This window comes from Crinia signifera, chromosome 12, assembly GCF_055691185.1.
Source record: "Crinia signifera chromosome 12, ASM5569118v1, whole genome shotgun sequence".
NCBI classification, from domain to species: domain Eukaryota; kingdom Metazoa; phylum Chordata; class Amphibia; order Anura; family Myobatrachidae; genus Crinia; species Crinia signifera.
Genome location: NC_139228.1, coordinates 10,674,122 through 10,745,934, shown reverse-complemented (window position 1 = coordinate 10,745,934; position 71,813 = coordinate 10,674,122). Strand labels below are relative to the sequence as shown.

Genomic DNA, 71,813 nt, shown 5'->3' with positions numbered 1-71,813 from the left:
GACATGATATGTAACTGGCACTACTGAGGACAAGGTTTGTAACTGGCACTACTGAGGACATGATGTGTAACTGGCACTACGGGGGACATCTGTAACAGCACTACTGAGGACATGATATGTAACTGGCACTACTGAGGACAAGGTTTGTAACTGGCACTACTGAGGACATGATATGTAACTGGCACTACTGAAGACATGATATGTAACTGGCACTACTGGGGACATCTGTTACAGCACTACTGAGGACATGATATGTAACTGGCATTACTGAGGACATGGTATGTAACTGGCACTACTGGGGACATCTGTAACAGCACTACTGAGGACATGATATGTAACTGGCATTACTGGGGAAATCTGTAACAGCACTACTGAGTACATGATACGTAACTGGCACTACTGGGGACATCTGTAATAGCACTACTGAGAACATGGTATGTAACTGGCACTACTAGGGACATCTGTAACAGCACTACTGAGGACATGATATGAACTGATGCTGATTTTAGTTCTACCAGCTATACCCCTATTTATACTGTATCTTTCTACACACCCTGTACGTTACCTTGTAATTTTTTTTTTTGCTATGTACGGCGCTGCGGACACTTTGTGGCGCCTTATAAATAAACGTACTACTAATACTAACTGGCACTACTGGGGACATCTGTAACAGCACTACTGAGGACATGATACGTAACTGGCACTACTGGGGACATCTGTAACTGCACTACTGAGGACATGGTATGTAACTGGCACTACTAGGGACATCTGTAACAGCACTACTGAGGACATGATATGTAACTGGCACTACTGAGTACATGATACGTAACTGGCACTACTCGGGACATCTGTAACAGCACTACTGAAGACATGATATGTAACTGGCACTATTGGGGACATCTGTAACAGCGCTACTGAGGACATGATATGTAACTGGCACTACTGGGGACATATGTAATAGCACTACTGAGGACATGGTATGTAACTGGCACTACTAGGGACATCTGTAACAGCACTACTGAGGACATGATACGTAACTGGCACTACTCGGGACATCTGTAACAGCACTACTGAAGACATGATATGTAACTAGCACTACTGGGGACATCTGTAACAGCACTACTGAGGACATGATATGTAACTGGCACTACTGAGTACATGATACGTAACTGGCACTACTGGGGACATCTGTAACAACACTACTGAGGACATGATATGTAACTGGCACTACTGAGGACATGACTGTAACTGGCACTACTGAGGACATGATATGTAACTGGCACTACTGAGGACATGACTGTAACTGGCACTAGTGGTGACATCTGTAACAACACTACTGAGGACATGATATGTAACTGGCACTACTGGGGACATGATATGAAACTGGCACTACTGAGGACATGGTATGTAACTGGCACTACTGAGGACATGATATGTAACTGGCACTACTGAGGACATGATATGTAACTGGCACTACTGGGGACATGATATGAAACTGGCACTACTGAGGACATGGTATGTAACTGGCACTACTGAGGACATGATATGTAACTGGCACTACTGAGGACATGATATGTAACTGGCACTACTGAGGACATGATATGTAACTGGCATACTAGTGAGGACATTTTTCGGCATTTAAATTAAGTACCTGAGATATTACACAAAAATTGTTTCATGTTTTGAAACATTGCTTTATGCATAAATAAAATATATTTGTGTATATTTCATGTGTTTGATCTGTTTGTACAACATAAATTCAAGATACCTCAAGATATATCATTGAAATATCAAAAACATTCTGAAATACGGAATAATCTGTTATCCAAAATTCTTCTGGTCCCGAGCATTTTGGATAAGGGATACTCAATCTGTATCTATACACACACACTTAAGGGGTGTACACATGGAATGTTCCTATTTTTCTCCTGCTTAGTCAATATTGTCTAGCATAGATTGCTTAGCATAGATTGACTGTGCAGGCAAGGCAAAAATCTTCTACCAAAATCTCACCGTGTGTACACCCCTCATTACTTAGACAAAATCTCTAAGAGAAAGCGAGGGCTGTATAGGCATGAGGGAATATAAGAGTCTGGGCATTTTGGGATGGTATGACAAAGCTAGAAATCAGAGTTCACTTACCCATAGAGGTGCAGTGTAGATGGGTAGCCAATCAGAGGTGGAAGGGGTGGTAGCTTAGGTAGAGGTATATAAAGGGTAGTCAGATGATCCATCTTCCTCTCGAGTCTGGATTCCCACCCTCCCTCCCTTGTTCTAAACTACCACCTGGCCTTTGGCCTTCACCCAAATTTGGCTCTCATTAATTTCAATCTTAATTGGCGGGAGGGCGCTCTCGATCAGCAGTCAAGTTTGAAGTACAGGAGGTCACTGTGAGGTATTGCCACCCTCTGCCAGGAATGCTGGTGAGTCCTGCCCCCGAGGGGGGACGTAGGACACTTACTAGAACTGTCCTCACCATGCACTAGGAGGGGCGGCAAGACAGTCACAGCGCAGGCTGGCTTTGAATCCAATGGGGGCGGTTCATCGCCCTGGTTACAAGTTGGGGCGTTGTAGTCGCCGCCATTGTTAACGTTTTATGACTTAGCTGGTCTCCAAGCGCTCTCCAGGCCATCCCTTTTCAATAGGGTCATACCACAATAAATACCCTTGACCTTTTAAACTTATGCAGTGGTTGTCCGTGTGGTTATTTCAGGTCACGTGTCCGTGTGATTTACTTCTAAGGGTAATCAAGGTTTAAGTTAGAAGAAAAGGTTAATCGCAATAATACAGTAGACGCCTTAGTCAAAATCTCCAGTGCATCTACTCAAAATTGCTTAGTAAAAATTGTCCATTAGCCAATATCTCCCCATGTGTACAGCCCTAAACACAGAAATGACCTTAGATGCGCTAAAGAGTAACAGCAGATGCTCTATAGATACCCCATGTTAGTGGGAGACAGTGAGGGATAGAAATAGCAGTAATAGAGTGCGCTATTAGATCCCACCTTCTTCTTATAGAAGGTGAGCTACTTATGGCATCCAGGCAATTCAAACAGGGATGAAAATTGGTGAAATATAGAATATATAGAATACATTATAACCTTATTTAGAGTCCTATGGCATACCTCCCAACTTCTTGAATGCTTGCAGCTGGACTTCTGCTCGGTGCGCGCCCGATAAAGGGGCGGGGCTGCCGGGCGCCATCTTCACTCCAGTCCAGGAGAGTGAATGTTGTGGACGTTCTGGCCGCCTGCCTCACACCCGCTCGCAATCCTGCTGCTGCTATAATTATATTATATAATTTATATATAGTGCACTGTATATTATTTATTTATTTTACATAGATAATCCACCACTGTGGTTCCATTTAAGGCTGACAGTGCTGTGTCCAGGGCCAGTGGTACTGCAGTGCTTACTGCTGTATACTATATATATTATTGACAGTCCAGTTAGTGCTGTAGTATTTAGTTCAGTCCATTCCAGTCATTGATACTATGTATAGTCCAGTTCAGTCCAGTCCAGTGAAAGTGCTCTATAGTTCAGTCCAGTGACTCTGTGTATAGTCCAGTGATCTTGCAGCATAAGTCCAGTCCAGTGGCACTAACGTTAAAGTTAATTGGGTACTGCTGCATAAGTCCACACTGCCGTTAAAGTACACTGATATTGCTGATTAAGCCAGTGGCACTGAAGTCCAGTGGTACAGCCGACAGCCTTATATGTCCAGTGACAGTACAGTGTACAAGAACCACTTCCTCCTAGTGCTGAAGATGCTGCCATAGAACATGAAATGCCATCAACATCGTCTACCAAGGCCGATGCCCAATGTCATCGTAGAGGGCATGTATAATCCAAAATGCCAACATTCAGTAACTTGAAGAAAAATAAATAAATGTAAATCGATTGAGGAGGAATGTAAGCTTGCCAATAAGCCATTTACGATGCGGAGTGGCAAGGAATGGCTAAGGCCGTGGTCTATATTCATGACTAGTGGTGCAGCTTCACGCGACAATAGAAGCCCTCCTCCTCCTCCTCCTCCCCTCGCTAGAAATTTTAAGAGTTAAGCTGTCATCAAAAACACAGCAAACAACTGTACCTTCTATAGACATGGTATCACAAACCCCCAAGGAAAGTCCAGGGGTGTTGGTGGTTGTGATGCCTGTCTTTTCTATCACTGTATGGGAAGTGGTGCCTCCTTCCAACATTTGCACGCCCTCTGGATATGCTGGAAGGATCACCCGCAGTGCAGTTCCTGATATTGAAGGTGTCACTGTTGAAGTACACCAGGAGGAGGATATTGATGTAGCTGGCGCTGAGGAGGAAGTTGATGAGGAGGATGCTGCTGATGGTGATGTAGTTTGCTTAAATGAGGCACCAGACGAGACAGTTGTCCGTGGGATGCAAAAGGCCGTAGCCATGCCTGTGCAGAAGACCAAAAATCCACCTCTTTTGGTCTGGAATTATGTTTGGGATTCGGTATGGTCAAAATCCCGACGCTGGAATCCCGACAAGGGGGGGGGGACGTGGATAGCCCCCCCTTGCGGACACCCACGGAGGGAGAAAGTTTCGGGATTTCGGCGGTCGGGATTCCGGCATCGGGATTTTGACCACGGGATTCCGACCGCATCCCATTTTTATCCAGATCCGGACAATTGTCTCGCCATATGTAGCCTATGCAAAGCTGCAATAAGCAGGGGTAAGGTCATTGGCCACCTAGGGACATCCTCCCTTATACGTCACCTGAAGTTAGTTCATAAGTCACTGTTTGATACAGAAACTGTGGCTAGGACCGTAAGCAGTCCAGGGACACCTAAATCCCTTGATCCTGTTGTATCCAAGTGCCTGAAACCACACCAGCAAGTCACTCCTCATCAATTTCCTCCTCCATCCGGATCGGAGGTAGTCCCGCAGGCCATGTCACCGGCACGACTGACTCCTCTTGTATCCGGGATTCCTCCAGAGGATCCTGCAACGTAGCGCCAGGGGATGACGAAGTCCGTTCCGGTGACGAAACGCGCTGGGGGTGGCCTGTTTGGTCTGCCGTTGTGACATCCTCTGTATCCACCAATGATCCAGAAATCCTCCAGCTGACTCCTGACGTGGCGGTGAGAGCGCTCGGTCTGAAGTCCCTGACCTGCAGATAGGGTCGTAATATGGATATATGTTTGAGATGCATGTAAAATGAATTAGAGATAGATTGAATGTGGGGAACAAAGAACAGTTCAGAGTCGAGGATGACTCCTAGGCAGCGAGATTGTGGGGTAGGGTAAATTGTCGAGTTGTCAACAGTTATGGAGCTATCAGGATGGTAACTGCTGTTGGCTGGTGGAATATAATTAATTCTGTTTTGGAAATGTTGAGTTTGAGGTGGCGAGAAGACATCCAAAAGGTTGTAGATTATGTTCTGCTATGGGAATTTTGTACCATGTTAGTTTATGACTCCAGGACCTAGGATAGGTATTAAGCAGAGGAGGAAACCTACTGTGCCCTGAGGTTAGGTGGAGCTCTGTGATAGGTGCAATCTAATCCCAGGCCTGGTACTTATTAGGTGCCGTGATGGGTTACATTGGTGACCCCGGGCTGTTATTCATTGATTGGCGGCCAGATTAGGAGCTGATTGGATGACAGCTTATCACTTTTTGATGCTTGATACATCTGGCCCTCAGACTCTCATATATTGCATTGGTTGGGATTCTGAGCCGACACCTCATAGTCCACCTTTTGGTACTTGGAACGCACTTCTAGTACGGTATTTCTTACCTGTCAATGGCTGTACCTTACCTGGACTTTACCGTGCCCTTCAATTAATGCGAGATTACACCTCTCGCTCCCTTACTTACTGCACAACCATCTGTGGTCTTAGGTCCCAGGTAAACCAGTTTCCATCTTCATGCACCTTTGTCTTTCACATTCATGGACATCAATAGACAACTATGCCTGAGATCAGGACCATCCTGTGTTACCTGATATGTCCGCATTCGCACAAAGTCATCTGTTGCAGCTGCCGTTCCCTGAAGTCTGTTTACACAAGGCGCCTCCTGTGGCATTAGCATAATGTCGCCCAGCCGATGCATTCCAAGTCTCAGCGGCTGTGGTTTAGCGTCCATTACGCAGCAAGTTCCACAATACTTACAATTCCATTTCTTTATGAATTAACTTCTTGCTTTGAGCGCCCCCTAGTGCACAGAGGGGAAAATAGGCGACCTGTTATTCTGTTATGGATATAATTATATTAGCACTCAATACAATGCAGATGTAAGCGCAACTGGGAGACAGTACTAGGTCTATTGTGATCTATATCCATTTGATTGTAATGGATCTTAATCAATGTTTTGCTTCCAAGAATAAAGCACACATTTATTAGCATTTAAAACTTAGTATACAACATTTTAAAATTAAAATATTAATAAAAATTGTTGAAACAAAAATAAAAACTTATATATAGTATACAGCATATAAAAAAATAATTGATCAGATATGTTAATGCTTTTGTAATACTTCCAAGATCCCCCAATTACTATGGACACCTCCTCTGTTCTAGATAACAGGTCTGAGTTTAGTTGTCTCGTTTGTTTATCACCATGGGAACAATGAAACAGAACGGACATTGTGATCTATATGTGATATCAATATCACTGCGCCAGGGCCGGTGTAACGCTACTCAGCACCCTAGGCAAAACTTCAACCAACTCCCCCCCCCCCCAAAAAAATCACGTGGTCTCCCCAGCCGCCCCAGGAAGATGGGCAAGTCCCCTGCTTTCCCTGGAGGCCCTCTGCACCCTCCCCTTTGCCACCCACAAAAGAGTACAAGGAGGAGGGTAGCAGCAATGTAGGCAAGTATGTCTCAAGGGAAAGGGAAAAGTATGGCGGTGTGAGGTCTTAAAAGTTCCACAGTTGCCACCTGCATTAAGTACAAGGATCCTCATAGACATCCTTGAATTTTTGATTTGCCGACTTGGTGGCGCCCCCCTCCCCAGATTCTGGCGCCCTAGGCAGATGCCTAAAGCTGCCTAATGGTAGAGCCGGCCCTGCACTGCGCTCGCCATGCTTCCAAGCCCAACATCAATGAAGATAGAGTTTAATCGAGCTTAAATCCTATAAAATTGACCTTCAGTAAATATTTGTTTCTGAAATAACCTCATGAGATACTGTTCTACGGCTGTTCTACGCCACCTTGTAGCTTTCATAGTCACGATGTTACATGCAGTTCATACTGACATAGAATAAGATACTGGGCAAGATCTACAAAGGTGAGAAATTTGTAAATGAGAGCGACACCAATGCATCATATACTGTTCATTCTAGCACCCTGCATCTATCAAAACCCATGCAGTTCCTCTTCCCTGCCTGGAGGTCTCTCTCTGCTGGGGTGCTTATAGCACAGGTCTAGTGTGCATATCAGTGCTGAAATACAGAACACACTGTGCTAGATGCAAAATGGCAGAAAGAGACACCCCAGGCAGGGAAGAGGAACTAGAAGAGTTTGGAAAGATGCAGGGTGCTAGACTGACACTGTAGGCATAATACAAAAAAATGTTTAATACAAATACCATGTAATAGGTGCATACAAAAAATAATAACAAATAATCAGCTAGAAACATCAGTAATACTACAGTACATATATAGAATAAGAAAGTGCCATTAGGTAACAGGCCAACGCTTATATGACGTTCTAATATGTCGGAGGAGATGAGAATTAGAGAACAGGGTAGTAGCTGCCTGGTCACAGATGTCCTGTCAGTCTCAGGCACTCACCAATGTCCCGGGTAGTGGATGTATCCATTGGAGCAGCCCATGATAACGTACACCCTGCAGCCATTGCCGGAGGAACACAAGCTGGTGGTGGCAGCGTTATGGTCTGTAGACTGTTTCCGTGGCATTCTCTGGGCCCAGTCATCCACCTGTGGAAGCACTATAGATCACTTTGGTTATGAATCCATCCTTGCACATCACATATACCCGAATCCATCCTTGCACATCACATATACCCATTCATGCTGATTGTCTTCTCTGGGGCAGATGGGATCTTACAGCAACAATGCGACATTACACAAGGCTAAAAATGTCTGACAGTGATCGGATAAGCACAACGTCATGGTCGCTCTATGGAAACTCTGCCATGTACCCTCCAGCCACTGTGGAATGCACTGCAGTCAGCATGTCTCCAGCGACCTGTGCCAGCCTAGCAACACCTCACCAAGGGTGACATTTAATAGGATGAGAGAATCAGAAAGTGAGAGATTTGGGAAGAAATCTCCAGGTTTTTTTTAAAGCGGCAATCATTTACACTGCAAAATCAAATCTCTCACTTCCTGAATCTCTCATCCTATTAAATCTCACCCCAAGTCTCTACCAGCCCGTCTACAGGGCCGCCAAGAGAAATTCTGGGCCCCGGTACAACAACTTCCTGGGGCCCCCACGGGTGGAGATCCCACACACTCACTGTTTCCAAGGTGGATACACGTACAAAAATTGACACTGTAATGTCTATTACACATGTCAGACATCCATTACATATTATACCACATGCCATAATGCTCATTACACGTTATGCCACACACCGTAATGCTCATTGCATATTAAGAAGTTAACATGCTCTACCAGGGGTTAACATGCTCTGTCAGGGGTTAACATTCTGTGCCATGGATTAACCTGTCTGCCCTGATTTACATGCTCTGCCAGGGGTTAACATGCTCTGCCAGGGGTTACATGCTCTTTGCAAAGGATTTACACATACCCTCCAACATGGCCCATTTCATTAGGTACAAAATGCTCTGTTCCTGGACTTCCCTGCCAGTGGCAATTACAGATGTGAGCCTGCAGCACAGTCCAATATTCAAAAGGGGGGGTCACATATACTGCCACCCCAAGCATCACTGTCCTGGATTCACTGGCAGTTGATGTGACTGCCCCTCTTTGAATTTTGGACTGTGCTGGAGTCCAACCTCTGTAACTGCCACTGGCAGGGAAGTCCAGGAACATAGCATTTTGTACCTAATGGAATGGGTCATGTTAGGGGTACTTGCCACCAAATAAAAAAAAAACCTGTGTGTCCAGACCAGGGCCCCCCTGACAGGCCCGGGTAAATTGTACCTGCTCCCCCCCTCTCTCGGCACCCCTGCCCGTCTAGCCGATGTCCGTGCTGCAGACGGCGGTTACATCCAGGAATAGAGCATTATGTCCCTCCTGGAGAGGTTCATGTTGGGAGGTATGCTGACCTGTTTCCCTGGTTACCCAGCAGCTGCACAGGTGTACTCATTACTCACTGACCTGTTTCCCTGGTTACCCAGCAGCTGCACATGTGCACTCGTTACTCACTGACCTGTTTTCCTGGTTACCAGCAGCTGCACAGGTGCACTCGTTACTCACTGACCTGTTTTCTTGGTTACCCAGCAGGAGCACAGGTGCACTCATTACTCACAGACCTGTTTCCCTGGTTACCCAGCAGGACCACAGGTGCACTCATTACTCACTGACCTGTTTCCCAGGAGGTGCATAGGTGCACTCATTACTCACTGACCTGTTTCCCTGGTTACCCAGCAGGAGCACAGGTGCACTCATTACTCACTTACCTGTTTCCCAGGTCACCCAGCAGGTGCTCAGATGCACTCATTACTCACAGACCTGTTTCCCAGGTTACCCAGCAGATGCACAGGTGGAGCTAATTATTTTACTTGTGCTTCTGTGGGGAACCTAGGAAACATTAACTGTTTAAGAAGCTAAGTGGATAAGACATTATATTACATCAATTTGTTTTCTGCAATTGCAATACTTCACACACAAAAAAAAAAAAACAAGGATTCTAAAATTTCGAAGAGGTCACAGGAGAATTATTTAATTGTTTGTGACGGAGGTAAATGAATCACGGAGTGTATAGCTTACGCTAACTTCTGACTGTCAATTTTATAAATAAATGTATATCTATTTTAAGATCAGAGTGTGACTGTGACACTGTTGCTAAATGTGTGTTAAGAAATCTATAACTTCACAAATATAGTTATATCCCAAATACTTTTAACTCTTTACCGTTTACTATTGTGGTGATCATTGCACTCAGATTGTATATAGAAACTTCCATATATACTACACGTTCTGTATTTTGTATTACTATACGGAGAAGGGCAGAACCTGGGCGAGACGTTTGATAAGGCCCGTATACTGGTTGTGGCTTTAGTATGAGCTAACCACAGGATAATTATATTAAGAGACTTGAACATTTGACATTATTTTAGTATCACCTGAATGCATGAAAGGGCTTTTGAAACATTTTTTTCCTTTTTTATTTATTTTTTGTAACCAGATCGCATTTCCCATACCTAATGGGAAATGCGATCTGGCTGAATTTACGCTTTTCCACCCTACAACCCAAACATTTGCAACCTGACAACAATGAAAGGCACCTTCCAATCCTCAACATGCTTCGGCCACACTCCTCATGCTTAATTGCTTTTGTACCATTTTAGCCCCTGACGCCACCCACATTGCTTGATTGGTTCGGTAGTTTCTACCCACGACTCCTGTCACACGATTGATTGATTCAGTATAGTCCCCGCCTCCAACCTCCACATGTGTTTGTTGCTGATCACTCCCAACTAAACTGTGTAATTTTCTAATGACTGCACTCCATGTCTACACGTCTATGTCATCTATATGAATGGAGTTCAAGGTCTTCCTCCCCTGAAGAGAAGGGAGCCAGCAGAAATTAATTGATGTTAATGAAGCACAGAGCAATCAATGCTCCATCCTTAATTAGCATAAATTAGGATGCTAGCAATATCATCATGTTTAATGTGCAGCGCACCAAACCTGATGCTCTCACATGCAATCGCGTGAGAGTGCACATCGCTGGTACACACTGAGCAATGTAGGCGATACGTTGGTCCGATAACCTGCTCAGATGGCGTATCGCTCAGTGTGTGCCCAGATTGGCATTACGGAGAAGACTATTGTTCTTCCTGCCATGTTGTGTTCCCTCCAGGTTATTTTAGCAGGGTGTAGCGCCCTGGCCAATATTTAAAGGGAAAAACACACCCTGTCCACATAACCGGGCCATGGGTCCCCGCCACCATGTGAATAGATGCCATGTGCATGGCATTTTTTCACTGTGGCCAGAGAGCATCGTTGCTGACCAGACCCGCCCACCTTTCTGACACTGCTGGCCAGACCTGCCCACATTTGTGACATCTGCAGGCCAGACCTGCCCACATTTGTGACATCTGCTGGCCCGCTACCCCGTGCGCCTGACCCTGCAAGGATTGCTACCATGGCTACCCATCCCTTCCCGATTTCCATATTCACATTTCCCATCACTACACTGATAATCATCTATACCAGTAGCATGGTATACGGACGGTAAGTCAACATACATTGAGTCCACCACTGAAGGTCTACACATGAAAAAGGTCAATAGGGTCAACACAAGCATTAGGTCAACATTGGGAAGGTCGACATGTTTTTTTTTTCACTTTTTTTGAGCCATGTGCCGACAGGTGGTATTTCATGCTCCATTAACAAGGGCCTTGAACTACACATCCCAGCATGCTCTGCTTTAGTTTTGCTATTTGGCCATGCTAAATCTGATGCAGAGCATGCTGGGATGTGTAGTTCAACAACGGCTGGAGTGTCAAGGTTAGCCATCAAGGAACTAGGGCGTGGTGGGAGAATATAATAGTGTGCTGAGCGTAGCAGGGGAGCGCGGTGCACTGTTTCGGTGTCCATGTCGACATCCAGGATAAAAAAAAGGGGAGTTCTGGTAAAACCTACCTTCGGTTAACTCCCTTTCTTCAAGGTTCCTGGGCCCACAGGGATTACATTGGGGTTGTAGGCGGATCCAGAGTACCAGGCACCAACTTCTCCAAAGCTTCCCATCATGCCTGGCTCCCCTCCCCTACAACCCCGCCTCCTTGCTAGGCTAGTCAGTTATTTTATCCAGCACCAGCAGAAAGCAGAGTAGGACAGAGTACACAACACAGGCACGCACATGTACACTCCTGCAAGTATATAAAAGGCCAGCGACTAGACCGCATGCCCCACAGACATCAGGCGCCCTGTGGGCCCAGAAAACTCGAAGGGAGTTAACCGAAGGTAGTACCATAACTCCCCTTTTCATCTTCAAGGTTCCTGGGTCCCACAGGGAATACATCGGGGATGTCCTAAAGAGGTATTCTGAAGTGCCCGTAGAACTTGGCACCCAAACACAGCATCTTGGGAAGCAAATGTATCAAAGGCATAGAACCTCAGAAATGTGTGGACCGAGGAGCACGTTGCTGCCTTGCACAGCTGCTCAGCGGAAGCACCGCGCCTAGCAGCCCACAACGGACCAACTGACCTAGACAAGTCTGCAGAGACTGAAGAAGGTCACAGGAGATTGGCCTTCTCATAAGCCTGCTGGATTGCCATTCTGATCCAGTGAGCTAAGGACTGCTTGTAAACAATCCATATGGAACAAACAAAGTGTCTGAGCGTCTAATGCAGGCATGTCCAAACTATGGCCCTCCAGCTGTTGTGAAACTACAAGTCCCATCATGCCTTGCCACCGTTTTGCTATTATTTAATGCTGAAACTATGGAAAAGCATGCTGGGATGTGTAGTTTCACAACAGCTGGAGGGCCACAGTTTGGACATGCCTGGTCTAAAGGATTCAGTCCGTTGGACATATATCTTGAGTGCCCGCACCATGTCCAAAGATTTCTCCTTGGAAGACAACTTGGAGGAAGTTAGTATAGGAACCACGATTTCCTGGTTCACATGGAACTTTGAAACAACCTTAGGAAGGGAAGAGGGCCTATTCCTAAGAACGGCCCTATCTTTATGAAACACCAGGAACGGGGAGCGACAAGATAACTCCCCTAAATCTGATAATCTTCTGGCTGAGGCAATAGCCATCAGAAAAACCACCTTGGCTGAAAGCCACTTCAACTCAAATGAGTGCAAAGATTCGAAGGGCGGTTCAGAGAGAGCTGCTAAAACTACCGACAGGTCCCATGGAGCTACCGGAGGAGTGTACAGGGGCTGAATCCTCAGCACCCCCTGAAAGAATGTGCGTACGTCTGGTAAAATGGCCAGTTGCCTTTGAAACCACATTAAGACAAACCCTTATCCAGACCATTCTGAAGGAAGGACAACAATCGTGCCACCTTAATTTGTTTTGTATCGAGCGATCTTGCCTTACACCAGATAAAGTATGTGTGCCACACCCTAGAATAAAGTCTCTTCAAATTTAGCCTCTTGAGATCCAGGTGCAAGCAAGGCCCCTGACAGATCTCTCCGCAGAGGTAAATGAAATAGAGGAGCAGCTGACAGCTGTACTAGATCGGAGAACCAGTGTTGCCTGGGCCACACTGGAGCTACAACAATTAGGCTTCCTCCCTCCTGCTTGAACTTCCTGAGAACTCGAGGAAGAGACACCGGTGGATAAATGTATGGCAGACGAAAGTTCCATGGTACTGATAGAGTGTCCATGAATGCTGCTAGAGGATCTCTGGCTCTGGAACCGAACAACGGTACCTTGCAATTGTACCGAGAGGCCATCAGCTCAACATTCAGAGTGGACCACACCTCCTGGCTATTTGACAAAATACCTTGGGGTGTAGGGACCATTCTCCCACGTGGATGCCTTGGCGACTCAGGAAGTCTGCCTCCCAATTCAGTATTCCTGGCAGGAACACAGCTGAGATGGCTTGCACGTGACTCTTGGCCCATTGGAGGATCTTTGACACCTCCCTCATGGCTTTTATGCTATTTGTACCCCCTTGGTGGTTTATATAAGCCACCTTGGTTGCATTCTCGGACTGTATCTGAACAGGTCTGCCCTGTTACAAATACTGTGACAACTGGAGGGTGTTGCAAGAGGTTTATGGATAGACTGGATTCCTCCTGAGACCACTTTCATTGCAAGGACCGCGATACTACTCCAGCTCCCCAACCCCGCAGGCTTGCGTCCATAGTAAGGAGGACCCATTGTGAGATCCAAAATGGCCTTCCCACCTGCAGGCAGGAGTCTGTAGAGATGCTCGTACTTCCATGGTGAAGCCGTCCCATCTGGTCAGGATCAGTCTAAGCAGTGGACGAGAATGAAACTGCGCCCACTCAACCATCAGACCCAGAATCTTCATGGCCTGATGTATAGAGACTCTCTGTAACTGAAGGAAACTTTGAATCTTGGCCTGCACTAGCTGGCCCTTTTCTGAAGGGAGAATTATCCTCTGCAAGTGGGAATCCAGCAGAGCTCCCAGATGTATCATTTGTCTGGAGGGAACTAGAGCTGACTTCTAGTTTATCAGCCATCCATGGGACTTAAGGACTGTTTCTGTCAACTGAAGATGAACCAACAATGTTTCCTGTGAATTGGCCAAAATAAGTATGTCGTCCAGGTAGGGAAGTACTTCGACCCCCTGCCGTCTTAGAGATGGCAAACCACAGGAACTGCTGGTGAGATAGAGCAATGGGGACATGTAGAAATGCATCTTGTATGTCCAGAGACACCATGTCTGTCAATACAATGGACCTAAGAGTCTCCATACGGAACTTTGACACCTTCACTGACCTGTTCAGTGATTTTAGATTTAGGATAGGCCTGAATGTCCCGTTTGGTTTTGGAACCAAGAATAGGGTTGAATAATACCCTTGGCTCCACTGATGCTGAGGTACTGGTACTATCACCCTGGATTGCGTCCACTTGATGTGAACAGGTCCTTTTCAGCAGATCTTTTGGTAGATTTCAAGGAAGATATTGTTTTGGGGGGCACCCTTTGAAGGACACGGCGTAGCCACGGGTCACCACTTCTCTCACCCAAGCGTCTGATGATGTCCCGAACCACTCCTTTGAGAAGTATAGTCGCCCCACCCGTCCGGCGGAGGGCTTGTCTGGTTTAGGAGCATCCCAGGGCTGTCTTGACTTGGGTTTGGCTGTTTTGGCTTTAATGAATTTTCTGCTGAACACCTGTCCCTTGCTTTTTCCTGTTTGGCCGAAAGGAACTGACCTCGGGCCGAGTAGATACCAAGGCTGAGAGGAGGCATGCTGTCGTGGCTGCAGCCAATGAAGCAACTATTTTATTTAACGCTTCCCCAAACAGAACCGCTCCTGCGAGAGGTAAAACTTCCAATGCCTTTTTGGACTCAGTGTCCACCTTCCAGGACCATAGCCAGAGTATGTGTCTGGCCAGTATCACAGTGGAGACTTTAGCAGTCAGTTGCCCTGCATCTATCATGGCTTCTGAAATGTAATGTAAGCCGCGGCTTAATGTGTGACAAGTAGGCCGCGCATTCCTCTGAAATATCCATAGGAAGTTCAGCCTCAATCACCTTTAACCATTCCTGCATAGCTCTTGCCGCCCAGGACGTGGCAATAGCGGACCTGTTAACTGCTCCTGCCAGACAAAATATTGACTTTAGGCATTGCTCCAGACATCTATCAGTGAAATCTCTTAGGGACGCGGTCGAAATGACCGGCAACACTGAGGGTTTTACCAGCCGGGTCACATGGGAGTCCACCGGAGGTGAATTTTCCCATAACTTCCTATCCTCCATTTGGGATAGGATATCTAGTAGTAACCCTTTTAGGTATTGTAAATATATTTCCTGGGGTTTTCCACATCCCCGTTCTAATTCCCATTAAATGATCTGAACGAGGGAATTCAGCAGTGATCCCTTTGCGGGATTTAAACACATCCACTTTCTGCGCCACTGGCGTCGGCTCCTCCTCATCAGATGCACATTTGCCACCGTGTCAGCCACCTCAGGATCACCCTCAGAGGTGTCCACGTCATTATCACCCGCTTCCCCATCTGAAGAATCAGTGGAATCTGTCAGCAATGTCGATTGTGACGACATCTGCTTTATGGGTCTTTTAAAACCCTGTGTAACAGCCTTATTAGCATTTTGAGCTGCCAAAGACGGTGTTAAAGACCACATAGGTTTCAGATAAAGAATCCACCAATGGGGGAGTTGCCTGAACAAAAGGTGTAGGAGCTGAGGGAGCTGCAGGTGACAGCCTATCCACTAAAGTGCCCAGCAAAAGCTGCTGGACTTGTGGAGCTGTCTTGCCCACATACCAGTGAGTGCTGTAAAACACTGTCACACAAGATGTTTTTACAGGGGAGCAGCACTTAGCCATCCAGGGAGCCTGTCAGTGGTAAAGATGGCTGCCAGCATCTGGGAGAGGAGCTGGAAGCGCAAATCTGCAGCAAATGGGCGCCCAGCAGTGAGGTGAACTGGCGCCCAAAGCTGGGGGGAGGGGCCGCAGACTAGCACCACCTCCCTCTATGCTGGACTTCACCCACCGGTAAAATGGAGCCCAATTTGAAAATGGAGGACAGCTTTCCTCTCAGAAGAGCTGCCTCCTCTCCCTATCCCTGGTGGGCTAGTGTCCATGCCAGCACTGTGACCTGCTCCCACAGTGAGACAGTCAGAACAGCGATTTGTGCTCTCTCAGAGATCGCTTACCCTCCCGCGGTCTGGCCACGCTGTCCAGGAAGATTCTTCTGTCCACTCTCCTGTGTACGACCCATGGGCGACAGGCGGTAAGGGACGACGGCTGGGTGTTGGAGCCAGTGCTGCAGCGGCTATGCTTGCAGTGCTGATGGCTCAGTGTAAAATATAAGGAAAAATTTGAAAGTAAAAGTTAATGAAAAAGCTAGGGATTGCTATTCAAGCAATCCAAGGAGACAAACACTGGTGCAACTGCTTCCTGCAAGCACCAACAAAAAACGGACTAGCCTGGCACGGAGGCGGGGTTATAGGGGAGAGGAGCCAGGCATGATGGGAAGCTGAAAGCTTTGGAGAAGTTGGTGCCTCTAGATCCACCTACAACCCCAATGTAATTCCCTGTGGGACCCAGGAACCCTGAAGAAGAAAGTGAATGTTTGTCGGCCTTAATTGGGTCAACTTAATGACCCCTACCCCAGTAGCGTCTAATAACTAGCACATTGTTGTCAGATCTTCCTCCCCTACAGCCCAGGTTGCAAGTGTTAACGCCACAACATGTTTCATGGATTTTACCCTAGTGATGTATTAAATGAATGCTAAAAGGGCAAAAATAACATTTCAACTCAAAATATATATATACAGTTTACATTATGTACAAGAGGTCACAAAACAAAACTGATCACAGCTGCACATTCTTCCAGCTCTTGCGTGACTTCACAGGACAACCACCCAACCCATGAGTCAGGCGCGCCGTGCACAGACCAGCTCTATAACCCTCACGCCCGCAGTCTTGCATCGGACATATGAGCATTGCGGGGAAATCTTGTTGAGAAGTCATAAAGTCAGTGTTCACAAATAGCGGTAAACTCATCCAGCGTGTGGGGCTAGCGAGACCCCTGGTATTGGAAGTTACTGATCAACAATCCTCCGGTTCAGAGCAGAGTCTCTTGCCCATTCCCCAAACAGTAGGTTGCACAGGCTACGGAAGGGTCACAGAACTGCCCTTCGCTGCTTCTTATGGAGAAAATGCAAAAAAAAAAAAATGTATTAAAAGCATAATTGGAAAATGGATTTGAAATGAAGTTTAATATTTTTTCATAAAAAATGTGTAACATTTTTTATTTAAAGGACTATAGACGGCTGCCCAGTGTCTACAGCAAGCCCCGCCTCTTGTGCACATCTGCCAGTGTCTACAGCGTGCCCCGCCTCTTGTGCACATCTGCCAGTGACACACAAGGCTGTGGCCAGCAGGCTTATGAATCTTCAAGACTCCACCCATGACAATTGACGCCTTTGAGGGCGATTATCTGACACTTATGTCGCTGCAGCCTGTCTGCATAGCGTCCGTGAACAGCTGCCTATCTTTGTAATGCAGTGATCAACTACACACATAGTGGCAGAGCACTGGAGAGGGAAGACCTAAGCTCGTTGCTAGTGACAAGCGGACCGAATTGCTACTGGGTCCGCTATGATATAAAAATAAAGTGATATGGATGAGAGCTGCAGGCATTAAATCCACAGCCTATGCAGCAGTCCCTTATAGTCCAAGTTGTTCCTTATCGATCACATGTTGTAACTCCTTTCATTACCAGTCTTACAAAACCCTACCCAAAGAAGAAAAAAAAAAAAAAACACAGCAAGTCTGGTATAGACAGAGTCCAAGTTAATCACATTAATACAGGTCAGAGCTTTTCCGCAGTCAAAAGTCCTTAAATAATCCAAGGCAGCGATGGCCAGTCCAGCTGTGCGCCTTTCCCCGTCCGCTTGTCAATGTTAGGATGGGATCCCCCAAATGCAGCCGACTCCCAATGTTTAACTACATCTCCCCCTGCTGGCAAAAAAAGGTATCAAAACCCATATTTAGCTTGTGTTTGGCGACGGCTCATCTTGTTGTCAGACCAAGCGTTCTTCAGCTCCAGCTCCCGCTCTTTAGCCTGCAGAGGACAAAAGAAAAGGTGTAAGCTCTATGATAGTTGTAGTCCCTGCCACATCTGTTATGGACCTGTCGCCTCCAACGAGTCGGCTGCCCTGTCCGGCACATGCATAAAGCCAGTGGCTAACTGTGGAAGTAGGCTTGGATTGTGGTGAAATCAAAAAGCAAACACTGGCGGCACTCACCTGGTGGATCAGGTAGGTGATTTGATGCTTTCGCCGTTGCTGTCCTGTTGGCTGTTCTCCTTTTTTCTGTATTTTGAAAATTATATCGAAAAGAAAAATAAAAAAATTGCTAGATATTACATAAACAATAAAGTCTCACAGACAAAAGCATAGGAGAAGCATCACAGGACACATCCGTGAGACCTTCAGAACAGACCAGAATTCTTTCATATCGAGGTAGTACTTGGGGGGAGGGCATGAGTGTTAAAACCAACTAAAAAAAAAAAAAAAAAAACATACAAAAGAATAGATGGCTGCTGATTGGCTAAGAGAGCTCTCAGCCAATCAGCTGCAGCTTTTGTATTGGAGTTCTCAAATCTCCTGCCTGCCGGGGATGCAGAGTGGGGAGAGCAACGCTCCTATCACTTTGCATATAGGTGTGTGCCAGTGGTGCCGCACTGCTGGCACAATGGACTGTATCGGATGCGATGATTTATCTTATGTGCAGCCTGTCCGACCTCCGGCTCTGATCCACATGTGATCAGATCAGATGTCACACACATGCAATTTGGGGTCGATTTCATGGCCTGATATACCGAAATCTGGTTCTTTAGCCTTTCTGTGACACTGACAAATAAAATAAGAGCTGTAAATTGCTTTTTTTTTTTTACTAATTAGAGGGCTTTTATTCACCGCAAATCACGTCTGTGACCAGTCTCATGTAGCCACACCCGTCCCCTTTTCCCCCTTGGATTTAGACTTGTAAACAGACAGGTACCAGCAGATTAGTCTAATCAGGGGCCACATCATAGTTATCCCTGGTCGCATCTTTACCATGTCCCCAAAATATTTCTGATGGGTTGAATGCCTTTAATTTCCCAGGATCGCAGAATTTAATCGTGGTAAACCACTGGTGGAACCGGAGCCGTGGCTCTGACAGCTCTCCTCCCCGTCTCAGTGGCAGGTTTTGCAGCAAGAGTGCAGCTTGGATCTGCACTGGATATTCGCATTTACCAGCAACTACAAGCTGCAGCAGCACTGGTAACAGGTGAAACCCGCACTCATCAGCCCGTAATAACCTAATAATGGTGGTGATACCAATAGGCAGACGCAGTACTATAGCAGTACAGAAATACATTTGATGGCACAAAGCCTTATAAGAAGGTGAAATATTCAATGTTCCGTGAAGCAAGGAAAGGGGGGACACTTCCTATGTAAATGCACAAGGCCTAAACGCTCTTTTTTAAAAGTGACGCAGCCGACATTACCTTACTGAAAGACTTCATGTTCTTCTCCTCCGTCAGGGCCTTGGTCAGCCACTGCTGGTTTCCACTCAGTTGGTCGTCACCTTTAATCTCCACAAAGTTAATTTCTTCCCTCCCCCGGTTGCGCTTTCCCTGCAAGCGTTTAAACTGTCACGGTAAAAAGAAAGAGAGAGACAGTAGTGTGAGTACTAAACATTAAATAAAATATCCACATATCTGCAAGTCTACCCTGACAATATCTGTACAGCTGCTGGACTACCGGACCCAGCATGCCTTCTCTGGCACTGACATGAAACATTTACAAAGACGGTTACCACAAGGAAGGTCCTTGTGGCTGCAGCATTTCTTGACTGGATGACAAGGTATTGCCAGAAGGTATTCTAAGTGCACAGGTGGATGCAGCAGCTGTGCTCAAATATGCAAATAAGGTAAGAGACTTGTGTAAACGAATGCCTCGTGTCAGCTCCTATGAGCTACTGCTGGATCAGAGAAAACAATATTAGGAGCACTGCGCATGAATATCAGGTTACTCCTGATGGCCAGCGACTCTACGACCAAGGAAACATGCACTAGCATCTACTATGCCCCATATCTGGAACGCTGTCTCCAGCAGCCAAACTGGGTTAGGGGGCTGTAATTGCCAGCAGTGGTCTGAAAACACTGGAGAAGTATGGGTTTGTGGTACGCGATGTGGTCTACAGAACGCACTAAGGATGGACATAGGAAGCCGATTGTTAAAAGCGATTGATGTTCCAGATTAGGTAGAAGTACTTTTTACCTATTAGTTTGTGGGTTTTCGATGGTTGCCAGACATCAGATACCGATTTCCGATGCCCAGCTGATAGTTTTGTGCCCAAGTGCGAAGCACCGGATGATTCTGCATATGCGCACAGTACATGGTTGGCCACCACAACATTTTGATGCAATGGCGTGTGGTTTCTCCATTTAAAGATTTGAAAGGTAGAAATAAATTGACATTGTTTTGTACAAACAGCTCCACGCTTATCTCTGGAGAAGAGGAGAGCCAGGCAGGGGGGGAAATAAAAGTTACCTGTGACATAGCCTGTTTTGCCCCTGTTCTGAAGCAAGCAACAGGCGGCAAGACTTACCGCTTCGTCTTCCATGAAGGAGTCGCTAGCGGAGAGGTCCTGCAGGGCGGTAGGTGGCTGCTCCGATTCTGGGTAATAACTGCTGCTGTAATAATCCTGCTGCAAGCAGTGATAGAAAGGACAAGCATTAATGAGCAGCAGATGGCATGTTACCAGCTAAATGTACAAGAGAAATGCCCCCAGCAGATAATCGTATGATAAAGGCCTAGTATGCATAGTGAGGACACCAAAGGGGACTATATCCCGGAGTAAAGGTCAGAAACTACTAGTAACTATGTCCATTCACTGGAGAGCCTTGTTACCTGATAATAAGAAGCGCCACTGGGGTCTGTGTATTCCGGATACTGGCCGTACGGCTGGTCACCATAGTCCTCTTTGGATGATCCCGACCACTGCTGATTGGGGTTTGGAACAGTTGCAGTTTTAAATTCTAACGGCGCATTGGCTGCATCATTCTGCGGCTCAATGTCGACTCCAGGGGGTCCCTCGTCGTTCATGGTGGCAAGTGGGTATGGGAAACTTTCTGTGGTGGTGGGGACAGCGGTGGTGGCAGCAGGTACATCGTTGCTTTCAGACAACGAGAAGAAGTTGCCCTGTTGGAATTCCTCGTCACTTTCCTCGTCCTCTTCCTGTGTGATCTGCTTGGTGACCTGCAGAGCTGCATTTTTTGCTGCTGCTTTGATAGCAGACGGAGAAGGAGTGTGCGATACTTCTGGATTCGGGGTGTGCTTGGGTTTGGACATGACAGACTTTTTAGGAAGCTTTGGCTCGCTGGAAGCATCCGACGGCTTCTTTGTGAAGCTGTAGGGAAGGAGCTGGCGCTTCGAGTCTCCGCCGAGGGCATTTTTCGGTTGGGGGAGTAGGGACGACAACCCAAAACCTTCCTTGGATGCCTGAAAACACCATTCATATCATCAGACCAGGGATCAATAATATCACACTAGTGCTAAGTGCCCTCTGGCCGCACACTCACCTGACTGACACTTTTTTTCCTGGTTGGTTCATCTTCCTCAGAATCAGACTGGAAAAAAAAAAAAAAAAAGAAGGAAAATGGATGTGCTGTTTTCTGTGCAACTTTCACCTGGCAGTCTTTCACTTGGTAGGGTATTATCTGAATTTAGTTTAGGTAGGTAAGTCATGAACAGCCATCAGAATAAGAAGCTGCATTTAAGACAAAAAAATCCCTAAAACTTTTTGAATTGGTGTAAAATATTTAGCAAAGGTAGCTTGGATCTCAGCATCTGGCACAGGTTGGCAGGAGCCCTGAAACCACTTCTGAGAGTAACCCAGACGGCTGTGCAATCTGCTGTGTTTGCTCTATAGTTCACACACATAAGACAGCAGGCAGATAGCGATGCCCGTTTTCTAGCCACTTACTGAGAAACAGATTCTGCGCGGGACTACATAGGATCACTAATTAAGGGTCATCGTGCTCTAACTTACAAACTGACACAAACAAAAAGGAGAAATATCATCTCGACCACTTGTGTTGAGTTTTTGCTTCTGTCTACCGAATTGCTTCAACTCTCATGATCCACTCTCTAGCACCCGGACCTTGTCACAGCCCCCTGAGAGTGGCACCCCGGGTATGAGAGGAAACTAGAATGTAGAGGAGTTCCCTGTGGCTCCCTTCACTTGGTGTAGATCAGGCATGTCCAAACTGTGGCCCTACAGCTTTTGTGAAACTACACATCCCAGCATGCCTTGCCTTAGTTTTCGCATTCCCTGATAGCAAAACTGTGGCAAGGCATGATGATAGTTTGGACATGCCTGGTGTAGGTGATGGATACACTCGAACGTAACATGGAAACAGAATAGCCTTTATCGCCAAATATGTTTTCGAGCCGCTCAGAGCATTCTAACCACAAATACATGAACGCAGAAAGAACACTCACCTCTCCAGTGTGCACCTCAGGAATAGTGATCTTTACAGGTTCCGATCTCTTCTTTGGTCTGGAATTTCCCAAGCTATCATTATCTACAGGTGCAAGGTTAATGCCATGGCCAGGAACTTTAGGTGGAGGTAAAGACATCCGTGATTCCACACCAAGAGAGGATGTCGGGCTCAGCTGTGGAGGGGGAATGTTAAGTCCTTGACCACTCATTGGCGGCGGCAGGCTGACTTGAGGCGGTGGAAGACTCAATGCATGACCACCCATTGGGGGAGGTATATTGAGTCCAGGGCCAGACTGAGGGGAAGGTAAGCTAATGCCAGTGCTGTTCTGCGGAAGAGACAAGTTTAAGACATGATTGCCTTGTGGCGGTGGCAAATTCAAGCCATGTGTACTTCGGGGAGGGGGCATGTGTAGTCCTAAACCACCTTGAAGATGAGGTAAGTTTATTCCTGGCCCGCTCTGAGGTGGAGGTAAACTCATTCTTGAACCACTCTGATGAGGAGGCAAATTCATTCCTGGGCCACTTTGGGGTGGAGGCATATTCATTGCTTGGCTACCATTTGAGGAAGTAAGGCCCATGTTTGTGCCACCTCGAGAGTGAGGATGATTCATGTTTGTGCCGCCTTGTGGCGGAGGAAGATTCATGTTTAGGCCAGATTGAGTGGGAGGAACATTCATGTTTGGGCTACCAGTAGGAGGAGGGAGATTCATGTTTTGGCCACCATGAGGGGGCGGGTGATTCATACCTGGACTACCGTGAGACATTGGGTGATTCATGTTGGAGCCACCCTGAGGGGGTGGGTGATTCATGTTGGGGCCACCTTGCAAGGATGGGTGATTCATGTTGGGGCCACCTTGCAAGGATGGGTGATTCATGTTGGGGCCACCCTGAGGGAGTGGGTGACTCATGTTGGGACCACCTTGAAGGGACGGGCGACTCATGTTGGGGCCACCCTGAGGGAGTGGGTGACTCATGTTGGGACCACCTTGAAGGGATGGGTGACTCATGTTGGGACCACCTTGAAGGGATGGGTGACTCATGCTGGGGCCACCCTGAAGGGGTGGGTGATTCATGCCAGAGCCACCTTGTAGGGGAGGGAGATTCATGCCTGGTCCACCCTGAGGGGGTGGCTGATTCATATTGGTGCCACCTTGAGGGGGCGGATGGTTCATATTGTGGCCACCTTGTGGGGGCAGGTGGTTCATATTGTGGCCACCTTGTGGGGGCAGGTGGTTCATATTGGGGCCACCTTGAGGGGGCGGGTGGTTCATATTGGGGCCACCTTGAGGGGGCGGGTGGTTCATATTGGGGCCACCTTGAGGAGACGGATGGTTCATATTGGGGCCACCCTGAGGGGGTGGCTGAGTCATGTTATGGTTCCCCTGAGGGGGAGGCAAGCCCATTCCAGGCCCACCATGTGGTGGGGGAAGGTTCATGCCACGCTGTTGGGGTGGCATATTAAGGCCAGGAGGAGGGAAGTTGGTCTGGTTGGGCCCCTGGGGGCTATATGCCATGTTGGAGTAACTGGAAGCACTCTGACCCTGGTTGCTGTGGCCATAGCCTCCATACCCCGGTGGGGCTGTGTTGGCAGGGTAGCTGGGGGCCCTGTAGGAGGAGGGCCCGTAGTTTGGCGGCGGCGGCCCATAGCCCAGGGGGTACCCAATCCCGTACACACCCGGGGGACCATAATAGCCCGCGTTGTGCGGCTCCTGTTCCCCCGGGCTCTGGTGGGAGTACTGCGCAGGATAGGCTGCGGCGTCGGCCGAGGCTGTCGGCGGGAGGTCTGGTCGCGAAGGAGGCGGGTTGGAGAAGAGATCCCCTGCAGACTTGGCCTGATGCGACTCCGTGGCCATCTCTGAGTCCGAGTCGCTCTCTCCGCTGCTGGCGTAGGCCACCAGGGACATGGCTACGGCCTGGGGGCGGGATAATGGGGCCCTCGGCTCACGTTCGTAGTATCCCGGCTAGCGACGCCACGTTCCCGGCCGCGCTTCAAATCCTCCTGGCTCCGGCTCGCTCCCAGACACAGCAGGCCAGTAACTGTAATGGCGGCGCCTGGCACAACAACTCCCGGCAGCCATCGCGGGGCCACATAGGGGGCGCCGGGCGGCAAGGCGGCCGCAAGGCCTTCTGGGAGTTGTAGTGTTTAGCGAGGTTTTCACCTGACAGAGCAGAGACTGCACTACGACTCCCAGCAGCCTCTGTGCGATCTGTCAGCTTGACTCAGCTAGCTGCAGTGGTGGCACTTAAAACACCTCAAACCTGCAGCCTCTGGGGCTTAAACATTTCTTAAATGTACAATACAGTTTCTCTGGCTCTGCATGCTATATTCTGTATGTCAGTATATGTGTGTTGGCTTCTTATAATGAATGCATAACACAGGGTTGCCTTCTTGACCCTCTCCTTCAGGGAGAAAATGCTCTGTTCCTGGACTTCCCTGGTAATGTAGGATTGTCATCACCTGTGGGGAGCTAGGTAATTGATAAGAAAGATGTTTCACCACAGGTGATGGCAATCCTACATTACCAGGGAAGTCCAGGAACAGAGCATTTTCTCCCTGAAGGAGAGTGTCAGGTAGGCAACCCTGGCATAACATGCCTTTTACCATACCTCCCAACATGACCCTCTCCAGGAGGGACACAATGCTCTGCTCCTGGAATTTCCTCATAACCCCTACAGTGGCACTCCCGAGAATTTTCTGGGGTTTGCTCCAGTGCGCAGACTGGCAAACACGAAAAATTCTTGGGAGTGCCACTGCCTGTGCTCCCTCCCCCGGCTGTGTGCAGCGTGACCTTGTAACGTTGCGCCATACACAGCTGGGTTGCCGGGGGCAGGGCCGGGCAGCGGCTGATAGACAGTTTAGCGGCACTACTGGGACCCGGGGGTGTAGTGCTGTTTTTTTTTTATAGGGAGCGCTCCGCAGAAAAAACTTGCCCAGTGGGGAGCACTCCCTAAGAAAAAACGGTACTTGTTTCCTAGCACGGCGCCACCGATTTTGATTGTATCCATCGGATGGGGTCGAAAAAATCGGGTCGATCGCATCGCATGCCAACCAAATCGCATGCGATGAGATCGACCCGATTTTTACATTGGAATCAATGTAAAATGTTCCCTGAGACCCGATTTTACAATGATTTCAATGTAAAAAGCCCCCAAACCCCCCATTTTAATACCAAACCCACCCTCATGTTTCAAATGCCCCCCACCCCATTGTTGACGCCAACCCGAAGCGTGGCGAGCGCAGCGAGCCCGCGAGGGGTGGCGGTACGCGTCTTCCGACCTTTTCATACCCCTACTATCCACATCGGCGTGGAGTCGATTTTATAAAGAGTGGCGAGCGCAGCGAGCCACCGAGCCCGATGCGTGGCGAGGGGATGTGGATACCTTCACAGGTATCTGCGTCCCCTCGCGGGCTTCATAGGTATCTCGCTGCGCTTGCCACGCTTCGGGCTCGGTGGCTCGCTGCGCTCGCCACACTGTATAAAATCAACTCCATGCCGACGTGGATAGTAGGGGTATGAAAAGGTCGTAGGACACGTACCGCCGCCCCTTGCGGGCTCGATGCGCTCGCCACGCTGTATAAAATCAACTCCACGCCGACGTGGATAGTAGGGGTATGAAAAGTTAAGGCATACAATCAACGAGATGGGCGCCGTGTTAGGAAACAAGTACCGAAAAAAACCACCACTGTATGTATGATACACTGTATGTATAATGTATGATTACCATCACCTGTAGTGAAACACCTTTCTTAAGGTGCCCATACACGCTGCGAGAATCGATTTGCATGCAATGTATGTGCGATGCGATCTGAAAGCAGTACGTAAGTATGCGCAGCACATACTATTTGTACTGTGCGATGGCAGGCATCACGTCGGAACACACGCTGCTATCACAGCGTGTATGGGCCCCGTTTATTACTAAACCTGTTCAACACAGGTGATGTGGGATAGTTGGTTCAGCACTGAGACCTCCTACATAAACCCTTATCACAGAGCTGAGACCTCACGCATCATCCCTACCACAGTGCTGAGACCTCCCACATCAACCCTTATCACAGCGCTGAGATCTCACGTATCATCCCTTATCACAGTGCTAAGACCTTACATATCAACCCTTATCACAGCGCTGAGATCTCACGTATCATCCCTTATCACAGCGCTGAGACCTCCCACATCAACCCTTATCACAGCGCTGAGATCTCACGTATCATCCCTTATCACAGCGCTGAGACCTCCCACATCAACCCTTATCACAGCGCTGAGATCTCACGTATCATCCCTTATCACAGCGCTGAGACCTCCCACATCAACCCTTATCACAGCGCTGAGATCTCACGTATCATCCCTTATCACAGTGCTAAGACCTTACATATCAACCCTTATCACAGCGCTGAGATCTCACGTATCATCCCTTATCACAGCGCTGAGACCTCCCACATCAACCCTTATCACAGCGCTGAGATCTCACGTATCATCCCTTATCACAGCGCTGAGACCTCCCACATCAACCCTTATCACAGCGCTGAGATCTCACGTATCATCCCTTATCACAGCGCTGAGACCTCCCACATCAACCCTTATCACAGCGCTGAGATCTCACGTATCATCCCTTATCACAGTGCTAAGACCTTACATATCAACCCTTATCACAGCGCTGAGATCTCACGTATCATCCCTTATCACAGCGCTGAGACCTCCCACATCAACCCTTATCACAGTGCTAAGACCTTACATATCAACCCTTATCACAGCACTGAGACCTCTTGCATCACCCCTTATCACAGTGCTGAGACCTCACGCACTGCCCCTTATCACAGTGCTGAGACCTCACGCATCACCCCTTATCATAGTGCTGAGACCTCCTGCATCAACCCTTATCACTATCACATCGCTGAGACCTCCCACATTGCCCCTTATCGCAGCGTGGAGATCTCCTGCATCAACTATGTGGGTGTGGTATAACACACCGACAGTCGGGATTGACATTGGAAACCTGACTGTGGGGACTCAGGGTGAGTGCAAGAAAGCCCCTTGCGGGCACAGTGGCTCGCTGTGCTCGCCACCTATTCTATTCTCCCTCTATGCGAGTCGTGGACATAAATCAGTCTGCTGGGGTCTGGGATTGATAGAAACAGTAGTAATGTATGTATCCAAATATCTGTTGCTTCCTAAGGAAAAATAAATGCAAGCTAGCAAATGTCTGTGTACATTTCAGCCTATGGATTTGCTGTTTGCTGTCATACAATGTATAGGACAGGGCACAGGGAAGGTGGGTAGGGTTGCTTTCAGCACCGTGTTATTCATGGCACATAGAAAACCCCCTCCCACCCTGATGTTTTCTATTTTCCCTCCTTCCGGGTGCCGGACGGCTCCCCGACAGTTGGGATTCCGACAGTCATTACTCCGACGTCGGAATCCCGACTGCTCCCTCGTGGGGGTCCACGACCCCCATAGAGGGAGAATAAAATAGGTGGCGACAATAAAATAGGTGCGGGCTCGCCACCGAGCCCGCAAGGGGCTTCATTGCGCTCCCCACGCTGTGCAGTCGGGATTCCGTCGTCTGACTAATGACTGTGCACACTCTTAATAAAACTTGATGTTTTAAAACGTTATGCACTATTTGCACTTTTCTTTTTCTTACATATATGGAGGATACAAGCGACTTGGACTAATTCCATTCAGGATTGAAATTGACTGATTTGGTGACTTTTATTAAGGAGGACCTTTTTAGCGCCTAAGATCAATCTACATTTTTGCCTTGCCTTTGTATTTCTGTAAGGTGTTTTTAGAATAACACCTGTAGATTGTACTAAGCTGCTTTAAAGTTTTGTGTGCGCACTTTTATCACTAATACCCCTTTTACACCGCCGAAAAATCCGGGTCAGCGGCGGGTCAGACCCGGATCTTCGGCGGTGTAAATCCCTAACGCCGTGTCCCTTTACACGGGACTTCTACCCAGGTCCTGACCTGGGTAGAACACGGCTAGGACCTGGGTAGAGGGCGGTGTAAATGGGAATGCCGGGTCGGATGACCCGGCTCCCATTTACATGAATGGGAAACGTCCAACCTGCGGACCGCAGCGTCCGCAGGTTGGACGGATTGTCAGTCTGACACTGACAGCCGGCGCTGCTGTCTGCTATACTCTGCAGACAGCAGCGGCGGCGGGGGAGGGAGGTGAACGGATGCCTGTGTGCGGCATCCATTCACCTCCTGTCCAATGGCGGGGGGGTGCGCGCGGGGACTGGGGGCAGCCTAGCAGCTTACCTTAGTGCTGGGCTGCCCCCAGCAGCGTTCCGGGTACGGCGGCATCGATCGGCGCTTGAAGATGACATCGCGCTGTCATCTTCAAGCGCCGGGAAGGGGCGGGAGGGGGGTGCGGGCGTTTAAGCCCGTCCGGTGTAAATGCCCCTAAACGCCGGGTCGCACCCGGCTTCAACCAGGGTCCAAAAAGCCGGGTGCGACCCGGCGTTTTGGTCTAAAATGGGTATAAGTCACTTTTTCTGCACAAAGTCACCATTGTCAGGGAAGATGCAGACGTGCCCAGGCATTTTAAGGGAGGTTGTGTGACGTCAGTGCTGGTCTGTATCTGTCGCAGAGTTGTGGAAGTGTCAGACACAAGGCCCCCCATACACTATGCGATTTGGGCCCAATTTCACTCAATTCCGGTGTTACAGACCGTGAAATCGTCCCAAATCACATGTGTATGACATTTGATCTGATCGATGGGCTGCACATAAGATACATCTTATGTGCAGCCCAAAACCGGGCAGGGGGATGCAGAGAGGCAGGCGGAGGAAGCTGTGAGCTGACACAGAGAGGCGGACAGGGGGCCTCGGGCGGTGGGCGAACTAAAAACAACACAAAAACCAATTCAATAGAATGGGCAGCCACTGATTGGCTGAGAGAACTCTCAACCAATCAGTGGCTGCCCATTCATATGTATGTTTTGTTTTATATGCAGCCCGGCTGCCTGCTCCTGGATCCCCCTACCCGGCTCTCCCCCCAACCAAACCCCCCCCTTCCCCCCCCCTCCGCACCCGGCTCCCTCCGCTTGCAGCTCTACTGGCGTTGCATGTGATAAATTGGGAGCTGGCGGGGAAATCAGGTCCGACTTGTACATTAGCACAGACTGGGTAAAATTTGATGGTGAGTGAGTGGGATGTGCGACAGGCAGAAGAGGGGATTACAAGATTTTTGCAATACTCTTGCAGATTTACACAGGGTGTGCTTTCACTGTGTCTGGGCGGCAACTTTGTAGATGAGGGAACAAGTCTGAATCAGGCCCTGGGTCCGGAGTCTTGACAACCGGGGAACAGTATTAAAAAAAAAAAATAGGTCAATATCCAAATTGACAAAGGGCCAGATGCACTAAGTTTCAAAAGTGATAAAATGGAGAGTGATAAACAACCTGCCAATCCGCTCCTACCTGCCCTGTCACAGTGTTTGAAAAATGTCAGGTAGGAGCTGATTGGTTGTTTATACCCCTTTTACACCGCCGAAAAATCCGAATCAGCGGAGGGTCAGACCCGGATCATCGGTGGTGTAAATAGGGTATATCCGTGTTCATTTACACGGGTCCTCTACCCAGGTCCTGACCTGGGTAGAACCCGAATAGGACCCGTGTGAATGCTGGTATAAGTGGTCCCGCTGCGGGTCCAGGCACCCGCAGCGGGTCCACAGCGTGCATCGCTGGGGAAGCTGTGCCCAGCTGCTGCGGGAGGCGGGGATCCCTGCGGCTGCTGAGGGGAGGGGGGGGGGTACCTGCTGTCAGCTTGAGGTCGGAGGAGATGATGTGCGCCGCCGCTGCTGTACTTCCCCCCCGCAGCCGGTCCCTGCGGCGAATGGACAGTCATCGGCGGTCCCTCCAGCGCATGGGAATTAGTACTAGTTCCCATGCGCCGGATGGACCCCCACCACTAACTGTCCATTCGACGCAGGAACTTTGCTCTGCGGGGGGAGGTACAGCAGCAGCGGCGCTCATCATCCCCTCCAGCCTCAGGCTGACAGGTACCCCCCCCTCCACTCAGCAGCTGCAGGGATCCCCTCCTCCCAGCACCCAGGGACAGCTTCCCCCATCTACCCCCTCAAAAATTGTATTCAAGTAATAGTAATATATATATATTATTTATAAATATATATTTATTTATATAAATATATATATATATTTATATATATATATATATATTTTATATGTATAAAAATATATATATATTATATAAATATAGGATAGTGAAGAAACAACAGCGGCACTCTGGGGATTTTTAGAAACAATATATTTTCAGCAAAAAAAGCTTCCAACGTTTCGGGGTATGTGACACCCCTTTGTCAAGGTTATACGTGCAAAGTATATTTTTATATTTGCACGTATAACCTTGACAAAGGGGTGTCACATACCCCGAAACGTTGGAAGCTTTTTTTGCTGAAAATATATTTTTTCTAAAAATCCCCAGAGTGCCGCTGTTGTTTCTTCACTATCCTGTACTTCTGTTCCTGAAGGCACCTGGGTTACCTGTACTGCTGGAGGAGTGCCAGGCCTACACCTCTACCTCTATTATATAAATATATATATTATATAAATATATATATATTATATTTATATAAATATATATATTATATTTATATAAATATAATATATATATTTATAAATATAATATATATATATATATATATATATTTTATACCCCCTTGGCAACGAGCAAGCATTTTTAACGACATCCACTAGGAAAGGCAGGGCTGACCCAGGTTAAGTGTAAATGGTGCAGACCCAAGTCCGACCCAGGTCGAAGTGCTGTGTAAATGGGGTATAAAGCAGGGTCAGACCCTGGAAACTCCAGCGTTCAAAGACCAGGGTCCAACCAGGGTTTTTGGTGTAAAAGGGGTATTAATTAGCACTCTCCATTTTATCACTTTTGAAAGTTTGTGCATCTGGCCCAAGGCCTGGTCCATTTCATATAATGCCAAATTACTTTTATGCAGGTCATTCCCTTTACTTCTGCATATTGTGGAAGCTATGCACTGTGACTACACTATGGTGCCTCATTATCACAGGACGTAACTTCTCCGCATTGCCTAATGTGCTATGTATGACACATGAAGCAGTTTATCACCCCCATTACATAATGGTGACTAGAACTGACTTCTGGATGAGAGTTCTTTAGAAAAAAAACAAAACAAAAAAACTTTGCAGATAATTTAGTGCTAATCAAACAAGAAAGGCTTAACCCTTTGCATTGATAATCTGCTTTAGAGAAAACAGGATTATCTATATACAGAGAAGATTATACACATAGCTTCATCAATGGCAGGTGCACACTGTCAAGGTTCACTCGGAGGTTACTAAATGAATGACAGATTGCACAGCAAACAAGCATTTACGAGTATATGTAAGGCAGAATACAGCTGGATTCGGCCCTGTTTGTTACCGATGACGGATGTTGCTGCATCTTCTTGGTACCGAAACTTGTACTAGTACTTGTGGGCATGGTTGGATGTAGGATCCTGTGCACCAGACTAAGGCCCCCATTTATCATTGATCGCATTTACAATGCGATCTGGGCGGAATATTATTGTAAAATGCGATCATTTCGCCCGAATGTATGACCTGCTGTGCGCAGGGACAGGGCCCTGAAATGAGCCTGTCTCTGCCATGCCTGGAGCCAGCGGCGGGGGTTCTGCGCATGCGCGGTTACGCGCTGACCCCACCGCGGCCCGCTGACCGCACTGCCGCTCGGGCAGTGCGATATGTAGCCATAGGCTACAATGGGCTATCTCCATATCAGAATGGCGATAGCCCAGGGGTGCGATGCCGGGCTGCCCGATGTTGATACATCGGGCAGCTTCGCATCCTCCATAGATACCTATGGGGCATGCGGCCGGCGGCGCTGCAGGGGAGATTGCAGCAGGGATCGGAGATTCCTGCTGCGGTCCCCTGTGATACATTAGGGGGATACTTAATATTTGCGGTTAACCCCCGAAAACGGGTGTTTTCGGGGATTTAGCTGCAAATATTAGTTGATAAATGCGGCCCTAATACTCCTTTCACACCGACCACCCAGCAATTACCTGGCATTTTTGAGTGTCAGTTGATGCCTGGCCCCAATTAACACCTGAAGCAAACTTCCAGGTTAAAGCTTTTCAACCCAAGAATTTGCTGAAAAACCCGTGTTTTTCTTTGGTATAAAAGGATCATCTTTAATCCTGGCATGCCAACCCTGGTCAAGAGCAGTCTTTTATAAGTCTGACCTATTTAAGTGTTCCTCTCAGCATCAACCCCATCCTGCATAATAAAATGTTAAGGTTGCTCCTCGCCTCTATGGGAGGATTTAATGTGTTGGCCCAGACATTACTGTAGGCATACTTGCCTTGCCTGGAGAGGAGACGCAGAGGCTGCACATCAGGGGGGGGGGGGGGGGATGAGGCTGACATTGCTTGTTACATCCAAAATGGTGCGATTCATGGGAGTGTGGAGAAGTGGCAGAGCTAATATTATATCAACTGACATGATTTGTGCCATCTTAGCCCTTCCACCTCCCTGAAGAAAAACAGGAATGTGGAGGGTATTCTGGTTGATACCAGGGACGTGCAGTCAGGGGAGGCAGTGCCTCACCTGTCATAAATGATAAAAAAAATGCAAAGATATTTAAAACACATATACTGTGCAAGAAATATCTTATTTGTATTTTTTTTTAAATCATTTATGTGGTGGGACACTGTGAGGAAGCTGGGAGGCAGTGAGAGCGGTGCCTCCTGCTGATAAGTGAATATTGTCAGCAGTGAGGGGCGGAGCTTAGGACGGGCACAATAAGAGACAGAAAAGCCCATTAGAAATCAACAGGGAAGCGGCACCTACACATCTGCCTCAGTGACAGGGATGAACATCCCTGTCACTGAGACAGATGTGATAGGACAGCGGATACAGGCTGTCATACACTAACAGCCTGTATCTGCTGTCAGAGCCGGCCCTATCACTGTGATCAAAGCCTGCAGCAGCTGGTCCAGCCGAGGGGCACTCATCACCAGAACCCCCCACCCAGAAGGTATGACCTGCAATGCCGGGCATCGGCGGTGGTTGTAGTGGGCAGCGGCCGCGACAGTAGCATCTGCGGTGGCAGACATTGGTGGCGGCGACAGTAGCAGACAGCGGTAGCGTAGCGGACATCTCCGGCGGTGGGAGCGGGACTTCACAGCGCAGGGCAGCACATCGCCGTCTGCATACAGAGCAGGGGCCAGGACAGTAGCGTTCCTCGTCCTGTGTGCCAGCAGCTCGGGGGGAGCACAGCATGAGGTTCCCTGGAGCATTCACCTGATCTTCGGTAACTGCTACTCCTGCATGGTGATTGCAGGGGGGCCGAGGAACAATGCAACAGGGGGAGATCCGGACTCTGTGAGCCCAGGTACAGCTTAGCCTCCTCCTATAGGACTCCGCAGTCTTCCTCCTCCTTCCTATCTATATGCACATAACATCTCCTCATATAAAGTCTGTCGTTGGTATAAATCTCAGCCAGTTCCAGTGCAGTTTTTCATATAACTGGAGTGTTTGTTTTTTATTTAATATACTGTATGGATATTTACAGGAATTCTTCAATCTTTTCAATTGAAGATTTTAAAACTTTTGGTTGGTACGTTGGAGTTTGGATTTTATTCCATAATTGGACTACATAAATTACAGTTGACAAATGCAGAAGAATACCAGCAAAAACTGATAATAGTTTAACATTATAAAAGTTATTAATTATTTATAGTATGATCTTTTATTGGGCCGTTATCAGTGGATTGACAATAGCATTCTGTTCCAAGAATTCATTGGAGACATATACTGTATGTAAGCAATATTCTTATGCTTATAAGTGATGCCCAAATAAATATAGAAACAGACAACAATTACAATAGTGCTCATGAAAGGTAGACGTGTGTGGGTGTGTGTGTGTATATACTGTACTAGTAGGTTAATTTGCTTCCAACAAAATTAACCCTAGAATGTCTGTGTGTGCGTGTACATTTGGTAGGGAATATAGAATGTAAGCTCCCCTGGGGCAGGGACTGATGTGAATGAATAGTCAAATATTCTCTGTAAAGCGCTGCGGAATATGTGTGCACTATATAAGAAACTGCTTATAAATAATAATAATAATTTAAAAAATACAGAGCCTCACCAGTGACTGATCTCACCGCACGTCACTGGTTGATACGCAACGCTGCGTGTCTTTTAAGCCCGCCCCCCTTTGACGGTGAATTCGCTCACATGTCTGCAAATGGATGTTTTGCATAAACAACCATTCGCAGCCTAAGGGGCGAGGTAAACATAATTTGATGGTCGCCGACCATCGAATGATGTGGAGTATTCATATGACAGCACAATCCCCACCCCCCATTTTTTTAAAGTCACAATTATAATATCAAAATGGAGTCCTATAAGGTCATGCTGCGGATTTAAAGGGAACCATAAGTACTTAAACCAGGGGAATGCAATGTATTGCACTGCAGCTGCTGTAGAACTATATATTCCAGCAAGCCCTGCCCCCGTGTTGCTGTTAGGTATTGCTAAAACTATATCAGAGCATGCTGGAACATGTAGTTGCACCGCAGATTCCTGAAGAGCCACACGTTGCCCTGAAATCCTTACCATGCACTCAGGGGTGAGAGTAGACTGAAAAATCAACAATACATAAATATAGAAAACAGGAAATAGACTTTGTTTAAACGCGTCTGACTTTTTTTAACGCCAGTAGGAAAACCTCGCGAGACTTGTTAACCTTCGCGCCCCGGCGCTGTGGCTGCTGGAACTTCGCGCCTTTAGTTGCCGTGGCAACGCTCCATTCTCTCGGCGCTCTCCCAGGCCGCCTGCCCCCTAACGTCACTAAGGGGCGGGAGCCAGGCACCAGTCCCGGATTTTTTAAAAGCACCAGGCGTGGTCAACAGATCACCGATCAGTGGGGAAAGAGAGGCGGGGAGTGAGGAGGGAGGAGAGAGCAAATCATCGCCAGCGAGGAGAGATTCAAACACAAACAAGTGGATGGGCATCTTCCCCTCGCCGGACACCCGCTCCCCCGCCCAGCCGCCAAAGGCCGCAAGCCGCCGCCGCCTCCTCGCCTAGTCGCATCGCCCGCCCGCCGGCTCCGTAGTTCCCGCTCTTTTCCCGAGACCTCGTCGCGGCACGCAGCAGCATGTCCCGCTCCAACAGGCAGAGGGAGTACAAGTGCGGGGACCTGGTTTTCGCGAAGATGAAGGGTTACCCGCACTGGCCGGCCCGGGTAAGTCTCCTCCTGTTTATTCTGGGTGTAGTAGTAGAGGCCTGAACAGTATAGGGGGTGTAGTAGTAGTGAGGCCTGGTCTGTATGGTGGGTGCAGTAGTGAGGCCTGTTCTGTATGGTGGGTGCAATAGTGAGGCCTGGTCTGTATGGTGGGTGCAATAGTGAGGCCTGGTCTGTATGGTGGGTGCAATAGTGAGGCCTGGTCTGTATGGTGGGTGCAATAGTGAGGCCTGGTCTGTATGGTGGGTGCAATAGTGAGGCCTGGTCTGTATGGTGGGTGCAATAGTGAGGCCTGGTCTGTATGGTGGGTGCAATAGTGAGGCCTGGTCTGTATGGTGGGTGCAATAGTGAGGCCTGGTCTGTATGGTGGGTGCAATAGTGAGGCCTGGTCTGTATGGTGGGTGCAATAGTGAGGCCTGGTCTGTATGGTGGGTGCAATAGTGAGGCCTGGTCTGTATGGTGGGTGCAATAGTGAGGCCTGGTCTGTATGGTGGGTGCAATAGTGAGGCCTGGTCTGTATGGTGGGTGCAATAGTGAGGCCTGGTCTGTATGGTGGGTGCAATAGTGAGGCCTGGTCTGTATGGTGGGTGCAATAGTGAGGCCTGGTCTGTATGGTGGGTGCAATAGTGAGGCCTGGTCTGTATGGTGGGTGCAATAGTGAGGCCTGGTCTGTATGGTGGGTGCAATAGTGAGGCCTGGTCTGTATGGTGGGTGCAATAGTGAGGCCTGGTCTGTATGGTGGGTGCAATAGTGAGGCCTGGTCTGTATGGTGGGTGCAATAGTGAGGCCTGGTCTGTATGGTGGGTGCAATAGTGAGGCCTGGTCTGTATGGTGGGGGCAAAAGTGAGGCCTGGTCGGTATGGTGGGGGCAAAAGTGAGGCCTGGTCGGTATGGTGGGGGCAAAAGTGAGGCCTGGTCGGTATGGTGGGGGCAATAGAGAGGCCTGGTCGGTATGGTGGGTGCAATAGTGAGGCCTGGTCGGTATGGTGGGTGCAATAGTGAGGCCTGGTCGGTATGGTGGGTGCAATAGTGAGGCCTGGTCGGTATGGTGGGTGCAATAGTGAGGCCTGGTCGGTATGGTGGGTGCAATAGTGAGGCCTGGTCGGTATGGTGGTGCAATAGTGAGGCCTGGTCGTATGGTGGGTGCAATAGTGAGGCCTGGTCGGTATGGTGGGTGCAATAGTGAGGCCTGGTCGGTATGGTGGGTGCAATAGTGAGGCCTGGTCGGTATGGTGGGTGCAATAGTGAGCCTGGTTGTATGGTGGGTGCAATAGTGAGCCTGGTCGGTATGGTGGGTGCAATAGTGAGGCTGGTCGGTATGGTGGGTGCAATAGTGAGGCCTGGTTGGTATGGGGGGGGGTGGGGGTGGGTGGGTGTAATAGTGAGGCCTGGTCGGGGTGGATTCCACTGTCATTCCTTTTAGTATGTCCCTGTAATGGTGAGGCCTGGTCTGTATGGGGGGGGGGGGGTGTGTGTGTAATAGTGAGGCCTAGTCTGTATGGGGAGGGGGGGGGTGTAGTAGTGAAGCCTGGACGGTATGGGGGTTGTATATAGTGAGGCCTGGACGGTATGGCGGTGGTGTATAGTAGTGAGGCCTGGACGGTATGGGGGTGGTGTACAGTAAAGGCCTGGACGGTATGGTGGTGGTTTACAGTAAAGGCCTGGACGGTATGGGGGTGGTGTACAGTAAAGGCCTGGACGTATGGGGGTGGTGTATAGTAGTGAGGCCTGGACGGTATGGGGGTGGTGTATAGTAGTGAGGCCTGGACGGTATGGGGTGGTGTATAGTAGTGAGGCCTGGACGGTATGGGGATGGTATAAAGTAGTGAGGCTTGGACAGTATGGGGGTGGTGTACAGTAGAGGCTTGGACAGTATGGGGGGTGGTGTACAGTAGTGAGGCCTGGACAGTGTGCCGGTGGTGTACAGTAGTGAGGCCTGGACAGTGTGTCGGTGGTGTACAGTAGTGAGGCCTGGACAGTGTGCCGGTGGTGGTATAGTAGTGAAGCCTGGTCAACGCTGGTCACTGTATTGCTCAGTGTAGCTATCTAATTAGCCGAGGGTGGACCCCAAGACAAATTTGTCGGCAGAAATCCCTATGGAGCTGTGAAAGCCTATTCAACTATGTAACACTTAGGGGAGTCAGGCGTCATAACACACGGAGTCCATGTAAACGGTGGAATCCTGTGTTATTTTTTTTAACAGCAGCGCAGACTTGCACTACACTTAAGCTGTGGACGCATGGGCCAATGTGGTGGTCGCTGATACAGATTCAATGTGATGCAGTCAATTTCTACATGGAGTTTTGCACTGTGCTATGTGATGACTATATAGTCCAAATCTATAGTGCAAATTACACCATGTGTCCACAGTTCTACTCATAAGGCATTTCATTTATTAGCAAACACAAGTGTGTGTTCTCAGCATCCATCGCAGTCACTCTGTTTGGAGTGGTATCATTTTTGGTCCTAAACCACTGCAGTGTAGCGTTTGGACTAATATTCAAAGCTGCTGTTATTTATTTTACCTTTTAAACTGTTTTTCCGTCTGTAAAATTAACTTTAGAGCCATCGCCTTTACTATTCAGTGGTGACCTATTTCAAGAAGCCTTATTACTCATAGATTTTTTTTTTATTGGTGCTGGAGGTCCAAGGTTCCTCCATGAGATACCTGCTGGATTTAGTGAGTTGCCTTTAGTATTCAGAGTGCAAAGCATCTGGCCGTAGTTAAACAGGGCGGTGTGGCACTAATCTGCATGTTAGGAGGCTTCCAAACTTTAACAAGAGACTTGGACAACCTCCCAGGCATGCCCCTTCCTGACATCTGAACATGACTGCACAGAAATGACACCTTTTGGCTTTGTAGCTCTGCAGTGAAAACTACTGCTGAGAGGCGTGACAGTTGCTGCCAGTTTAATCCATCCCTGTTTTATTAACTTGTACATCTCTTTTGCTTTTAAATAAAGCTTAGTAAAAAAAAAAACCTTGTAATTTGTGATAGTGCTGGATTCCAGCTTGCAAAATCAACTTTGCACCCTGATCCATAGCTGTATTGAAGTATAATTGAGTAATTTTTTTTTTTTAAGGAACCAAGTATGATTGGCTTTCAGTGGTATCAAGTGAAGTGAAACACTTAAACTGTAATTCTTTATTTTCATATATATGAATAGATCCAGATATGGATGAGTCCTGCCCTGTTACCGGTTGCGTCAGTGCGAGCCTTGCTCCCAGCTGATGGGGATCCTGTTGGTGCAGTTAGCAGATGACTACAGTCTGCTACACCTGAAAGCTGCCCAAGTAGTGTTCATTGTCTGGGATCCATAGATAGTCAAATGTGCAGCCAGTGTACGTCACAGCATTATAATATCCCATCTCCTGCTGTTTACATTGATGATGGATGACCGGGTGGGGACAGGCGATGATTCCCATGTGGGACCCCAAGTTGCAACCGAAGGCCGTTTAAACAATGCAAGTCCGTTACTGAGGAGCATATATCGCATATAGTAGCTGGGGATGTTCATACATCACTGGGTAGAGGTACCATACTCTAACTGGCTTCCACAACAGGGGAGGGGATGCTTCCCTAATGGTAACTTGTACAGGAATGGGGGGTGGGGTCACAGCAGCGCAGGTGACTGTAGCACACATCAGACAGACGCTGTGATCTGGAAGGTGCACCTCCTAGACAGCAGGGCATGTGTTCTGGTATGGCCCAGTGATGACTAAGTATCGCGCTTAGAGAGAACTGGGCAATCAGTCAGCGGGCTGAGCTTCTCACTTAATCACTCTCCTCTCCATCCTCACCCTCCTCTCCATCCTCACCCTCCTCTCCATCCTCACCCTCCTCTCCATCCTCACCCTCCTCTCCATCCTCACTCTCTCAGCTGTTCTCCTCTGCTCAGGCCCTGATTGTATGGCCTTCTCAATGAATGCAAGATTATGAGATCTGAGGGCCGCAATCCTCCACCAGAAATGCATAACGGGTGCCACTCTGTGACTGAGCCTTGTTTAATCCTTTCTGTTACTGCTCATCTGCAGAACAGTTGCCTGTTGATAACACCACTTGATAGGCCCACTTCAGACCCTGGTGCAGACTACTGTACTGATGTATTAGGACTGCAACACTTATCCAGGGCATGTTGCTCAGGCCTGATACCTGCATAGTGGCTGCCTCTGCTGTGAGGCAATGAGTGCGATTTACATGTAGCTTTTATCCATCCTGTGTGTCGGTGCCTGCTGCTACCAATGGGAACAGTCTGAGTTTTCTATGCAGAAGGACCACAGTCCCTGCCTGGCTGGGTATGTGTTGTATAGGTTACAGCAGGATTCCCAAGAATGCAGAGTTAAGCTTCGTCCCCAGCGCTGTTCTCTCTGTGACCCCCAGGCTGACGGGCTCACTATGGTGTGTGTGCAGTGTGTCAGAATAACAAGGATTATGTGCTGTTGGGGAGGGTTATCTCTTATCTCTGGAAGCAGAACCGGTTGGTCTATTATCTAATGGCTGTGGCTGGAGTCTGGGAAAGCAGACATGTCCTAACCACTTGTAATAATGGTCTAATGAGCCAAGAAATGCTGACGGCAGCAAGCCCTTATAACAGCAGTGCTTCTGCCCACCTGAATTCAGGGTTACCCTCGCCATTGTGTGCTGTTACCTTGCACAATGGCTCTGAAAGGCCAAAATAATTAAACCTGTGCATGTCGCAGAATAAGACCTGGGTGAGAATATAGAATATGTTGGTTAATGCACAAATAATGCTTTTGGATATCTGGCTGGTGAAATAATGAGCAGCTTTTGTGTGCTATTTGTATGGGGATTATTTTAAGGTTGCGGCTAGATCCACTTCAGTGTCTTGACTTTTCCTATCATGTACTAGAACCACATATACCTGGAGGGGAATGTCTGTGGTGAGCGTACAATCCTTGTGAAATATAAGAAAATAACCCGCACCTATGTAACTTACAAATAAAAGAACGCTGTGAGGGCACCTAACAACTTCCGCCCTCACCTAACATCACATCCTGGTCAAGAAACAGAAGTGGAACTAGACACAGCAGTTATTGTAATGCCTGCAACTTACATCATGGACGAGAACCAATGGCTCTTGTTGTACTGTCGGGCGCTCCAACTGCTGTGCAACTGGACATCCTATCATGCCCGGACACAGGCTTTCTCTTAAGGCATGCTGAAACTGAAGCAAGGCATGCTGGGATGTTCTGCCGCAGCTGCCGTGCCCCCATGTTGTGTGTAACCATGCTCTAATGCAGGGGTTCTCAACCTCGGTCCTTTAGTAACCCCCAAAAGTTCACGTTTTCCAGGTCACCCGGCAGGTGCACCCATTACTCACTGACACATTTTTAAAAGATCCACAAGTGGAGCTAATTATTTCACTTGGGATTCTGTGTGGAGACCGAGGTTGAGAACCGCTGCTCTAATGTATGTAGCCATGGTCATCTTTGCTGTGATGCTGTATTATGCGCCGGGCTGCAAATATTCGCAGCCTGCACTCGCTCCATTCATTACAATAACAATGAATAGCTCGATGGTTGGTCAGGGTGTCATACTGTATCGCTGCACAGGTGACCACAACTGTCCTTGTTTTTAAGTCAGGATCTCCCCATTTGTGCACGTGGCTGGGACATGCAGATACATGTAAGAAGTGTGCACAAAGTTGAATCTATAAATTGCTGCACCACGTTAACCGTTGAGGTGTTTTGGGCAGATCCTTGTTCCTGTCCCTGGCTGTGGTTTTATTTCCGCTTTATATAAGGTCTTGTCATTATATACTGCCTGCAGTCCCGCACCTTTTCAAAGTGGCCCCTGGTTAAATAGTGCACGTGCGAGGTGTGCAATTCTGTGGTTCCGTTAAGGTGCCCATAGACGGTCCGTTCCCGGACCGTCCGTTCTGTACTATGAGATGCGCGCTACCGCGCATCTCATCGTACAGTACAAAAAGTATGTGCTTCACATACTTTTTGTACTAGAGGTACACATCGCATCGGATCACAGTGCATGCACTAGGGATGCGATGCGTGCTAATTAAGTCCTAAACGGACCGTGTATGGGCACCTTTAGTGTTGTACTGTCCTAACGCCTGCAATAACGTGTACCTGCTGTGCTTGGGCCTGCTCAGTTTTGCAGTATTTTGGATTTTTATCTGTTCTGATCACAGCAGACAGAAATGAATGGAAATACTGTGTGCAGGGGTATTTTAGCTGCTTGTTGGGGCATCTCCAGTAATGTTAGTTTGGGATAATGTTTGGTATGGCCTCTGATGTGTCTGAATGAGTTCCCCCCCTCTCCGATCTGACATACAGCCCCCTCCCTCCTCTCTGCAAAAAAGTGCTGGGTCACAGGCTTGCCACGGATATTGGGTGCTGCTGCCTAGGTAGTCTGCCAGATGGCTATGAATACCCGGCAGCTGAATAGTTGGAAGAGTCTGCACAGCCTCCCTCATTACGTGCTGAGACATGGGGGGGGGGGGGGGGAGAGAGACGACAGCGATGTCCCATTTGTCGTGTGGCTCTTCCAATGTTGCATAGCCATGCTTGTACATGATCTCGTCAACCCCTCGGTCTCTGTAGTATTTGTGATTATACAAACCCCCCAAGAGCTAGCAGCAGAGGTAGCACTGCTGAAACATGACCTGGTGTGTCCCAGGTGTGACAGGATTAATTACACTGCAGTGTCTTCACCTGTTGGTAAGATGAATGTAGAGTTCTTCCCAGCTGGTGTCAGGAGGTAGGGGGAATGGCAGGACACAGGGATCTCATAGAGAAACCCCGTTGTTAGAAAATGATGCAATTCGCATAGGAGTCCTGGGCTTATTTCTGACATGGAATAGCTACAAATAGAGAACTATGCAGGTATATATTCCTGTATATTGCATGCAAATGACCGATGCATATAATGTGTGGGGAGGGGCAGAGATGCAGCTGGGGGATAGTGATGGCTGGTTTTGGCGCTGACTTGGCGGACTCTGAGCCCTCAGTCACCACTGTGCGTTCATTGTATAAGTGCACAGAGAGGACGTCCGACCTTCCTGCAGCAGGCAAAACCAGATATTTATATCAAAGGCCTATCTATAAAAGCACACACGCACGCCCATCGGCACACTAGAGACTTGCACTGCTAGTACTACAAGATTACTACCAGCCCGGCAGCGTAACAGTTTAACACCCTTTAACATGTCAACACTGGAAAATGGACACGAGCTGGGACACAGGGTTCTGCACAGGAGCCAGCGTGCCTGCAGCCAGGAGCCTCCCCAGTCTGCATCATAGGACAACACAGGGGGGAGGGGGACTTTACAGCCCAATGCTGCCAGGCCTGCTTAATCTGTTGTGCCAGGGATACACCTATGACCTACAGAGCCGAGGTTATACCTTATGGCTTTTGCGTGGATTCTCAACTGTCAATACTTCAAGCACAACACCTGTCTAGTTACAGGCCGATGAGTTCTGTAAGCACCAACTTGAACAATATTGTCCAAGCTCCCTGCGAACGATACACGCATACACACTGATACAATATATTGTCCCTGGGGCTTTATGCTTGTGATAGAGAACCTGGGCACACCAGCTGTTGAACTACACATCCCAGCATGGCCTGCAACAGTTTTAGCATGACCACATAGCAAAACTTTTGCAGGGCATGCTGGGATGTGTAGTTCAACGGCTAGTGTGCTGAGGTACTCTGACGCTGCACTAGACTATTCGCACACATTCCAAGTGGGTGATGGCGTATGCACACTGACCGATATCTGTAATATCGGTCAGTGACTTCACCTGCCCCTACATGTAGCTGTTGATGATAGTCCACATTGAGCTGTACAGACTATGATGGCAGGGAAACAGAATGATGTGCGGGATCATAGGCTTTCTGATGTTCCTGATATATCGGTATCGTGCATATCGATAACAATAAATCACTCGTTGAGTACCCAGCTTATGATATAAGGGATGTTTGTGTTTTCTCCCCTCCCCATTGTACACTATAGATATATAGGTACTTGTGTAATAGCACAGTTTTCAGCGTAGCCCAGCGGCTGCCTAGCGTAGTTAGCATAGTTAGTGTAGGGACTCTGCGGCAGCCCGGCTCTGTCCCCGTCATCCATGGCAAGCCTAGTGAGCGCCTCTTACACCGCCAGATCCCCTGCACTGGCAGACGCCGGCAGAGAGGGGATCATCCTGGAGCTGGCGGAGAGGCGCTCTAGCTGTCTGAGACGCATGTGCGTCTCAGACGCTCCTGCGTCTCAGTAATTATTGTGGCAGGGTACGGCAACCCTGCCCGTATCCGCAAGTGCGTCTTATGCACAATAAAGGAGGCATTTGTGCTCCATGTTACATACTGGCAAATGCCTCCTTTTTTAAACCCTCACTATCCACGCGAGCATGAAGCGTGGCGAGCAGACGTGTTACACGTCCTCCTGGCTTGTTCATACCCCCACAATCCACGTCGGCGTGGAGTTGATTTTATAAAGTGTGGGGAGCCCAAAGTGTGGCGAGCGGACGCAGAATACATGTGAAGTAATCCTCGTCGCTGCGCTCGCCACACTTTATAATATCAACTCCACGCGGATGTGGATAGTGGGGGTATGTACAAGTCGGAAGGACGCGTAACGCATCCCCTCGCGGGGCTTGCTGCACTGGCCACGATTCGGGCTGGTGTGGATAGTGGGGGTGTTTCAGGAACACATTCTCACCTGCCATTACGCAGTCACTGACAGGGATGCTGACTCTCTGGCCGCGGGAACACTACGCTACTTCTGACTGACTACGATATCTACGCTGGCCGCGCAAACACTACGCTGATTCTGACAGCACCTGCGTAACGGGTGCCGTGCTAATACACAAGTACCGATATATATTCTGATAAGTCATATTGGGGCTAATTCAGTTGTGACATTTGCTGGGCATCTATAGGAGCTATATAATGGTTTATAAGATTAGGCACAGATTTCATATTAGTTTTCGCCTGCGGAGCAGTGGTATATAATGCTTGAAGGTGTCTGTAATTTGGGCGCTCAAAGCACCCAAACCAGGACTTAAAGGCCGCCATACACTATGCGATTTGGCCCCGATTTCACCAGATGGATCGGGCAGTGAAATCGGACCAAATCGCAGGTTTTGACACCTTATGTGCAGCCGTGGGGACTCTGAGGACGCCGGCGAGGGAGGGGGGCGGGAGATGCTGGCGAGTGAGGGGGGCGGCAGGGGGAGCCGGAGCAGGGAGCTGTCATGCTCCATCCGGGTGGGGGGGCGGGGGACACACGCCGCTAGTAGTGCGGATGCTGCGGGGGACACAGGCAGCAGTGACATGGAGCCGGGAGCTGTCGGCACTGAAAAAAAAAAAAAGCCCATACAATGATTGGGCACCCTGTGATTGGCTAAACGCTCTCTCAGCCTGTCAGCAATTGGCTGAGAGAGCGCTCAGCCAATCACAGGCTGCCCATTCATTCTATGGGCTTTTTTTTTTCAGTACTGACAGCTCCCGGCTCCCCCCTCCCGGCTCTATGTTACTGCTGCCTGTGTCCCCCGCAGCGTCCACACTACTAGCAGCGTGCGTCCGTCCCCCCCAGCCGCCTTGCAGCATCCCCCGCCCGCCACCTCGATGTCCCCGGCCCCCCTGCTCGCTCCACATTGCAGCTCCCCGGGAGTTGCAAATGATACATCGCATGCGATGTATCATTTGCAAAACTTGGCACATCAAGTGCCAAATCGTGTGTCCCCCTCCCTGGGAGCTGCAGGGGGAAATCAGGTCCGACTTGTCCTTAGGACAAGTCGGACTAATGTATGGGGGCCTTTAGACGCCCAGTGAAGATCTTTAGACTGGTTTAGCGGCCTAAAGGCCCCCATACACTAGGGCGACTTGTCCTTAGGACAAGTCGCCCCCGACTTCCCCCTGAGCTTCCCCGGCTGCTCCCCGGGGGAGCTTGATTAGATTGGCACTTGATGTGCCATTTTTTACATGTGATAAATCGTCTCGATTTATCACATGTAAAAAACCCGGGGGGGGGCTACAGAGGTGGGAGCTGGGGACGCTGCGGGGGACATGTCTGTGTCCCCCGCTGCTGGGGACGCTGCGGGGGACAGCGTCTGTGCGGCGAGGCGGTAGAGGGAGCTGGGGACGCTGCGGGGGACACAGGCGGCATAGAGCCGGGCAGCGGGAGCTGGCGGGAGCTGTCAGTGCTAGAAAAAAAAAGCCTATACAATGAATGGGCAGCCTGTGATTGGCTGAGCGCTCTCTCAGCCAATTGCTGACTGGCTGAGAGAGCGCTCAGCCAATCACAGGCCGCCCATGCATTGTATGGGCTTTTTTTTTTTATTCAATACTGACAGCTCCCGCCGGCTCCCCCTGCCTGGCTCTATGCCGCCTGTGTCCCCCGCAGCGTCCCCAGCCCCCCCTGCTCCCTCTACCGCCTCGCCGCCCCACTAGGTCCCAAGTCGGGTGGTCGGACGTGCAGCAGGTCCGACCACCCGACGCAGATCCGATGCGCACGGGACCGCGCATCGGATCTGAGGGGACATCAAAACTAGCCGATTTTGGTACGATTTCGGCCAGATCCAACTGATCTGGCTGAAATTTGACCAAAATCGGCTAGTGTATGGGGGCCTTAACTCAGTGTGTGACCTAATTGACTCCTGATTGGAGAAACAATTGAATATCTCATTTGTATAGATGCCCTGCAGAGGGGACAGAACACAATTAAATCGCCCCAATTATGTTTTGGCTTGATTGGTGATGAAAGTAAATCCTTTTGTCCTGTGTAACTATGGAGTCTCAGTTACTACGGCTCTGCCTTTCTTCGCCAGCCCTGACATGTGCTCTGGTGGAATGCCAGCAAGTGGTTCCCTGGCCTATTAATTGGAGCATATACTCAGTATTAAAAATGCATCCAAAGACAAACAAAAATTCAAAACCTTAACACCTGTGGCCAAACACTTTTTCAAATACCACCATGGTAGCCCGAATGGCTTAAAAGTATATGGCATGACCAACATTGTGATGAACATTCGTAGAGGAGATTGGGACAGGGAACTCCTAAGACATGAAACAAGACTGATTTTCCTAATGGGATCCATGACTCCCATGGGTCTCAATGAGGAGAACAACTATACGGTCTTCTTATGAGTTCATAGACACTCCTATATAATCTTATTCTCCTTCCCTCTGTTTTCCAATTCAATCTAAAAATATATATATATTTATATTTTTTTCTTCCTTCCCCTTTTTCATTATATCTACATTGTGATAGATATATTCCTTGATAATCCAACATTATTTATGCTGTAATACATTGAAACTATTTCTTCAAATAGCTCCATCAAAGGAGTTTGATACCCAACTTTAAATTTAAATACCAAATTTATATTATGCTCTCGTTTATAATTATTCCTAAACACGCCACACACAGGTGATGGTCAAAACTCTCCCCCCCCTTTTTTTTCTTTTCACTATCACTCTTTGCAGTGTAATTACACAGTGTCCAGTTTTCACACCTCATATTCTCGCCTCACGTGTCATCACAGACACAATGTTATCCAACACATTGATTAACACATAATCTGTCATTTGACACCTCTTTTTATGAATAATGACACTCTCTTCTCTTAATCATTGTCTTTCAAATATGGTAACACCGATCAAAATTGATCACCAGCGGATCGGTTTCTCTCTGACTGTGTGCCTGGGTGACGTGTGTCTAAATATATCACACGTACCCCAGTGTATGCGGCAGGAGAGTGGACCCAGATCTGTCACTATCTCCCCTTTAATCTCACCTTATTAATTCCTATAATATTAGCACCCCCCATTTTCAGACATACCCTTCCTTTCTATCTTAATATTGAAATATGATATTCACCAATACCACCATAGGTATCACCTGGTATGTAGATTTCTCACTTGTCACACATTGCTCTATATTCTATTTTTACAGCAGTAGGATTTTCCATACTTATATTATTATTTTTCACCATTCACCATTTAATAATAAATTTTACTCAATATCTCATATTATACTATTATATAAAAAGTGCGTGATGTATCTCTTATTAACGATTATCACACTCAAATATTTTTTCCTATTAATCGCCTTTTCAATGACATCATTTTCTCTCTCCCTATAAACAATATCTTACCCAAATGGTTATCCATAGGTTTTATCCTATAGGAAAATATGTATCAGTTCCGGGAATGTGGAACATTACCTGAAGAATGGGACATAATTCAGAACCATCTGACATGTCTCTCCGCCACCTACTATCGACTCGCATGTCCACTCATTAACCTTATAATATATGTAATATCACCAAACCTTCAATATTGCGATCTCTTTTTTAATACGCATATAATCTAAATGTCAAAAAGAACACATAATGTCTATTACGTTCTAATCTTCTCATGAAACCAGCCGACTTTGAATGGCACCTTAATTAACCAATAGATCAGGAGACTGACACACCTTGATTTGCATGTTATGAATATGCATGAGCGGGCAGGTACTTAATGGGCTTCCGGGGCTCATTCAGGTTGGTCCTGACGAAGCTGCTAGGCGAAGCGTACGCCGACTGTACACTTCGTGGCTTCTCCCCCTGCTCCCCTTACCCCACTTGAATGCATTTTGATCTGCTTTCTTTCCTTAGCGGTATAGGTAGCGGCTTTTCGCACAACGAGTCTGCCCGGCAGACACACGCGCTGTGTGTGACGTCCACACAGCCTCTATCTGTCTCCCGGCGAGCTAACCACGCCGCAGTATAATATACTGTTAAAACTCACGGCCCCATATATTAATACTGGGTTGCCGTACTCGTGGCTACCTGTGGCTATTATTACCACTTGATCATAAAATATTGGCTAGTGGAAACCACGCTACATTGTATGTGGGGACCGCAACCCATAATATCAGCATAAGTGGTATACACACCAACCAATCTGGGCAATTTATTGGCGAATATTGCTTGCTCTGTTTGTTGATTTAAATTTAAAATTCAATATAAGCAAACACAGCTATTAGCAACCGTATCATCTAGGTGATTATCACCAGAATAACACCGCCCACATAAAAGAAGAATTGTGTACTAATACATGTATTCTTGAGGGTGGCATACACACCAACCAATCTGGGCAATTTATTGGCAAAATTTGCCTGCTATGTCTGCCCAAACTGAATGTTGAATTTAAACCAACTAACGTAGCCACCAGCAGCAGTATCATTTAGGTGATTGTCACCAGAATAATACCGCCTACATAAAGGAAGAATTGTGCACTAACACGTGTATACTGGTAATATCCGTATAAACCAGTTCAATTGCAGATCATTAAATAAAGACATTCATAAATAATAAAGTTTATTGTTGAAATTACTTGGGACAGGGGGGTCCCACGTTGTGAGGATTTAATTATCCTTTTTATTTCTATGTCCATGTATGTGTATATGTATTGTGTCTTTTATTTCGCTTAAATTTTATCAAGTATCCAATTAAAAGTTACATTTTATTCTTCTATTTTCCTTGGTGCACCACATAGAGACATTCTCCAGTTGCTTTTTGTCTCTTCAAAAATCATCATGTTCTGCTATTAATATTTAGCCCTGTGGGTGGTGAATGACACACGTGCCCCAAATGACATGCGCCCACTTCTCGTGGGCAAGGCTCACAAAATGAGCTTTGTGTATTGTACTTCATAAGGAGATCTGCTTATTCCAGCCACAAGAATGGAGGACAGAGAAGTCTGATCTGCATTCCTCCTTATGGCTTCCTTGTAGTGTACATTATAGCTTTGTGTTACTCAGGTCATTATTATTGATGAAATGGTTATCTGTATGTAGCAGTCTATAATGCATTGTGCTGTATTAGCATTTATATGCTGTTAATAAGGGAGGAGGGGGGGGGGGGGGGGGTTGAAGTGTCTTATTCAGAGCCCCAAGTCCCATCTAAAGCAATGGGCATTATTCAGTTGTTTTGCTGTGCTGGTGTGCCCATTAATTCCCGTAATTAACCCCCGTAGAGGGAGAATAGAATAGTTGGTGAGCCCGGAGTGGTGGCTCCTGACAGTTGGGATTCGGATGTCGGAATCCTGACTGTTGGAGGTTTATACTGTACCCAGATTCATTGTAGCGTCATGTGAGTGCTCCCAAGCTCATCCCCTATTTCTCTGATGCTTTTTCATGACTTTGGCCTTTATAGTCTCGGTGTTAGAAGTTGAGCTCTATACATTTATATGCGTGTATATATAGATATGTTCATCTTCACACCAGCCTGTTATAGCATTGCACTTTTTTAATGCCTAAATGCAGTGTACCCTGTGCAGCGATCAGCGCCGGGTGAATAGGTGTGGATCTGTTCAAAGTAAGGCGAGAGGGAAGGGCACACCAGCTGTGTCCAATCATTGCGGCTTCTAACCCTCCAAACTAAATCCTACCTACCTCACTACCAGATGTGGTTGGTGCCCTGAATTGGACAGTCGTTGTGCTGCTAGTTTTGTGAGCAGCCTACCTTTGTATGGGAGGGTGTCGATGAACCTAAGGTCGACATGGCCTTATATCGACAGATGAAAAGCTGTAGGTCAAAAAGGTCATTAAGTTGACATGGGAAAGTCGATAGTCCAAAAGGTCGAAATGGGTTTTTCATTTTTTTGTACCGAATGTTGACATGATTCTATTGTCAGTCTATGCCCTAGTGGATGGTAGGGCATGAAATACTGCATATCGGCACATGTCGCTCCAAAAACAGTGAAAACCCATGTCAACCTTTTGACTGTCCACCTTCCCCATGTCGGCCTAAACACCTTATACCATGTGGGGATATCTCTGTGCCTAGTAATTCTAGCTAAATAACGTGATGGGAAGGTGGTTCGCATCAGCGAGAAGTCTGTGGAGCCTCACATGATCACATACAGCAAACAAATAGGAAGTGTCGCATAAAATGATACCTAGAAACACACTGCTGTAAACTACAATTAATACATGCTTGTTCATGTTAATATATTAGGGTGCATTTATTGTCTGTGTGACAGGTTGTAGAGCTTTGTATCAGAGTATGAGGGATTATATTGCCATTCCGCATCTGCTGCTGGTCTAGGCCTTGGTGAAGTGTTGACCAGCTTTCCCTCTTGTGCAGCTGCTGGGTTTAACTCTTTTCTCATTCTCTTCAGATCGATGAAGTCCCGGAACCAGCTGCAAAGTCCACCCCGAATAAGTATCAAGTGTTCTTCTTTGGAACCCATGAAACGTAAGTATAAAGGGGAGGATACAGGAGTGTCCTGGAAGTAAAACATTTCATTGTAGTGTTGTAATAACGGCTTACGGTATTGTGTGGCAATATAAGGTTATGTCGCTGGCACCTGGAATACAGTTGTGACTCCGTGTAAGGAGCTTCAAATTATTTGGTGTTCGATGTTATCCAAAATGTTCATTACTAGTGATGTAAGCATTGATCTCATAAGAAACCTTTGTTTTTAGCGCTTATCTTGGTCCAAAAGACATCTTTCCCTATGAAGAGACCAAGGAGAAGTTTGGAAAGGCAAACAAGAGGAAAGGGTTCAGTGAGGGTCTCTGGGAGATTGAGAACAGCCCAGAGGTGAAGGCGTCTGGATACCAGGTACTCTCTCCTTCCTTCATAGTGTTCATAAAAGATCTTTGCCTACTTCTTTGTAATGAGTACAAGCGCCTGGTCTCTAATGACGTGTCTAGTGCAGCCTACGGCTCTTGTGTCTGACATGGTTACCATAACTTATCCGTTTTACTTACACAGCCTTCCGGGAAGAAAAGTGCTACGCCCAAAGCTGCTGGACGTGCTGGAAAAAAGGTACATTCCCAGGTTATTTGTATTGGTCAAATGGAATCACGGGTAACTGTTTCATAATGGCCCTCCTACCACAGACTGACCAATCTAAAGCCCCCATACATTAGGCCGACTTGTCCTAAGGATAAGTCTGACCTAATTCTCCTGCAAGCCGCCCGGGATGTTCACATACTTGGAGAATTAGGTCCGACTTGTTCACATAAAATGTCACTTGATGGGGGGTTTGTAGGTGCGGCGGTGATCAGTGCAGCGGGTGGACAGCAGTGGCTTTTTGAATTTTAAAATGGTGACAAACGACTCTCAAACGACTCTCAGCCAATCAGAGGCCGGCCAGTCATTTGACACGTTATTGCACAATTCTAATTGCCGCTGCTGCTGGAGGTCGCAAGTAATCATACATTCTGCACGTCTAACCTCCTGATTCGGTCCGATGCTCTGGGACCGCGCATCGGATCAGATCAAATGTCACACGTATACGATTGTAATCTCATAGTGAATGGCCACCTTCAGAAATAACAAACTGCTTTTATTTTGTGTACAGAGTAATGTTCTTAGTGTCATGGACATGTGAGTGTGGTGTGAGCAGGGCAGTCAAGTTATAAAACTATGTAATGCACCCAAACGGTAGGAATAATGTTCTGGTTTGTTTTTTTGCAGCAGACCCCCAAGAAAAGCTCTGAAGCAGAAGAAAACGAGGAGGAGGATGATGAGGAAGAGGAGGAGAAATCTGAGGCTGACGGTGAGAAGAAGGGGACTGCTGATGGCAGCAGTGATGAAGAGGGGAAATTAGTGATTGACGAACAATCTAAGGACAAAGTTGAAAAGGCGGCAGCCAAGCGGAAAGCAGAGGACGCTGCAGAGGTAAATTAATGGAATTACGCTTTTCTATTCACTGTACCATTTCAGCCGTGCTATCTTTATGGTGAAGTATCGCAAGTGATTTAGCCCATGTAAATTCCTGATGAGCTGTGGGGGCAGGAGAGTGATTTAAAAAAATTAAATAAAATAAGTCCTGGGCAGGGGTCTGACTCAGCGGTTTCCGGGAAGTGCTGCTGAGCGGACCTGCGGCGGGAGATTTTACAACAACAAAAACAATTCAAAAGATAGGCTGGTTGGCTGAGAGTGATCTTTCAGGCAATGAGCAGTGAGGCTGCTGATTGGCTGAGAGAGAGCACTCAGCCAGTCAGCGGCCGGCCTATGTATTGAAAACATTTTTTTAATTCTCCCGCCACAGCTCTGCTCAGCAGCACTTCCCAGACACTGCGTAGTCAGACTGCCCGCCCTGCAGCGGCCCTCCTCTTCACATAGGTGTGTGCCAGCGGTGCTTCACCGCTGGCACATACCTATTGATCGGACCCAACACATCGTGGCTGCTAAAAAGCTGCAACAGTTTCATTCTGTAGTGTCCAAACCCAATCCACTCGCGACCGCGCACCGGGTGGGATGTCTTACACATCCGACTTGGGCCGATATCTTGGCCCAATCTGTTGGGATCGGGTGAAATTGGATAAGTGTATGGGCACCTTAAGTGTCGTCCTAGTGTATGTTGAGGGTGAGAAAGGTCAGGAACTAGACAACTGAAAGCATTGGCATAATAATGTTATTTATTTGTTCTCTCTGCAGAGTTCCCCCAAGAGAGCTAAGGGAGAGGGCGATCAGGAAGCCGAAAAACCTGAAAATAAGGAACCTGCAAAAGAAGCAGCCAAGCAGACACCTGAGGCGAATAAAGAGGACAAAATTACTGAAACAAAAGAGCGAAAAGTGGAGAAGTCAGAGGAGAAAACAGTGCTAGAAGACACCAGTGATAAGGAGGAGAGGTAGGCAGGCATGATAGACTTCTGTAGCCTCATATGGGCGACACTGCTGCCAGCTGTGGGTTTGACGGGGGGCCGAGGACACTACAGGGCTGATTCACTAAACTGCAGCTTATTCAAAATTATCCATCCGTTAATAGTGTTCCCAGTATTAAACACCGTATTCAATATGAGAGATTAGAGCTAGCTTCTGGCAAGCATTCCGGTTGGGTGGCTAATGTTTTACCTGATTTATTTCGGGTTGTTTTTTGGCTTGGAAGTAAGGTTATATGGTCATTTTAGTGTGACCGTACTCTCCTAGGGCAGTGGTACCCAATCTGTCCATAAGTACCCCGATCAGTTCACGTTTTCCAGCTCACCCCACAGAGTACTCATTATTCACTGACACAATAACCAGGTCACCCAGCAGGTGCACTCATTACTCACGAACACATCATTGCCCTAGATCACCCAGCAGCTGCACAGGTGTACTCATTACTCACTGACACATTGCCCAGGTCACCCAGCAGGAACACAGGTGCACTCATTACTCACTGACACATTGCCCAGGTCACCCGGCAGGAGCACTGGTGCACTCATTACTGACTGAAACATTGCCCAGGTCACCCAGCAGCTGCACAGGTGTACTCATTACTCACTGACACATTGCCCAGGTCACCCAGCAGGAGCACAGGTGCACTCATTACTCACTTGCACATTTCCCAAGTCACCCAGCAGGTGCACCCATTACTCACTGACACAATGCCTAGGTCACCCAGCCCAGCAGTATTTTGTAGGAAGCTGTGACCTCGAGGGATGCCTCTTGCTTTACATGAAGAGTAATGTATTATTTGCATTTTTTCTAACCATTTGTTCTGTCTTCTCATCCCTTCTCCTTTAGTTAAAGTGAGTTTCTTCTCCGTGACTGGGCAGAATCCTGACCTTTTTGCTTTACTGGGAGACGTGGGTGCTTTTTAAAGAAAAAATACTTTGAAAAAAAAAAAAAAAATAGGGAATTTAAAACAAAAACATTTCATCGTCATCCACTTTTGTTCTATCTGCAACCCAATCCAGCAAATGGCATTGATTCCAAATTGCAACTTCAGCGCAGGATCCATGGTCTCAGCCGCATCTCTAAGGCCACTAATAATTTTAATGTTTGTAGCATACCGGGGTGCTCTCAGCACCCAGCAAAATGGCTTAAAATCTGGGGTTTAGTTTCCAGAACGTTTTTATCTATCCATTACTAAGTTTCCTGAAAGAATGCTTCTTCCCTGATTATTAATTTGTGTGTAAAAGTCTTTTGCTGTGCTTTTATCCTTAAGTCTTTTATTGGCTATACGTTTTTTTTGATAGTCTTTAATTCTTTTTGAATTCTTTTTGAACAGCAAAATAAAGGCAGATAAACCGCTAATAGTTTCCTGAAACGTGCAAGCTGGGCGCTCAGATCATGGGTCACGCTTGCACCTGAGGACTCAGCAGCGCAATACTTTGAGTAAATGTTTTTGTTGAATTAGGGTCTTCTAATCTAATCACCAGGATCCTGTTTAACTGGCCTCTGCCAGATACAAGCGGTAGTTTGGCTTTCCTCTTGCCGCACCAAAGATGTTTAATCCCGCATTTTCCATATTGTCATATATACAGGGTGGGCAGTACCACTAAATATCTCGTAGGGTTGTTTGGTTTTGTTTTACGTTAAGCCTAGCAAATGCTTTGTTTCATAATGCGTGCATTTTTGTTTTCGTTTTATCTGTTGAAGATAATGTATAAAGAGAATGCAATTAGCCTTCAATGTATGTTTATTCTCTAAAATTGCTAAAACTTTCAAACTGGATATCCGCGATCTGCCTTGGCCTTTTATTTTCTGATTTTTTTTGTTTTGTTTTTTTTGTCCCAATGTTCAATTTCTGCTGCAATGATTTTCATCTATGACAAAACAGAAGCAATTTTCTCTGGAATTCTCATTAGCTTGTACAAAAAAAAGGCAATAGAGTTTAATGTGTGTACTTGTATATATTTTGCGTCAATGATTTTGAAGCAATAGCTGTGCTTTAAATCTGTTGCACTAGTATTAAACATTAAACACTAAAATCGGAAAAAAAAGTGTAAGCTGTCCCTGGGATTAATGCTGCTGCTGCATTAGAAAACCAATTAGTCTGCTAAAAATAAGCTGGTATCATAGTGTTGTATTAATTTGGTAAAGCCTTATATTATTTTTCTTCTTGGCTGGCCGCTGCTTGATAAGTTACTTAATAGGCTGCCTTCTAGTATGGATGTCCCCTGCCTAGAGCTTCAGCCCAATGACCATAGAGGGTAAGAATTTGGTGAACTCTCCCTTCCTCTGTTCCTAGTGTATGTAGCACGGATAAGGGGAACATTAGGATGCATATACTATTCCTACATTCACCGGTACAGTCATAGCACCTGGGGCTTGTTTTAAGGTGTTTGTTGCAGTCTCTTAGCTTGATGCTAGTATTTTGACACTTAAGTATTTTGACACTTAAGTGTCTATCTATTATTTTAACTAGCATGCTTTGAATAATACCTCCTGATAAACCGATAATATAATATGCAGTCTGAAGCCTTCTAGAAATCTAGACTTGGAGACTATGGGGGAGATCTGTCAAAACTATAGCGAACAAGCGCCTTGAGTCCTGTTGGAGAAAGTGTGCTATATAAATAAAACTCACTAACAAGTACAGAAGTTGCCTGTAGAAACAGCTTCTACCAATGTGATATCTTGGAAGTGGCTTTGTACCTGGTTCTAGGTCAATTTCTTAAGAGTTTCACACCACAGCAGAGAGGTAAGGGCAGTACCTACAACAGAAAGATATCTTACTTTAGTGGGAAGTACATTTGTCTGAAACCAGTGCTGCTCATTTATTCAAGGATAAATATAATGTTAGTAATAAACCTTACAATATGCGTATTTCAAAGGACTTCAGTTCTGTCGAGAAACACTCTTAAGACCATTAAGAGATGTCTTAAAGGTTTAAAATTAATGATCTGTAGAAGGCTCAACCTATTCCCCATGGTCTCCAACCACCTTTGTTGTGACTTTATAAATGTAGATTAAAACCAGACTAGGCCCGATGAGGCGGCTTGGGTGAACCTGTGGCAATACAAGTGCCAGCCTACCAGATCATCAGCTGGAGGGCCATAGATTTCCTATTTGATGGTTTAAGACTGAAGGACTATTTTTATTTTTAAATAGTACTGATCGGTCATACGATAGAGGGGCATAGCTCTGTGGTGGTGGTGAGGTCTTGGCTGGGCAGTGTAAGGATACTAGAAAACTGTTGTTGGTCAATAAAGCTTATGGTGGCTGTCTGTCACGGGGAGAAACCTTTAATCCCCCTCCTCCAAACTTCACATGCTAAGGGTTGCAGCTCAAAATAGAGGACCGCTCTACCTGCTCATAACACGTGTACATCAACAGAATTTCAAAGTAATTTTGTAGCTAATGTTTTTAATAAAATAAAAAGTGGCAAAAAAAAAACAAATTACCTACCAGAAGCGTCATTTTATAGGTAGTTTTTCTATTCCTTTTTTCTTTGGCCAGTTGTCTTGTTACCCACTCCCATCTTGCCACATGAGACAATTAAACCTGTAACATAATCAGTGCCCTTACGGATCTATTTGTTCTTGCGGCTGTGATGAAAGCAATTGTTAAAATTGTAGCTTTTGGTATAGTTCTGAAAACTGTAGGCTGCGGTTCTTTTGGATAAATAAACTATTATTAAAAAATGACTTGCAGTCTCTGGTATAGTTTTTGTGCGGTTTGTTTCAAGGGACACTTGATAAGGTGCTATTTTCCGGGTGTGAGGTTTATACTGGACTAGGATCTTATCATACCAGTAATTGGTCAACTGAACACATCACAATACCATCACTCCCTTAAAAAAACAAAAAACCTAGCGGAGTGTCCCAGGCATCTCCGCTGAGCACTGTCAGCTGCTGCCTGGCCATTAACTAGGCTATGTGTGGCATGACATTACAAGCAAGGAGCCTGGTAGTGGCTGAAGCAGAGTTCAGCGCAGACAGCGGCAATCCTGAGAATTTTCCGGGTTTGTCAGTTTATGCGCTGGAGCATAGCTCAGAAAATTCTCAGGAGTTGCCAGGGAAGGGGTTAATGCCCAGAAATGTATCAGGTCTGGGATGAAGCTGCAGTTAGGCCATATTCACTGCCTACCCATTTGTAACGTCTGCACAGATATACAAACCAAATCAGTCGCTCAGGCAGTGGTTTCATTGGGATAGTGCGTTTCCAATGTTAAGGTGCCCAAACACCGGTGCGATTTGACCTATTTTTATCAGATTCCGACGGATCAGTCCAATATATCGGATAAAAACTGGCCAAATCAGATATGATGATCGTTCCCGTGTGCATCGTATTAGAGGCTGAGATCCTATGTGTAACACAAAGGATAAATCGTAATAGGACCCATCAGTGGCACATCATGGGTGCATTTTGCATCTACGATGTATCCATCCAATTTCCCTTGAACTCCACGGCAGTCTTTTTTTTTTTTTTTTTTTATTCTGTTTTTTTTTTTTTTTTTTTTAGTTTTACATGGTACATAAACAATACATATGGTAACATAACAAAACAAAAACAATGTGTGGTCTCAATTAGCTACATAATGATAAAAGGAAAAGAGCAATGTCATCACATGAAAATAGGAGCAGGGGGAAGACAACAATGACCGAAATTGGATATTTTCATTATTATTATTATTATCATTCACCAATCCAGCTGCTGCATTTGTCTCTGCTTGCTTTTTACTTGCATAAGTAAACCATTTGACCCAAAAAGCAAAATACTTTTTTTTCTGCCTTTATAGCCAAGTTATCAAATGTCTTATGAGCTACTGTCTCCATTTACTAGACCGATCCGTAATCGGTCAATACAAACTTTAGCTAGTACGCACATGTGAATCACATGATCAGGTGCTGATATAATGTACACACTAATGGTAGCACACGGGACTCCTGGAGGTACCATGGTAATGCGTTTTACATAGATAATCACGTGTGTTGTATCACTTGCACAGGACCACACACCGCCATCAGGCATACACACGGAATAAACCATGTGACACATTTCTAAATGATCCGACCGTTTAAAAATGGGCCCCCTATGTTTACCCCATTACACTAACTGCTCCAGTGCTGCAGACTAAGGGATGGGTTTACCGGGCAGCCATGATTATACGGACTCGTGAGCTGGGGGCATTTACCATTCGACTGGAGCTGCAGGAGTTTCTTGGGTAAAAGGTAGCGAATGCTGCCCAGTAGCTCTAAAGCTGGGTGCATATCTATACAATCCCTGTTTTTTTGCGACCATAGACGCGATGGACCATCCAGAAACACCAGCCGATACGCATGTATACACCTGTACAATTTTACTTGCGACGTCCGATGTACTCACGTCCAAACAGTCTCAAGAAAAAGATTGTACCAGCGTATAATGGGCTGCGTTAAGGGCATACAAAAACATGCTATGGCCACAACATTACAGTCTATTTAAAAAAAAAAAAAAAAAAAGCGCAAGAATAGCAGCTGCTGGACCAGGGACTGGCTTCTGAGGCGAAACTGTACATAGATGCTTACCACCCGTATCTGACCATAATCACCTTGCCGGCTGACAAATTTAGATGCTTACCACCTGTTTCTGAACATAGTCACCCTGGTGGCTGAGTCAAATTTAGACGCTTACCACCTGTATCTGATAACCGATCATAGCAGATATATATTTTTTATATATACTCCCTATTGAAATGCTGTAGTGAGAAGTGAACGCTGCTTGTGCTGTAGGAGAGATCATGCAGCTATGGGACGCCCACATTGGCGTTCCAATTTTGCCAATATAGTCGCAAGAGCGTCCAGCATATCGATCCAACGTGCGTACACACTGCACTGTTGTTCCGATATGGGCCCGTCCTGTCGGATGAAAAGTAAACGGCACTGAACCTTCGACCGACCGAGTATGGACGGACAAAACCAGTTTTGGCCGTTTATAGATCGCACAGCAGGAATTGGGACAGCATACACACCTATGCAATCGAACGGCCCTGGACTGGAAATTAGTCCCGGGCCTCAAAATTCCTGATGGCAGCCCTGCCTGTGCTTCACATCGACATATGAAACCTTGGCCTGAAAACTGTCTAAAGCCCCGTACACATGGGGGAAGATATATTGCTCAGTTTCTCCTTTTCATCAGCGACCAGAGATGGTCGCTGATGAAAGGGAACCTCTGCCGGGTGGTGCCGCAGAGGTAATCAGCTGGTCGCAGGAGCAAGCTCCTGCGACCAGCGATTAGAACGGGGCTGAAAACGGGAGCGCGCACCCGGTGATTTTATCGCCGGGGCACACTGCCATCACTGGCAATATGGTCGCCTGTGACTTCAACCCCTATCGCCCCCGTGTGTACACAGCTTAAGATCACCCCTGCTCTATTATTTTCGTGCTGCTGGCCAAGCAGATTTGGGTGTAGAGTGGTGCAGCTGTGAAGGTCACGCCGGGGCTAGGTTCTGTGTCCAGTAACAAGAAAGATTAAAAAAAAAATCTGATGGTTCTCCCTCGATGGACGAGTTCCATCAGATTTCTGCCATCGATGGTAAAACTATTGGTAATCCTTAATCAAATATTTGCACTGCAGACCTCCCAACATGACCCATTCCAAGATGGACACGATACTCCTGGATTTCAATCATAGAACCCCTCCCAGCACAAGCAGGCACATTGCCTTTGCAGGTGTCATATTGTATTTTGTCCAAATGGAACCAAAACTGTAAATGTGGCTGAGTAATCCCTGTATGGCCGGTGTGGGCCCCGGAGTCCCGGGTATACTCCCTCTGTTGTGTCACTGTGCAGATACACATATTACTGTGGGAGGAACAAATATTCTCTCAGACCCAGGCCGGAACCTTAATTCCGCTGCTCTGTTGCCAGTGCAGGCCGAGAACAGGTTTCACTGGAGCGCACACAAGCTGTAACCCGGGAGGGAGGAGACGTCTGACAGCCGGGAGATTCGCAGGTAATGCCCTTGCTGCTTATGTACTGCGCCCTGCCATAGGTCGGCGTTATACTGAGCATGTGCTGCTGCTGGTAATGCACTCACTGCATGTGTGCTGTGCCGTGCCATAGGCTGGCATTATAATGAGCGTGTAATGCGCACTACCATAGGCCAGCAGAGTCACTGCTCCTTGTGGTGGTTCTGCTGCGTGTGTGCCATAGGCAGTCATGCGATGCCTCTTGGCTTAATGAATGTGGGGCTTTAGTAATGTCTCCACCTGTGCACCAGCTAGAATAATTCATAAGCAACCTGTGGCTTTCCAGATGATGTGAAACTACAAGTCTTAGCATGCTGTGCCACAATTTTAGCACTCTCTTATCGCAGATCTTTGGCAAGGCATGACGGGACTTGTAGTTTTACAACGGCTGGAGATCCACAGGTTGCCTACACCTGAGCTAGGTGGTTTGGAAAATGTGATGGTAATGACTGCACCTGTGCACCAGCTTAGGAAACTATGACCATTAGTAAAGACTTCACCTGTGCGCAAGCTAGGTGGTCTGGGAAATGTGACAGTAATGACTGCACCCATGCCCCCAACATGAGCCACTCCAGGAAGGACACAATACTCTGCTGCTGGACTTGTATGGGCTACTTCACACTATCCGGCCGGCGAAATCCTGCACGGCTTAAAAGCCGTGCCATCCCTGAAGTGTTTAATGGACTGCTCTGTGTCCATTCACGCGGAACGTTCACGGCGCGGCCGCCGGGTAGCAGCCGGATCTTACCTCTGCCGTGCCGTAGCCGTCCCGTCCTCACAGGTCAGTATGTGCTGAGGGCGATGGGGGTCTTTCACACACACGGTCATTTGGTGTGTGGTTTTAGCTCTCCACCCCCACCAAACTGACGTCACTTTAGTTCCCACCCACAAATTTACACACGGAGCCGGTGCATGTGAAAGAAACAACTGTCAGGCAAAAAAGCCGGACAAAGTGTGTCCGGCTTTTTGCCTACTGGTCAAAACTGGAGTGTGTGAAATAGCCCTATCACCTGTGGGTAAACACCTTTCTTATCAATTCACCTGTTCAACACCGGCGATGGTAATCATACATTAAGAGGAAAGTCCAGGAGCAGAGCATTGTCCCTCCTAGAGAGGGTCATGTTGGGAGGTATGCTACACCTGTGCGCCAGCTAGGTGTTCTGCAAACATAACCCTTGAACCGCCTGGCAGTATTGCATGCGATATGATACGCGGCTCTTTTGCATACGATTTATATGCAAGGGCAGCAGGATCTGAAAATCCTTAGTGTAGCCCTTGCAGTCTCGATACAATATGCACGGGACTGTGCATCAGGATCGGAGCTGAAACGCATATGATTTGGCACTTTTCATCCGATTTGTAAGTGCTCAAATCTCACTAGTGAACGGCCAGCTTATCAGGCTAAACCAGGAAACAAATGAATCACACACGTTCTGTGGCTTGCTGACTTATTTTCAGCTGGTTTCAATCACCAAACACACTCCAAAACAATAATTGAGCGCTGGGGATGGCAATCCCGGACATTTTGGGTCCCGATCCTGGGATTGGTAATTTTTTTTGAGCGCTGGTCTACTTAATTATTCAAAGCTACAGCTGAATCTGAAAAGGAAATACCAAGCCCCTTCTAGTAAACAAGACAATATATACAGAATGCAACAGCGCTGTCAATACATACAATAAACACAACATTTAAAAAAAATATCTGCTTAATGTGGTTGTTCTATTCATGCATACATTAATACACGTTGCTGCTGTGCTATGTAAATTTATACCTATTTGTTCCTAGAAAAGTATAACCAGGGTGCGGATTGGCCATCTGGTACTTCTGGCGAATGCCAGAAAGGCCAATATCCTTGTAGACCGGTCCGCCCACCTTATTAGTCTAATTATGTGTAATCACTGTCGTTATTTCAGTTCTATTATTTATTTCCACTTAAGGAAAGTGCCGTTGCTGATATATAGGTGTCTTTCCTTGCTTTATTACAGACATGCGACTGACGGCGTTGGCCGCCATGGCCTCCAAGGTGATCAAGTTGCCTCGCAATTACCGGTTTGGCATGAGCCGGCCCTCTACCATGGCAGCTCAGAAGAAAAACCCACCTGGCAAAAGAAGGTCCAAAATATTTGTGGAGCCCATCCGCAATGATGAATGGAAATATTTCCGTGGGGACACAGTAAGTAGGCTGTGGCAGTTCTTTATTGTAGAGGCTAATTACTCTAGTGTTCATTCTAGCACCCTCATTCCTGCCTGGCCTGTCGATTTCTGCTCTGGTGCCTCCAGCACACTCTGGCAGGAGCGAGTGTATCTTGAGGAGAGAGGGAGGAGGAGCGAGTGTATCATGAGGAGAGGGGGAGGAGGAGCGAGTGTATCATGAGGAAAGAGAGAGAGGAGGAGCGAGTGTGTCATGAGAAGAGAGAGGAGGAGCGAGTGTGTCATGGGGAGGGGTAGGAGGAGCGAGTGTGTCATGGGGAGAGGGAGGAAGAGCAAGTGTGCCATGGGGAGGGGGAGGAGGAGCGAGTGTTTCACTGGGAGAGGGAAAGACACACAGACAGAGAGGGAGGAGAGCGAAATATATAGGATAGCAAGAGAGAGAGATGGTGCACAATAGAGGGAGAGCAATTTCTTCAGGGGCTAATATGTAATAAATAAATGGCATTCTAGCATCAACCTAAAATAATGTCTCACATGGTGAAAGGTTTAACACTTTCCTATTCGAACCATGAAGATTGGATACCCAGCTACAATCTTACTGTGTTTCTGTGTAATATTAACACATAATGTACATCCTTCCACGATTTGTGCTTAGTTATTGCTTGTTACAATGTTTTTGTCTGGTTTTGTTTACAAGGTAGAAGTCCTCAGTGGCAAAGATGCTGGGAAACAGGGGAAAGTGACGCAAGTTATCCGTGCCCGGAACTGGGTTGTGGTGGAGAACATGAATACGGTAAGACCGGGAGGGGAGGGTGACTGTAATAAACGTTAGGTCATATAGTCCTGGGTCTGTTACCAATATGATCCAATGACCCCTAAATGTCATCTTTCATTTTGCCCGCTCGAGAACAGTCACTCAGAAAAGGTCCTGGGCAATTGGTGACATCACAGTTACCTTGTGGAACAGTCAAGTTTTTAATTATGTATGTTTTGCAGAAGTACAAAATCTCATCTAAAGTGTATGCAGATTTAAACGTTATGCCAGATAATAATATCGTTAATATTTTCCTGCATATCGTCTAGTGTGTACGCTCTATATCGTTAACGACCTCTTCTGTCATCTGTACATGCAGTAAAATCCTGAGTATATTGTCGGTGACACTGAACGATATTGGGGCAAATGTATCAATCTGCCTATAACGTTTTTTAAATATCGAGTCCCGCTTCTCCTGCATAACGTGGAGAAGTAGGCAAATGTTATAGGCAGATGTATTACCCCCCAAAGCCGATAAGGAGAGCCGTTATGACCAGCGTGAACGGCTCGCCCCGTGCATGCGCATTCGCGGCTCCCCCCCCCCCCACAGCCGGCTTTCTGGGTATGCGCGAGATCTCACTAAAACCGTGAGCTCTCCAGCGCAGCCCAAGCCAGAAGCAGGGCAAGCGTTGTCTCCACAGTGGGGGATAGGACAACGCTAGCCCTGAGCTGGGGAAGTGGCCGGGGCGAATTAATGCCTGGGCGGCTGTTAATACATCGCCCGGCCGCTAAACACTGGGGCAGATTGCAGGGGACAGCCCCGCCGAGCGTAACTCGGCAGGCTGTCACTAGCGTACGTTAGGTGCGCTAGTAATACATTAGGGAAATCGTAATCCCTGCCCCAGGTAACCAGCGTTAAGTGCATTTCTGCACTTAATGCTGGTTCATATATCTGCCCCATTGTTTGTGTATTCATTTTATGTGTATGCACTATATCATTAGCTCAGGGAGAACAGCCGGTTCCTGGGGAAATGCTCAGGTATTGAGCTCTAGAAAAAGGGTAAAGACTAGGGAGCCACACCATACCTCACACCTCACATGGTTGTGCTTAATCTGTGACTTAATACCAATTCCTGTGCTTAAAAACTACCATTCCTAACTGCTTACATCACTATAAGCAACATTTACCTGGCTGTGATGCAAAGAAGAAGCTAAATTTAGGAAAAAGCATGAATAGCTTCTCGTGGCAGAGTCAAGTCAGTCAGGCCATAAGGTTGTAAGCTTGCGAGCAGGGCCCTCCTACCTCCATGTCGGTTTGTATCTACCCAGTTTGTTTAATCACTATTGTTTCCAATTGTAAAGTGCAACGGAATATGTTGCGCTATATAAGAAACTGTAAATCAATAAAACTGCCGAATGCACTGGAAAAATGCCACTAGTGGCCACAAGGTCAGTTTGAGGGAAGCAGGGTCTGCAGTGACAGGCGTTAGACAGGAGCCCTAATGTTCGATTCCGACGCAGCGGTGCCTCTTATGTCTAAAGTAGAAATGGACTGTGCAGCACAGCTTATTTCTACTATCTCGTAATGAGGGCCATGCTGCCATTATTATTTCCTTCTCTTACAGCATTATTTTGTAAATAGGTGTTGTTAGTATTACCATTTCCCTTACCTACACTTGTGGCATTATGTTGGAAATAGACGATGTTAGTATTACCATTTCCCTTACCTACACTTGTGGCATCTTGTTGGAAATAGACGATGTTAGTATTACCATTTCCCTTACCTACACTTGTGGCATTATGTTGGAAATAGACGATGTTAGTATTACCATTTCCCTTACCTACACTTGTGGCATCATGTTGGAAATAGACGATGTTAGTATTACCATTTCCCTTACCTACACTTGTGGCATCATGTTGGAAATAGACGATGTTAGTATTACCATTTCCCTTACCTACACTTGTGGCATCATGTTGGAAATAGACGATGTTAGTATTACCATTTCCCTTACCTACACTTGTGGCATCATGTTGGAAATAGACAATGTTAGTATTACCATTTCCCTTACCTACACTTGTGGCATCTTGTTGGAAATAGACGATGTTAGTATTACCATTTCCCTTACCTACACTTGTGGCATCATGTTGGTAATAGACGATGTTAGTATTACCATTTCCCTTTCTAACACTTGCAGCATTACCGTTACATTGGTAAGTCGGCTGACTTTGTGGGGCAGTACGTGGCCAGCGAGGCACCCCTCCTAACAAACAAGGTGGCTTTGGTTGATCCTACAGACAGGTAAGTTGCCTCATCGTGAATATTTTGCAGGGATAATGGAATAGTTCTATGTGTCATCCATAACATAAATATATAAACTGTTTTGCTCTGCGCTTCCAGTTATTAAGCCCTTCATTGCATTGGACAGTGCAGATAAACTCCAGTAGTCTGGGGTTCAGGGGCCATTCGTGGTTCACTTGCCAGTCAGTACTACTTTTGTCTTTTTTCGTAATCTTTGCGTCCGTTTATTTAAAGGCACCAAAGGTATTTTTTGTTAAAAACGGTTATAGAAAAGTGACAGATGATGGACTGGTTGGACAAATGCCAGTACAGAGGTGGATCCACAGTGAGTTTTCATGCAAACTTATCCTGGATCCCTTTATTTTTTTTATTTTTTTTCCAGTCATGGCCACCAAGTAATGGCACTTTATCATTTCTCCTTCCTCCAGGCAGGTGAAACAAAATCCCCAATAATGCCAGCTATTAGCATCAATTGAATTAGCTGAAATAAGTGTTTGCACCACATTAGTAAATAAAGCCATATTTAAGGTCTGCTTGTTGTCTAACGTGGTCTCAGATCAAACACTGTAATGTTCTCTTAGGAAGCCCACGGATGTGGAATGGCGATACACAGAAGAGGGCGAGCGGGTGAGAGTGTCTATAAGAACTGGGCGTATCATTAGCAAACCCGTGTTCCAGAGGCGTGATGGAATTATACCGGAGCAGTGGAAAGGTGTGTCTGGCTGTCAGCATAGATAGACCGTTCTCACTATTTAATCACCACACCACACGTGCCCTGTCCGAGACATTGCTCTGAGGTCCCACCGGGTTCTCTGAAAGAATGGCCAAGGCTATGGTAACAATTAATCCGATCTGAGGAGTTTGGTGGAAGAGAGGGTGGGGAGGTATTTGATAAGGTTATAAATGGTAAGGGAAGCTTGTTACTGTCACACTGGTCCCCTATATACTACTTGCTTGAGTAAGGCAGGCAGGGGAATTGTTGATGCCCCCCTTCAATGAGAGGGAATAGGAAGTCTCTGTAGGTATTTTGGAGTCATATACAATACAGAGAGCATTCCAGTACATAATATGCAATTCTAAAAAAAAAATTATTCAACACCTTACAATACAAAGCAAATTGTAATGTCTTACAGATGGAGCGCCAAGAGAGACAGTCTCTTGGCAGCTGGTCCCTAACCATCTCCGCTTCGAGGAGACGGGCAGGGTTGGGGGGGGTGGGAGGAGAGAGAGTCGGGGCAGTGATGGGGACCGACGGCGGAAAGGAGCTCAGTTGCCACGGGGCTCGCAAGCCCCCTGGGGGGGAACTGGTGATAGTTTCGACAGCCCCTGCAAAGAAGAGGCCGGCTTCATATGTAAAAACCGTACATCGAGCATTCTTGCTACTAATCTTATGTGTCTGACTTCATGGGAATCTTCATACAATGTAGTTGTAGATCAAATGTTCCACACCCGATCTGCCAATGGTCTGGTCCCTTACTGCTTGTTACTACATAATAATATTTGAAGCCTCGTTTATCAAATACACATCCTCTGTTGTATGCACGTGCCATTTGTTGTACTGTCTTTGTTGCCTTAGATGGTCCCAAGGACACCTCTGTAGAAGATGCATTGGAGAGGACCTATGTCCCCTCACTCAAACTCTTTCAAGAGGAAATTATGGAGAAAATGGGCATTGTAGAGGACAGGCGACACAGGAAGTCCTTCTGGTACTAATGGAGCAGGACTAATGCTGGTGGTGGATCCTTCGGCCGCTGTATATTGGGGATGTACTCCTACAAACCACATCCTTCATGTTGGACCTGACCTGGCTCTGGGCGCCGGTGACTTGTTGGATGCCGTTAGTTGATGTTACCTGGATCACTTTGTACACTCACATAAGATTCAAATTAAGAAAAAACTGTCTTTTTTGTATGCATTGCAATATGAGATTTTGCTAAACACAACTGTTGCAGAAATGGTTATTTGTTTTGCTGTATATTGTCTTGTTGCCCAGTTAGAAGAGAACAGACAAAAAAGTTCTACATTGTAAGGAAGAAATGGTGATCTGATCATCCTTACTGTGCTGCCATTGACGCTCTCCTAACCATTCTATTCCCTCTTTCCCCCGCTTCCCTGACCGTACTATTATCACCCCTCCCCTGTTTATATCCCTGCTCCCCAGTACACACAGTTATTACTCCTTCATCCCATGCTCCCCTCTCTGTACAGGGGTGTGCAACCCCTGATTGTATAGTTAACACATTCCACTGTAGCCACAATTACACCCATGATGCTCTCACCTTACTTAGAGCCTCTGCTTACCTAAAGCTGGCCATACATCAGAAAGACCTGCTTCCAATCGTGATTGTGTCCAGATTTCCCTTCTACTTCCCGAGTACACATAATGTACTCACAATGTGTACACAATCTGTCGAACAATCCAGCTGCTGCATACAACCAAGGGGTCAGTGCCCATTGCCAGGGGTTATTTCTTGTCAACGTGTCTTGGAGCTTTGGTAGAGACAGATGCTAGAGGTCATATTTGACCCCTAGCGTCTGGCAGGGAGCACAGCGCTGCATCGTTACCTGGAGGTACCGGGAGTGCAAAGAGCTGTGTTCCCTGTCAGACGCTAGAGGTCAAATATGATCTCTAGTCTCTGTCTCCTACGAGGTGGGGGAAGGTGATGGACTAGTCCAGGGCTGGGCAATTGCGGCCCTCCAGATGTTGATGAACTACACATCCCAGCATGCCTTGCATCAGTTTCAGCATGGCCACATAGCAAAACTAATGCAAAGCATCCTGGGATGTGTAGTTCATCAACATCTGGAGGGCCGCAATTGCCCAGCCCTGGACTAGTCAGACAACATGCAATCTGGACCCAATCACGACTCATCAGGCATGCACCATAGAGGACCAACCATTTGACCAGCGGGACTACGCATTGCACAATTGTGTGCACACAATCTGTCTTCCAACCCCTCGAGATTGTACACTTGGGCTTCAACTGTACAATCCAATCCTCCCCTGATTGTACAATTTAACCCCCTGCTTTCTTCACTGTATAGTTACACCCTGGCTCCTCAATTAGTCCCCCCCAACCATCTGCTCCCCTGATGCTACAATCAAATCCCTGCTCCCCTGTCCTTACAAAGAACACTTACCAGCATACCCATTACTGCCTTGAGAATGCTAAAGTACAATTCCTAATGTAATACCCTAAAGGTGATGGTGTGTGAGATCAGGTGGAGCAGACATATCCTACCACTAAAAAAACGATATATTGTCCTGACCATCTGTAATGCTGGGTACACACCTAAAGGTTTATCGGTCCAATCTGTCTGGTGAGAACAAGAATCTGGTAATGTATGGGAGCATATGACAATCAACCGTTTGCTCCCCCCATGCTCATTCAAAAGAATTGGTTAGATTTGTTTGATATAACCAATTTATCCAGACAAGCCTTTATGGCTATTTTCCAGAATTTGGTAGCAAATGGTTGATTGTCATATGCTCCCATACATTGCCAGATTTTTGTTCAGAACAGATAGATTGGACAGATAAATCGGTACTTCCTTATCTTTGCGGCCACCGATACGCCAGTTACGTATAGCCATTACTTAACCACTACGTAAGCAGCACCATCGTCATCAACTTTACTAGAGGTATTACATGGTAGCGTGGACCCAGGGTGGCGTACAGTACGGAAGTTCCATAGCGTAAGCTGTGTCTGCAAAGATGAGGAAGTAACGATAAATCTTTAGGTGTGTACCCAGTTTAAGGCCCTTATTCTGATCGGTGCGGATATTCCCGCATTCTTACGGTGCGGTCCGCACGCCACGGTGTTTTGCCGCGTGCGGCCATCGTCCGTAGAAACGCCCACGTGTCCTCCGCATTCGGACGGACTCACTCTTTAAGAACAGGGCGTGTTTACGGACGACATACAAAGCATGCGTGTGCGGGAGAAACACTCCGATTCGGCACGGTATTTCAGAGTATTACAGAGTATGCTCGGGAATACCGCATCCGAACGGGAGCCAAGCGGTGCTACCGCACGTAAGCGGAGTATTTACGCCAAACAACCCACTATGAAGTATCTTCTGCTATACATCACATGACCCACTTATTCAATTACCTATCCTCATAAACTTGACTGTGACATGAATATAAATAAATGTGTTTACTTTACCCAAAATGTGTGGTTTCATGAGTACATGTCAAATACACATGTGTATTGCTAGTATTAATATTCTGTCATGTCCATTGTTAGCAGTTTGAAAGTGTCTGACAAGTACAGCATATGTGGGGGACTAGTAAGGTTTCCTTGAAGCAGCAATGGTTTCAATTAAAGCACTGACAAGCGTCCTATTAGTGAGTAATGAGTAAAGGAGTAGATTCTATTGGGTTCAGGTGTTAATGGTTGTAGTCATTAGGCGTACGTTCGCCTAGCGCATGAACGAGTGGTGTCCGCAAAGCAATAGTACACTTGTGGACACCGCACATTTCTGCCCTTTTTGATCGCGTGCATTCGGAGTGGTTTCCGAATGTACGCCCCCCAACATAAGTGTACTCCCCCGTGTCCGCCCATGTTTCCGCCCCGTTTTGCCCACTTTGAAACTACGCCCATGTGTCATTCCGCATGACGCCCATAATACGCCCCTATTTCCCGAATGATAGCGGTGAACAGTTCTGGACGGGATCTGGCCGAACTGGTACCGAGTCAAGGCGTGGCACATGCGCGTTGCGTTCTCCACGCATGCGCAGACGCCGTAAACACGCGATCCGAAAGTATGCGGTAAAGTCCGCGTCAATCAGAATAAGGGCCTAAGTGTGTAGACCCAATACCTTTGTGAACAATGTATTCTTCATGGCTATATCACATTGCCCATGCTTGTACAGAAAACCAAGTGACTGCATGTATGTTGGATGCAGGAACCATTGAAAATACCACCAAATCTGGCCAGACATATTTCAGTGGTTTCTAATGAGCAGCCATAGTGCGACCAGTCATTAAGTGTGTAGCCCAGGCCTTCCCAACCTCCGTCCTCAAGGCCCAGTAACAGTGCAGGTTCTAGTGATATCAGTCTAGGTGACTTAATTAGTACCCAAGTTATTTTTGATTTAACCACATGTGCTGAAGCCTGGATATCGCTAAACCCTGCACTGTTATACCCCTTTCAGACATACTTCCCGGGCTCGATCCCAGGATTTTGGAGACCTGGGTCAATTGCAGGTGCTTGGGATACGGGAGTCAAATCCCGGGTAGCCCCTCTCAGACAAACGCAAGTCCCGGGTTGATGTGCGTTCATGTGAAAAAAAAACAGGATTTTTGCGTATGTTTGAAAGGGGTATTCGTGTGCCTTGAGGGCTGTGTTTGGGAAAGCCTGGTGTAACTTTTTTTAGGCTCACTTTTCCAGCAGCAACTTTTCAATTACAATAGTCACAATTACAATAGTCTCCAGCAGAAAGGTAAGTGTTCTCCAACCAGAAGCAAACAAATGTAAGGCAACAAGAAATACATTTATTTATAGCAAACTAAACTGGAATACCTTATTTATGCTACTTCAGATGATTTACAATAATTTACCTTTACACTAAATTAATAATCACTGGATTAAATAAATACTAAATAGAATGCACTATATTTATGGATCTACTTAATGTATATATTGAGTTTAGCTATACACAGGGCTATTTTTCAGTAGGCTCCAGCAGGAACTGAGGCCCTTATTCTAGTTCACTCTTTCTGACAAAATATTTCTTAGATGGACAAAACCATGTTCACTGCAGGTGAGGCATGTGTTACTTGTGCAGAGACAATTAGATTTGGGTGGGGTTTTACACCTGCCTCACCTGCAGTGCACATGGTTTTGTCCATCTAAGAAATATTTTGTCAGAAAGAGTGAACTAGAATAAGGGCCTCAGTTCCTGCTGGAGCCTACTGA

The 71,813-nt window shown here is 47.0% G+C and overlaps 3 protein-coding genes across 5 annotated transcripts; 2 read left to right on the top strand and 1 right to left on the bottom strand.

Annotated features, from left to right (window-relative positions):
* Positions 1–17,032: 17,032 nt before the first annotated feature.
* Positions 17,033–24,878, bottom strand: PRCC (proline rich mitotic checkpoint control factor). 2 transcript variants are annotated; one of them, XM_083167581.1, is made up of 7 exons: positions 22,788–24,878; positions 21,866–21,913; positions 21,195–21,785; positions 20,893–20,988; positions 19,787–19,930; positions 18,540–18,605; positions 17,033–18,355 (listed from the first exon to the last, which is right to left on the bottom strand). In XM_083167581.1, the coding sequence occupies exons 1-7, from the start codon at positions 24,690–24,692 to the stop codon at positions 18,269–18,271; spliced, it is 2,937 nt and encodes a 978-aa protein (XP_083023707.1). In that variant the 5' UTR covers positions 24,693–24,878; the 3' UTR covers positions 17,033–18,268. The 2 variants fall into 2 exon arrangements, with proteins under 2 accessions (XP_083023707.1, XP_083023706.1); XM_083167580.1 differs by having other exon boundaries at positions 20,893–20,991; positions 22,788–24,875.
* Positions 24,879–35,611: 10,733 nt separating this feature from the next.
* Positions 35,612–57,381, top strand: HDGF (heparin binding growth factor). 2 transcript variants are annotated; one of them, XM_083167609.1, is made up of 7 exons: positions 35,612–36,037; positions 51,189–51,265; positions 51,496–51,634; positions 51,788–51,841; positions 52,499–52,699; positions 53,462–53,655; positions 54,533–57,381. In XM_083167609.1, the coding sequence occupies exons 1-7, from the start codon at positions 35,951–35,953 to the stop codon at positions 54,534–54,536; spliced, it is 756 nt and encodes a 251-aa protein (XP_083023735.1). In that variant the 5' UTR covers positions 35,612–35,950; the 3' UTR covers positions 54,537–57,381. The 2 variants fall into 2 exon arrangements, with proteins under 2 accessions (XP_083023735.1, XP_083023734.1); XM_083167608.1 differs by having other exon boundaries at positions 35,616–36,037; positions 52,496–52,699.
* Positions 57,382–60,518: 3,137 nt separating this feature from the next.
* On the top strand, positions 60,519–70,056 carry MRPL24 (mitochondrial ribosomal protein L24). The gene is made up of 6 exons (XM_083167854.1): positions 60,519–60,670; positions 62,673–62,860; positions 63,536–63,631; positions 65,788–65,891; positions 66,473–66,603; positions 67,468–70,056. Exons 2-6 carry the CDS (start codon positions 62,675–62,677, stop codon positions 67,602–67,604), a joined length of 654 nt encoding a protein of 217 aa, XP_083023980.1. The 5' UTR covers positions 60,519–60,670; positions 62,673–62,674; the 3' UTR covers positions 67,605–70,056.
* Positions 70,057–71,813: the final 1,757 nt, after the last annotated feature.

Excerpts from the sequence above, each read along its gene's own strand:
- PRCC (XM_083167580.1), bottom strand. The coding sequence starts at position 24,692 with ATGTCCCTGGTGGCCTACGCCAGCAGCGGAGAGAGCGACTCGGACTCA. Across the intron at positions 20,992-21,194 it reads GTGGCGCTTCTTATTATCAG|CAGGATTATTACAGCAGCAG; the intron begins GTAACAAGGCTC and ends CACTGCTTGCAG. Across the intron at positions 18,606-19,786 it reads ACATGAAGTCTTTCAGTAAG|AAAAAAGGAGAACAGCCAAC; the intron begins GTAATGTCGGCT and ends TTCAAAATACAG.
- HDGF (XM_083167608.1), top strand. The coding sequence starts at position 35,951 with ATGTCCCGCTCCAACAGGCAGAGGGAGTACAAGTGCGGGGACCTGGTT. Across the intron at positions 51,635-51,787 it reads TGAAGGCGTCTGGATACCAG|CCTTCCGGGAAGAAAAGTGC; the intron begins GTACTCTCTCCT and ends TTACTTACACAG. Across the intron at positions 51,842-52,495 it reads CTGGACGTGCTGGAAAAAAG|CAGACCCCCAAGAAAAGCTC; the intron begins GTACATTCCCAG and ends GTTTTTTTGCAG.
- MRPL24 (XM_083167854.1), top strand. The coding sequence starts at position 62,675 with ATGCGACTGACGGCGTTGGCCGCCATGGCCTCCAAGGTGATCAAGTTG. Across the intron at positions 62,861-63,535 it reads AATATTTCCGTGGGGACACA|GTAGAAGTCCTCAGTGGCAA; the intron begins GTAAGTAGGCTG and ends TTTGTTTACAAG. Across the intron at positions 63,632-65,787 it reads TGGTGGAGAACATGAATACG|CATTACCGTTACATTGGTAA; the intron begins GTAAGACCGGGA and ends TAACACTTGCAG.